The sequence below is a fragment of the Maylandia zebra genome, linkage group LG18, assembly GCF_041146795.1.
Source record: "Maylandia zebra isolate NMK-2024a linkage group LG18, Mzebra_GT3a, whole genome shotgun sequence".
Taxonomy (NCBI): domain Eukaryota; kingdom Metazoa; phylum Chordata; class Actinopteri; order Cichliformes; family Cichlidae; genus Maylandia; species Maylandia zebra.
In genome coordinates, this window is record NC_135184.1 from 24098136 (window position 1) to 24168874 (window position 70739).

Here is a 70739-nt window from a genome sequence, read left to right on the forward strand (position 1 = left end):
GTTCCCCCACCTAAAATGATGACAGAGGTCAGTAATTTGCACCAGAGGTACACTTCAACTGTGAGAGACAGAATGTGAAAAAAAAAATCCATGAATCCACATGGTAGGATTTGTAAAGAATTTATTCGTAAATCAGGGTGGAAAATAAGTATTTGGTCAATAACAAAAATACAACTCAATACTTTGTAACATAACCTTTGTTGGCAATAACAGAGGTCAAACGTTTACTATAGGTCTTTACCAGGTTTGCACACACAGTAGCTGGTATTTTGGCCCATTCCTCCATGCAGATCTTCTCGAGAGCAGTGATGTTTTGGGGCTGTCGCCGAGCAACACGGACTTTCAACTCCCGCCACAGATTTTCTATGGGGTTGAGGTCTGGAGACTGGCTAGGCCACTCCAGGACTTTCAAATGCTTCTTACGGAGCCACTCCTTTGTTGCCCGGGCGGTGTGTTTTGGATCATTGTCATGTTGGAAGACCCAGCCTCGTTTCATCTTCAAAGTTCTCACTGATGGAAGGAGGTTTTGGCTCAAAATCTCACGATACATGGCCCCATTCATTCTGTCCTTAACACGGATCAGTCGTCCTGTCCCCTTGGCAGAAAAACAGCCCCATAGCATGATGTTTCCACCCCCATGCTTCACAGTAGGTATGGTGTTCTTGGGATGCAACTCAGTATTCTTCTTCCTCCAAACACGACGAGTTGAGTTTATACCAAAAAGTTCTACTTTGGTTTCATCTGACCACATGACATTCTCCCAATCCTCTGCTGTATCATCCATGTGCTCTCTGGCAAACTTCAGACGGGCCTGGACATGCACTGGCTTCAGCAGCGGAACACGTCTGGCACTGCGGGATTTGATTCCCTGCCGTTGTAGTGTGTTACTGATGGTGACCTTTGTTACTTTGGTCCCAGCTCTCTGCAGGTCATTCACCAGGTCCCCCCGTGTGGTTCTGGGATCTTTGCTCACCGTTCTCATGATCATTTTGACCCCACGGGATGAGATCTTGCGTGGAGCCCCAGATCGAGGGAGATTATCAGTGGTCTTGTATGTCTTCCATTTTCTGATGATTGTGGACTGTGGCTGTGGACAGGTGTCTTTTATACAGATGATGAGTTCAAACAGGTGCCATTCATACAGGTAACGAGTGGGGGACAGAAAAGCTTCTTACAGAAGACGTTACAGGTCTGTGAGAGCCAGAGATTTTCCTTGTTTGAGGTGACCAAATACTTATTTTCCACCCTGGTTTACCAATAAATTCTTTACAAATCCTACCATGTGGATTCATGGATTTTTTTTTCACATTCTGTCTCTCACAGTTGAAGTGTACCTCTGGTGCAAATTACTGACCTCTGTCATCATTTTAGGTGGGGGAACTTGCACAATCGGTGGCTGACTAAATACTTTTTTGCCCCACTGTAAATACAACTCAATTGAACTGAATTTTCTCCATTAGCTTTATGCACTTTCAAAAAGCAGTAAACTGTGTGTACAAAAGATACAGAGATAATCTGTTTTTCTTTCAGTATACTCTCCTCGGACACTTTCTCAGGTACAGCATGACAGGGACCACTAAAATCCCCTCTGTGAGACCCTCATTTGCCTTCAGAACTGCCTTAAAATTCAACAAGATGCTGGAAACATCCATCCATCCATCCATCTTCATCCGCTTATCCGAGGTCGGGTCGCGGGGGTAGCAGCCTAAGCAAAGAGGTCCAGACCTCCCTCTCCCCAGCCACCTCCTCCAGCTTGTCCGGGGGAATACCAAGGCGTTCCCAGGCCAGCCGAGAGATATAATCTCTCCAGCGTGTCCTGGGTCTGCCCCGGGGCCTCCTCCCGGTGGGACATGCCTGGAACACCTCGCCCAGGAGGCGCCCAGGGGGCATCCTTGCCAGATGCCCGAACCACCTCAGCTGGCTCCTTTCGATGTGGAGCAGCAGCTGCTCTACTCTAAGCCCCTCCCGGATGGCCGAACTTCTCACCCTATCTCTAAGGGAGAGGCCAGCCACCCTTCGGAGGAAGCTCATTTCCGCCGCTTGTATCCGCGATCTCGTTCTTTCGGTCACTACCCACAGCTCGTGGCCATAGGTGAGGGTAGGGACGTAGATCGACCGGTAAATTGAGAGCTTCGCTTTTACACTCAGCTCCCTCTTCACCACGACTGACCGGTGCAGCGTCCGCATTACTGCAGCCGCAGCCCCAATCCGTCTGTCGATCTCCAGCTCCCTTCTCCCATCACTCGCGAACAAGACCCCGAGATACTTGAACTCCTCCACTTGGGGCAGGAACTGGAAACATTCCCCAGATATTTACAAAGCAAATTTGATTGAGATTAGGAGACTGTGAAGGCCATTTGAGTGCAGTGAACTTATGGTCATGTTCAAGAAACCAGTTTGAGATGATCTGAGCTTTGTGACATGGTGCGTTATCCTGCTGGAAGCAGCCATCAGGTACACCACGGTCACAAAGGCATGGACATGATCAGCGGCAATACTCAGGAAGGCTGTGGTAAATAAAACGATGTTCAGTTGGTGCTAAGGGACCCAACGTGTGCCAAGAAAGTATTGCCCGTGTCATTACTCCACCACCACCAGCCTGAAGCGCTGATACAAGGCAGGATGGATCAATGCTTTTATGTTGTTTACACCAAATTCTGACCCCACACCACCTGAAAGTTGTAGAAAAAACTGAGACTCATCAAACCAGACTATATTTATCTAGTCTTCTATTTTGGTGAGTCTGTGTGAAATTATAGTTTCCTGTTCTTCAGCTGACAGGAGTGGGACCTATTGTGGTCCTCTGCCTCTGCAGCCTGTCTGCTTCGAGGTTTGATATGCACATTCAGAGATGCTCGTCTGCGCAACTTAGTTGTAACAAGTGGTTATTTGGTAGTCATTCTCCTTTAAACTCTGACATTTTAGCGCAGACCATCATCTGCAGTAAAATCCCAGCAGATGAGCAATCTCCAAAATCCAAAGACCAGCCTGTCACAGCACTGGATCTGTGACCCAGTGTTTTGTGGTTGTGGATTAATTGATATTCCTTGATTATTGTTATTCATGGTTTTGATTCTCATTATTGTTTTCTGTTTATGTTATATTCTTAGTTCTAGTCCTTAGGTTTTGTTACCTTACCTTTCCAGTGTTCCACGTTTCATGTTAAGTTACTCTTGTCTCTGTGCGTAATGTTCGCTGTCTCTGCGTTCGTGTGTTTCCTGTTTCACTTTGATAGTTCCGTGTCCTTTGTTAAAGTTTTCAGTTTTGCTTCCCTTTGGTCTCGTCTTGTCTGGTCAGTTACAGCTGTGTTCCCCGCCTGTTGGCTGTTTCCTCATTATCCTCTGTGTATATATAGTGTGTGCTCTCCTTTACCCCCCGTCAGATTGTCTGTTCATTGTTGCCTCCTTGGTGTTTATGTCTCAAGCTCCTCACGCCTGCTGCTCAGGGGTTTTTTGGGTAATGTTTTCTACATTCCTCATGTTGTTTTGTTAGTTTAAGTCCCTACCATGATCCGCTTTTGTTTGCATTTTGTCTTTCACTATAAATAAAACTCACTCACAGCTACTCACTACCTGCACTTGGGTCTGCTCTCTTCTCTCCACACGGTCCGCCATGTCAGACTGACACAGCCAGTCTGGCACCAACAACCATATCACAGTCACCTAAGTTACCTTTCTTCCCCCATTCTGATGCTCAGTGTAAACTTCAGAAGGCGATCTAGACCACGCCTAAATACAATGAGTTGCTTTCATGTGATTGGCTGATTATATATTTGTGTTAATGATGAAGGTGTACCTAATAAAGCACTAAACAAACTTGCCTAAATGCTTTTAGTAATTGGTTATTTTCTCTCACTGGAGCCTTTTGACATTCTCTGTCTGTGGAAGTGAAAACAAACGGATAACGTGGAGAGCTTCGCTCACTGTGTGTCACAGTTGGTGTACAGGTTGTTTTTAATATTCTGTCTCATAACAAAAGAGCCACATAAAAAATACATACAACAATGGTGAGAAACTACACATTATTTATATGTGATTAGTGTGGGATTGTGAAAAGGCGCAAACAAGTGTCATCAGGCATATGTTTGGGTGGATGGGCTCTTTATTTTAACAGCGTACAAGTAAGATTTATTTCTGCCTGCTCTCTACTACTGTGGTGAAATGCCACAAAGGCAAAAAGGAAGAAGAGAAGAAACCTAGAAAGAAATAGCCTAAATATTATGTAAAAATTATGTCAAGTGTAATGCAGGCATCCACAAGTCAGTGCAAAATCTCACATGTATCTTATCAATCACTTTTATTTGGTTTATAATCTGATACAAATACATTTCCCACAGGTCGCCACCAGTAAATTAATTATGGGATTGTGGGAGATGTAAGCCACCTACAGTTACCATTTGCCCACCTAATGGCCAAAGTTAAAGGTCAGATGAAAATTGCATATACTGTCCTGGGGTTCCATCTCTTTATATAAAAGCAGACCGATCCCAGACCGTCACCTTTAATGAAAATGTGTTCTAATGCATCAACTGCTGAGGGAAAATGGGTCAAAATGCATTTAAATGATCGCATCTGCACTTAAGCTTTTAAACAGCCTCTTCTGAAATGCATATTTCCATCTCCTCATAATGCTGGGAAACCAGTATTGATGCTGCCGGCTTTCTGTTTGTCTAGAATACAAAGTCTTAAAACTTGTTTTTTCAACAGGGCCATGTGATGTGTTATGGTCACCATAGTATCTGCAGAAACATCAGAAGCCAGTGTTTACTATAAATGTACCACCGGTGCAGATGGTGAAGTCCATTGTCCGAAGGGAATGCAACACCTCTGATTACATTTTAAATGTTAAGCAGCTGAACTGTAAGAGAGCGCAGCCTGATGTACAACGTGCTGTTTTTCATAACAGGAACACTCTCACCCAAAAGAATGAGCTCTACAGTAAAACACGTTCAGAGCTTTAAATGTGGTTTGCTTTTGCTTGCAGAGCATCTAAAGTTCCTCTGATGTTATACAGCTTAAGGTCGAAACTCTAGCTGACTATCATTTTGCCTGCAGCAAGGTTAGCACAGTTGCAATTTCAATGGACATAATCCCAGCAGTGCTAAAATCAAAAGAACGTGTTCTGGTCGGGACCAGAAGCTTTACTTTTTTTTCTCCACAACATTAAATTTGGATTTTTATTATTACGCCACAAAAAGTTTGAAACAAAATGGGTGAAATGGAACTGACAGACAGATTAAATGTTAAGGGCAAATAGTGACCCCAGAAAAAAGGCTGCATTATTAGTTTTTTTGTGAAATGAATGAGTATTTATATATTTAAAAAACAACATTAAAGATGTTCCAGACAGACAGGGATTCAATGTAAGATGAATATATGGTACCTGTCTGCCGAGTAATTAAATAATACATTAATCATATATTTAAATACATGTCAAGGTTGAGTGTCTGACTTCTTAAAGCGATCAGACGCCCTGATATTGCCTTAAAAGCACACAGTGTTCCCTGACAGAAAGATCAGGGCATTCTGTTTGAAATTCATTGAGTCTGAACTGAGTTATCAGAGTTTTATGGGAGTGTGCAGACACACTGCATCTTTAAATCAAGTCTTGAATATCATCATTCGGCTAAGCCCTTCTCGTCCTTCTTTGCCACTCTCTCTCTCTTTGCTCTCAGGTGGAGTTTGGGTAGGGTTCTGGTTTTGTCCTGGACTTATGTGAGGTTACTGCTGTCTCTAGCTCCAGCTAGCACCGCTGCTTAACATCTGTTCATTACACTGAGATTCAAAGGGCCAGGTGAAACTTCCACTATTTCCCATAATTTGACTTTGCCTTCTCGTTCTCAAGGTTTGAAAGAAGAAGAAAGAAAGTGTACTTTATTGGTCCCCGTGGGGAAAATCCCTCTCTGCATTTAACCCATTATATATATTATATAACCCCATAATCACATCAATGTGGATGATCACAGCTAAGTGTAAGTGAAATGTTTAGCAAGACATTTTTTATTCACTTAAGTAAGCCTTTAAAAGTCAGAAGCAAAGGAAAATGGGAAAAATGTGCAGTGATTTATTGAAAGACGTGCAAACACACATGGAAACACAGTAGTAGCGGCAAAGATTGGGTTTTACGATTCTTCAACACAGCCTGAACTTGCTTGGGCAGCTTTATTGTAATTTCTCTGAGTAGTCTTTAGGAATAGTTCTGCAGGGTTCTCAAAGGACATTCAATGCTCATCTTTGGATGTTGGCTGCCTTTGTTCCATTTACCGTCAAGATGATCCCACACTGCTTCATTAACATTGAGGTCCTGGCTCTGGGGAGACAGGTCATTTTATGAATCACAAGTGGACTTCATCCTGCTATCCCGCTTTGACTTTTCATTTTCACTCACATTTCTTAAAAGGCCGTTTCCAAAGGAAGCGACTCAGATGCACAGAGAACGAGACTGGCAGCAAAAAGATTGAAGAGTAAAACTGAGATTTAAACACACAAAGGGAATATCTTCATTCTCTGCCAAGGACTCATTACTCCACATTTATTCTATATGCACACTGCAAACTGGTGCTCTTACTATAGTAAAGTGAGAAAGTGATATTACTATAACTAATGTGATATGATTAAATATGTGATTAATACATGAGAAAGGAAATCTGCCTCCACAATAGTCATAATGTCAAGAGAAATACTATTAATGACTAAAAGAAATCAAAAGAAGAGAAGGACATTTCTTTTTCCAGATTCAAGTACTGGTTTGTTTCATTTATTTTCCTTTTTTTAGAATTATTTTACCAAAAAAAAAAGAAGTCTGATTATTAAAAGAATTTAATGTAATGATTTACCAACTGGCTTTGTAGAAACAGTGTTGCCTCTACACATTACAGACAACTGAGTTAAAAAAAAAAAACCAACAACACAGTTTTAAATTGTTTCTTTAAACACTTTGTTGCTTGTGCAGTGTGTTGAGGAGAACTGAGGAAACAAATCACCGTCAGTATGGACAGAGGAGGTCAGGAGAGTGTCTACATCCATCTTTAAAAGACACTGGAGGCTTTGTCATCGTTTGGGGCTGCATGTCAGCCAGCAGTGTTAATGATCTTGTCAAAATCAATGGAATAGTAAACGCAAAAAGTATGGCCATATTTTAATCCACTGTGTAATATCATCTGGAAAGTGTGTGATTAGCAAGAGTTACATCTTTCAGCACGACCGTGATCCTAAACACACTGCCAACGATTCATCCATGAAAAGAAAAACACACCTTTGACACTATCAGTCATGGCATCCCCAGACCTCAACATTACTGAAGCAATACAGGATTAACAGAGCAGAACAAAAGGCAGCCAATATCCACATACTGTATTTCCACGTGTATTTCACTCAGTCATTAATCTCTGCACCTAGTTCCCATTTCCTAGTAACATATAAAATATAAAAATATTAAGACACGACGTGTGATTCAGGACTTTTGCACAGTACTTTGTCTTTGTGGTTTCTTGCTAACTGTAGCGTGTCTTATCACAAAAATATTTACGAATTTATACATTGAAGATAATATTCAATCAGAATTGATCAGAATACATTAATAATTCCTAAGGGCATTATGTGACAAACACCCCATGACTTACTTTGTCAAAGTAAAAGACAAAGAAATAAGTAAGAAAAAAGTTGAAGAAAAAAAGGAGGAACAACTGGTTGACGCATGCGCACTTAAGGTAGACTACAAATGCTTCCGAAGGACTCAAAAACAATCTGTTAAATGTGTTTTCTGTTAAATTTGAAGTGAGAATAGCTGCTTTGTTGAGATCTCACCGGACTGATTTGTCTGCCTTCATTGTAATTTCCGGATAGCCATGTGTATTTCACTCAAAAGTCAACGTCACGACAACGGGCTCACTGATTGGTCGCAGGAAGCAAGGGGGCGTCATTTGTCATCTCCCATTGGTTGTAATGTTAAATCTCCTCTCTCTGATTGGCCGGGAGCATCGCTTTGCTATTGGCTGATCTCACGCACCGACAATTTGAAAATCGGCGTTCAGAAGTGCAGGAGCAGCTGACACACAAAGGTTAGCACAAATGTATTTTAAAACAGTGTTAAGAGGTTGATCTTAAACCCGGATCGCATATTTAGCTTTGTTGTTTGTTTAGGTTGAGTAGTACAAGCACGGCTGCTTTTGAATTCAGACTTTCTTAAACCATAGTAGCGTTTCCTCTTTGTAAGATTCATGCACTCTGGCAGCTACAGTGTTATTAGTTTTACTGTTAATTCATGTTAAGTATGTTTTTGTGCTCAGAGTCGCTGTGATGTTATCGGGAGAGGACGGCGCACAGCTTCAGTGCACTGTGACGGTGGAGCAGCTCAACAGCTCGGGACAGGCCACCCGGAGGAAGGTCATCCGCAAAGCCTCAGTAATTCTGGGCCGGAATGAGTACCAGGAGATCATCCTGCGAGTCCACGACGGCAAAGTGCCCCAAAGCTACCATCTGAAAGAGTTCAAACTTTTCACCAAGTTTGCCAGAGATGGGAAGTGCACCGTGAAACTGGTCCCTGAAAACATCCAGGTCCTCATGTCAAACTGTCCAACTGACCAGCTTAGCCTCTTTCTCAAAACCCTGAGCATCAAACACCAGGCCTGGCAGGGCAGCAAGCCTCTGAGCAACCGAGAGAAGCTCAAGGCCGGCCTGCCCCGCAGCTTCGAGGCCATCAGCCCCCTGCAGCAAAAAGACATCCAGAAAGTCAAGGAGCTGAGAAGCAAAGTGGCTCCTAACGGACTGACGGACCGCAGTAATAGGATGACCGCTGCAGGTACAGGACAGCAGGTCAAACGCTCCAGGAGTGACTGTAACTTCAGCCCAGTGAGTTGTACACACAGCACTCTCTCCCATTTACATTCAGGTTGCGTCACAGCAAACTGCAGGACTGTTTCCCACAGGAGGCACTGGTGTCCTGAACACATTCTCTCTGTTCACACTGTGGGTTACACTTAAACAAAGATGACAGCAGATATTGTCATTGTTCCAGGTAAAGGCCAACCCGAGTAAGAAGCCAATCCTCTCCTTACCATCACGCAAGCTTAACAAAGAGCAGGCTGCTGTTCTCAGTGCAGTGCTGAGTGGCAAGAATGTCTTTTTCACCGGAAGTGCAGGTAAAAAGTGCACAAAGATAAAGCTTCACAGTGATGACACTGAGAAACTACTTGTTTTGTCTGACTGTTCTGCTAAATTACAGGCTGCATCTTGCTTATAAAATCCCTCTTGTGACATTTTCATCAACACAGCTTGGTGTAAATATTGCTCGGTTGTGTTTTCAGGTACAGGGAAGTCCTTCTTGCTCAAGAGAATCATGGGATCTCTTCCACCAAAGAGCACTTTTGCCACAGCCAGCACGGGAGTGGCTGCGTGTCACATCGGAGGAACAACGTTACACAACTTTGCTGGTCAGTCAATTATCTGAAGTGTGTTAATATAATCACTGTGACTATCTGGAGCTCAATTTATTTCCCACAGCATCAACAAGATGACACAAATAATTGGTCAATTTACAGGTATCATTTTTTTAAAGCTTGTTCTAAAACTGAAATGGGAAAATTGGTTATAAGCACAAACATAATTATTCTGCTGATCCTTTTCTTGGAGTCAACTGTTAGAGCAGCTCCTTTTCTAATCAGAAGGTCTGAAGATCCTTGGCTCCCCAGCCTGCATGTATTAAATTGTGAATACATCAAGATGCTGAACCTTGATTTGCTTCCATTGGAGTGTGAGGTTAAGTGCTTAGCCTTAAGCAAACAAAAAAGCACTCAGATTAATGTGCGTGTGGCAAGAACACACTTTGAATGCTCAAATTGGATAGAAAATGTAGAAAAACTTTATATAAGTACAGACTGCTTAAAATTACAGGTTTTAGTGGATATAGCTGATAAATATGGATAATCGTTTTAGCTGTCCTTATAATTGGTCCCTTCTTTGTTTCTTTACTCAGTTAATTAAAACCACATCCTTGGACTCATTTCAATGTCTGCTTGATGCCCCATTTCACTTTATGAATCTTTAAATCTTTGAGGCGGGCTCCTCGGATATCTTTTCACTTTTTAACAGACCTTTTTAATTAAATCTTAATATACAGTAGGATGTGAGCTGAGTATTTGCAAGGGTGTTAATCATTTTTGTTCTTCCTGGCTATCTTCTTACCATTCTCTGAATCGTTGCTCTTTCCAGGTATTGGCTCAGGCTCTGCCCCAGTGGAGCAGTGCATCGAGCTGGCTCAGAGGCCCGGGGTGCTCCAGCACTGGACTAGCTGTCGACACCTTATCATTGATGAGATTTCCATGGTGGAGGCTCAGTTCTTTGACAAGCTCGAGGCAGTAGCTAGGTGAGGATGGTGATTCAAAGATGGGCTCCTGGACTGAGATCGAAAATGACTTTGTAATGTTAATTTATTCCAAAATGTAAATGTACATACTAGCATTGTCCATAGCAAGTGTTTGCTTAAAGTTTGGTTTTGTTAGAGCTGAAGTCAAGAAGATCTTTTTTTTACTTCTATATTTTCTCTTTCAACAGGAATTAAGAGGGTAGGTAGAATTCAGGTGCTGCTAATCAAATGCATACGATTAATTAAACATTATCAACTGTGAGCATCTCTATAAAAGCAGAGGTTTGGCCGGCACAATACCGCAGTCTTTAGGAGCATTCCACCCAGCAAACCTGAACATCAGACTGTGCGGTGCTCAGGGAAATTTAAAGCAGTTCTATCTAAACAAACCACAAGGCTTGAGAAACAATGTTCTTTGGACAGATGAGACTAAAGTGGAGATGTTTGCTCATAACACACAGCACCACACAAACACAGCACGTCAGCACAAACACATCATAAAAACTGGTGGTGTGCTGATTTGAGCTTGGTTTGGAGCCACAGGACGTGGACACTCTGGTGTCACTGATTCTACCACAAACTCCTCTCTGAGTCAAAGTATTCTAGAGTCAAATTTGTCTGACAGACAAATGCTTGGCTAAAACTCTTTGAAATCTTGCAGGTCGGTGAGGAGGTCTACCGAGCCATTTGGAGGGATCCAGCTGATCGTTTGTGGTGACTTTCTTCAGCTGCCTCCAGTTTCTAAGGGAAAAGAAAAAGCCAGCTTCTGTTTTCAGGTCAGATCATAGTGGAGCCTCTTAGAAGTTGAGGTAACGCTTTATAATACAGCTTGTAACTAAGGGTCTAACTTCCCACTTTTTTAAATTTTAAATGACAATGTAAAAATATTTACCTACAAATAAAACAAAGACGTAGGTACACTAGAATACGGCGGTAACAAGTCAGGAAAAAGCATTATTAATTATCATGCAAGTAAATTTAAGTGTGCTTAAATAATTGGACGTAATGTGCAAGTACTTTTGAAGTGTTGCATAACTTTGGGTGTTTTATAGAAAAGGAAACCCATATTATTCTGTTATTCATTTTAAGTAATTTTAAATGGTGCCCAACTTCCAGGTATTTTACAGGATAAGAGACGGTCTTTTCCTGTACACTCGATTTGAAAGTTATGTTTGAACAGTGACTGTGAAAGGAAACATACGCTTGCAAATTTTGATGGTATTTACTTTTTTTTCTTGTAAGTTGCTAATGGAAAATGGCCCATATTGCATTTAATTTGCTAAAATAAAAGGACATTTCAATAATAGAACATCCATTATGCACGTCCACATATGTGATGTAAAAAGGTGAGACTGATCCACTCCATGCTACGCCCGTGTCCTGAAAAGTACAGCGTATTTGTGATGCACTATAAGGAAATATTGTTGGTTTTTTTTCTGCAAAATTATCATAAAATTGCCATAACTTAAATTTTCTTAGAGTACAGGTTGCTGTAAAAGTCTAACCCCCTTACGCGCTTATTCTAGTATTTGTATGTAAATAAACTTGCATTGTAATTTCAAATAAAATAGTGAAAATCCATTTAATTACAGAGTGATTAGGCCCTTAGTTCCAGGCCTATTATTTAAAGTAAAAGAAGTTTGGAAAGAAACTGGCTTACTTAGAAGAGCAATTTTTAAAAGATGACAATATCATATGTAATGCATTTATTTGTGTAAACTAGATGTTAAGGCTGTGATTTCTATGCATTGTTAAGCATTTACTTTTCTGGTGCTGAGAGACTGCACTGAGTCGTTGCATTTTTCAACACGTCTATTCTGTTCTGCGTATTTCCTCGAGAGCATTAATGCATTTTTGGGGAAGATGAACTTTTCCACTTTCTGACCCTTCAGGCCAGGAGTTGGCGTAAGGTGATCCAGATCAATATGGAGTTAACGGAAGTGCGGAGGCAAACAGACCAGAGCTTCATCTCCCTCCTGCAGGCAGTGAGGGTGGGGAGGTAACCCTGTTTCATTATCACATTTTGTTTTGTTCAACTAATGCAATCTCACCTGAAATTGTATTACACCATGTTGTTTCCACTTATGTACGTATGTTATAAATGTCCTCGAGGCTGTTAAGGTTTTTGAATTGGTCTGATTGGGCAGGAAAAGTTTTAAAGGAAGGTTGTGGTTTGTTTGTTTGTTTGTTTTTGTCAATTAACACAATTCAGGGTGACGGAGGAAGTCACAGCCAAGCTGATCAAAAGTGCCAACCATCAGATTGAAAGGGACGGTATCCTAGCGACCAGGCTGTGCACACACAAAGATGACGTGGATCTCACCAACGAGAACAAACTCCAGCAATTACCAGGTCTGAATTCTTCTGATTGCCCCGCCCACAAAAAAAGAAACACGTGTTACTTTGTTTGGTTTGGATCCAATTGAAAATGGACAACACATATGGCAACCTTGTTATAATCCATTTCCTCTCAAGAGTGTGGTCTGTCCTGCCTGGCAATTTGAGAAATGTTTTATTTATTTATTTTCCAAACTGTTTCATTAACTGGCATAGACATTTCTGATCGTCTGAACAAAAAACCATAACTTTGTGAAAAGCTCAACTCTGACTCTTTTTCCTGCTGTTTCTATACATTCAAGTTGTGTTTACATGTTTCTGCCTCCCCAAATGCCCAGTTTCACCCAAGATGAACCCCAAACAGGTGCTTTCAGTCTCAACAAGGTGCTGATTTTGTCATTTCCTGTAGTGGTGTACCAGTATTTTCATGGACACAACTATTCAGGAAACTTTGGAGTGTATTTGGCCGACAGTAGCAACAGATTTTTATATGTATGTTTAAGGTCTTCCCTTTCATTTCCCCCATCACATTTACTGTCTGTTTACACATTCCTTTAAGAAGTACCACTAGTTTTCAGTTGAATTAATCTCACTGCTCCTTAGGGTCAGCGCGTCTGTTTGAGGCACTAGACAGCGACCCAGTGCTGGTCAACACTATAGATGCTCACAGTCCTGTCGGCAGGCTGATCCAACTCAAAGTGGGAGCTCAGGTGTGTGTGCACGTACGTGTGTGTGTGTGTGTGTGTGTGTGTTCCCAGAGAAACCATTTTATTTTACACAAACCCTTTTTAACACCTGCTTTACTGCTGCTTGCTTGTATTTTTAAGGTCATGCTAACAAAGAACTTGGATGTTGCTCGAGGTCTGGTGAATGGAGCACGAGGTGTCGTGGTTGATTTTGAGTCTGGAAAACATGGTCCGTACCTAGCTGTGAAAATATATTTGTTAAAAATCCTACGGAAGCAATGGCAAGACAGGATTGCATATTAGTTTGACTTTTTTAGGAAACACACTTGTCTACATCCTTGGCATCTTGTCCAATGCTGTTTGTTTCCACAGGACTCCCACGTGTGCGTTTCCTGTGCGGCGTCACAGAGGTGCTGAAGCCAGAGCGCTGGGTGTTTAAGTCCGGTGGTGGGATCCACCTGAGCCGACAGCAGCTGCCACTCAAATTGGCCTGGGCCATCTCCATCCACAAGAGCCAGGTCAGTAAACATTCGGTGCTCACTTCCCGATGATGACCTTATATTTTCTTTGTAGAGCACGTTGTTTGGTGTTGTCATGGGACACCAGTGTTTTATGTGGGTTTGTCTTTGATAAACTGTTTACATGATTATTTAAAAAGTTAAAATTAAAAAATGAAAAATTAGTTCAAAACTGTGAAGCACGGTGGTGCACTGTTGCCTCACAGCAACAAAACAAACAACAAAAAAATGGCATGATTAGGTCTAATTCCAGCATCATATTATTCACTTTGCCTCCTGGTTAACATGAGAGTGAGAGGAAGACAGAAGGCAATTTCAGAGGTGCAGATGGTGCTCATTTTTGTATTTTTCTTTTTAAAAAGAAAGCTTGAGTATGTTTATATTTGGATTGTCTTGCATGCCAAATTATGTTCAATGGTCCACCGCCTTGCAACAGCTATAAAATGGATTGTATTGAAATGTTGTACAAGCAGAGCCTGTTAGTTGCCTTAAACTCTTTGGACATGTTTGCACTTGTTACTGGAAACATATTTCTCTCCTTTTGTAACTATAAAAATATTGTTTTAAACTTGATCTAGTCACATGGTTTGCAGATGGTGAACATTATACCTGCTAAACATCTTTTTCTCTCTGTCACCAACTTTGAAAAGCTGCACTTTGTCAGTGTTCAGTGTAATAAATTAAAAATGTGGGATAAAAAATTAGAAAAAGGAATATATGGAATATAATGAATATTTAATTTACTCTATGTTCCACTACATGGAAATATTTGCCATCCAATATATTTATTGCTTTTATCTTTATTAGTTTGGACCAGTTACAAAAATGGAACAGTGGTGGCTATGCAGTAAAAACTACATAACCTAATCGCTACAATTGCTGACTTTATTTAAAAAAATAAAATAAAATAAAATTATTCACATTGTGATCAATTTAAAAATCAGTTAATCGCAGATTCCTGTTTGTCACTATGAGCGAAGTACAGAGTTCCTCTGTTTAACATGTTCTGAATGTTCAGCTTGATTTCAAAGGCTTTTTATTGTCTATAGCTGACATTAGCAAACATATTGTAAAAGTAACAAGTTGTTTTGGCTTGTTGGATACACCACTAATTTAGTTTTCTTTTCACATCTTAAAATATACCAGAATAATATCTTTATAAATGTAAGATTTTTTTGATTTTTTTTTAATTTATTTATTTTTAATTATCTCTTCATTTTCTGAGATTTTAACACAAATTTACTTGACTGGCTCTCTGTTAAAGAGTTGGCCAGACCAGGGTCTGTCCTCTTCCTCTCTCTTGTTTTCTCCCTTCCTCACTGTTCTAATGCCACCTAGAAAGCACAAAAACAACAATATCACATAGAAAGTCCCACTGGCCATTTTAAATCTTATAATGATCGTATAACAGGCAGGGAAAACTAAGTGCAACAATTCAATTTGAAGGAAAATTGCTATAGAGGCCCAATCTAACCACAAGCTGTAACTCAACAATTGGCAATCTTCCGCTCTGCTGCACCAACACACTCAATATCCTAACCTCCATCTGAGAATCTAGCTAAAGGTAAAAGGGTCATCTCTGGATAATTGGGTTAATTGGTAATGACCAATGAGTGCAAAGGGGTGATCTACAGCAGACATGTCAGGGCACAAGGATGTAAAAATTAGATTCCATACCAATGTCCTCATAGTGTGACCTGAATAAATTATAATTTCAGGTTGGAGGTGTATACGCTGGTCAGGTGAATCTGAAAGTTGATGCTCCTGGCCTGTCACAAATCTTATACTGTAGACTAAACAATTACCCTTTGTTTGTTTCCCTCCAGCTAACAAAAAGCTGGGATCTTGTAAAATTTTAAAATGCAATGATTTTATTCACAACAAAACAAAAATACACATCAGATGTTTAAACTGAGACATTTTACCATGTCCTGAAAAATATTAGCTCGTGATGAATTTGATGGGGGCGGCAAATGTCTCAAAAAATGGGGGAGACAAAGGCTGGAAAAGTGGTATTAAAAAGAAACAGCTGGATGAACATCAGGTCAGAAACATTATTGGGTTTTAAAAGAATAATAATAATAATTTTCTCCAAAGTCCAGCAGCTGGTTTTCTCAGTGTTTAGATGTTTATGGACTGTTGCTAAAAGAAGAGTGGACGCTACACCCTGTCCCAACTTTTTTGTTTTAAGAGCTGTTGCTGCCATTAGATTCAAAATGAGCGAATGTTTTCTTTAAATGGTACATTGTGTTTTTATTTGCAATTTAAGCAGCAACATAACAATTTTCTAATTGGGGTTTGTAGTTGAATCCTAGAATCGAGTAGTCAGCTTTTTGGGTTTTTCAAACACTGGACTTCCATCAGTACATGTTGTTTTTTATGTAACAATGATGGTTATCATGTTATGGTTTTATGCTTTTGTTTTGAAGGGAATGACGCTGGACTGTGTGGAAATATCTTTGGCTCGTGTGTTTGAGAGTGGCCAGGCTTACGTGGCCCTGTCTCGGGCTCGGAGCCTCGAGGGTCTAAGGGTCATGGACTTTGACCCCCGCGTGGTCCGGGCAGACCCAGAAGTCCTCCTCTTCTACAGAAAACTGAGGAAGGAAAGGTTGCTCATGCAGGTGAGGGCAAATATTACCTCAGCCTGTAGAAAATGTTTATTCGTATCTCACATTTTCATTTTTTTTTTCAGTTTCTCATTTTTATATAGTTCAATGTTAAGTTTATGTTAAGCAGAACAAAATGAGACCAAATCTCTCAGGTAATATTTTGGAAAGCTCCTTTTTCCCTAGAGTTGGTGAGATGGATCAAACTACACTGGAGTGCTGTGGATGAAAAACTTCATTCACCAGCTGTACTTATGATCTTCTTTGTCCTCATTTTTCTCTGCAGGCCTCCATGGATGATTTTGTTAGCAACAATAAAGAAAATGCATGGTGAGGCTGGCTCTAAATCCACTCTAATGATATGCACTATGTGCATGAGCTATTGAGCTATTTCACCATTTAACCTTATTTTCTTGAGACTTCAATCTCTACTTGGAGTCACACTGCCACCATCTGCTCATCACTATACTTTTTTTTTTTTTTTTTCAGGTTATTTTTTTTAATTATTTTTTTACATGTATTCAAATAAAATTTTAGCCAAATTATTTGTGTGAAGTTTTTTTATCAGTCCTTAATATTTAAGGGAGGAAAAACACTCAAACAATGACGCTCCTTGGCTTTAGAGGTCTCGGGGAGAAAATAAAATCTATAGCTGCCTTTAGTCACCGAGTGGCAGCATCCACTCCTAACATTCTCCCACCCGTTTGGGATGATGTAAGGGAATTAACCGTGTCTGTGGGGAGAGAAAAAATGCTCTGATCTAATTAACTTTACCTCAACTGCTTTTCAAAAATTGCAAACGTGGGACAAGTGTTCCAGTGCATGCGCCATTAAATAGAAATGCCAGAGACCAATTTTGTGTCATCGTAAACATCAGTGAGACCATTTAGCGTTAGTGGCTGGATAAAACTAATTAAACCATCAGTCATGGAGTCCTCCCGAGAACGCGGATGCTCTGAAAAGAAGCAGCTCAGACTAAGTGGAATCCAAAGACAACCTTTATTTTCTGGTCAGCAGAGTGAAGTCATGACCAAACCTGAGCCGGTTTCCATTACTGTAGCAGCATATTTGCTCCAACATTCCACCTCATCACATTTTCATTACAGCCAATCCCTTCTTGACACAAATTTTTAAAGTGTATGCTCCAATATGTTATTAGTGACTCTTGATGTCGATACTGCTATCAGCTATATTAGTATGCACTGCATACAAACAGGTGTCAGGAACGTAGTCAAAGGGAATTCAGGAGAACAACAACAGGCTTCATTTGTAGATTATTTTACATTATCAGAAATTATATCGGGTCTACTGGACGGGTTGTCATTTCACATTGTGGAACAGCTTGTGTGCGACCTGTAGAGACAGAAAGTGGCACAATGAGCATCTTCACTAGGAGAATAATCTTTCCTTTGTCTAGCGCACACTTACACAATGGTCCCGCGCATGCAGGAAGTCAAAGAGTTCTTCTGTACACTCCTCATCAGTGTTGGACCTTGAACTGACCCGGGTTTCACAGAGCTCCAGACGCTCCTTGTAGTGCACACAGTGTTCAGTCTCCTCACACTTGGCTCTTATCGCTTCTAGAGGATCCTAAAAAGAAAGGAAGCCATGCTAATCATCAGGAAAATGATGGCAAAAACTCTGGTAGGAAAACAACAACTCTCAAACCATGAAGGTGATTTTATAATGAAGTTAGAGGTTTAATAAGCCAGGCTTTCTGTGTGCTCAAAATGGGGCGTTTTATTCAATTCAATTTTATTTATATAGCGCCAAATCACAACAACAGTTGCTTCAAGGCGCTTCATATTGTAAGGTAGACCTACAATAAATACATACAGAGAAAAACCCAACAATCATATGACCCCCTATGAGCAAGCACTTTAGCAACAGTGGGAAGGAAAAACTCCCTTTTAACAGGAAGAAACCTCAGGCAGAACCAGGGTCAGGGAGGGGCGGCCATCTGCTGCGACCGGTTGGGGTGAGAGAAGGAAGACAGGACAAAAGACATGCTGTGGAAGCATCATATTACTCAAAATGATCCCTACGAGTGCCCTTTGGAGTGCTGTTTATTATTTCTGTAGAAAAATGTTAATCAAGTGATTTACTCTACCGAGCAATAAAACAAACCTTTTAAGCTAATTATTTTAACACTTGGGTGCTCTCAGTGCTGCCGTTTATCTCTAACATCATGGCTGCGCTCAGAAATTTTAAACTGGATCCATTTAAACATTGAAGGTTACTGTCCCACAGCCTAATGTGGAAACTGCATTATTATTTTAGCAGATCAAAGTGAAATTAATTTGAATGATTGAACAGGTATTCTGCTGTCCGTTCTGTTTTCTAGTAGGTGCAATACTAGCAGTACAAAAGAGACTTAATAGCAGATTAAAACAAAATATAAAACATTTATACATGTTTTTCATCACCAAATGAATACACGCACATGAGTCAGTGAAAATACTTCCAACTGATTTTAACTCACAACTCTGAAGATCACCTCCAGACTAGGTTATATGTTTTCAGCGTAAGTTACCAGGTACACAGAGAGCTGATTTCCTAAAATATAAAACTCTGATGTTAAGCTTGAGATCCGTCACTAAGCCACTAAACTTACCTTGTTGTGCACCACTATGCTCATTCCTAGCTCTTCCAGTAAATATTTTAAGACCTATACTATATCTAGTGATGTAAAAATCTGGTATTTTGATACATTTCTTTTCCTTTCAAACACAGAAAACAAACTGATTTCTCCAATATCCATTACTGGCATTTTGTTTTCTTTAATCAACTTATTTACACTGTTCAGATCAGCTGGTTATTGGGTTTGTTGTGCATCAAACAAGTTTTGCAAGCAGGGAAGCTGCAGAGTGCCCTCTGGCGGACAAAATATTCATCAACACTTATACCATAGAAGAAGGGTGTTTCTTTTGTTTGTCTTTTTTAAATATATAATTCGTTATATAGAAATGCTGATACCAATACACAGACACATAGGTAATATCGGCTGATAATACTGGCCCGCCGATAAATCAGTCAGACTTTGAGGGTTTTTTCAACCTTTCGTCCTACATAAAAAGCTGTTTGTGACCAGAATACATGTTGTTATAATAAGTATTAATAAATAAACAATTACCACCAACTCTTCCTCCTCTTCTTCCTCCTCCTCCTCCTCAGCAGGGGCATCTTCCTCCTATTCAGAGACATTTATATCAATGTTTTAAAATCCAGTTACAACCCAGCACAGCTTACAGATTTATAGGGCTTTTTTTAAGTTTTGTGTACATTTTTATTAATTACGTTAAAGAATGTCCAGATATTGTAATCACCTAATAAAACTGTGCCGTATGAAACGCACTGAATCAGTCACAGTTAAAATAAGCAGTCTCTCAGGGTAACACCGTCAGCTGCCAGCCTCGTTTAATGGCGATAATTATATTAAAGGGTCTTAAAAGGAGCTGACAGTAAACTCGCAGGTTACACCGCTAAACTGAGCAGCAGATTTGGGTAACTTCGTCAAACACACACACAGACCAGTCTATAAAGACACAATACGATATTTTTCGGTACCTCATCGTCGGGGTCCCCGTGTGTGAGCATTTTTTTCTCGAAAACCATGGTTATGTCTGACAATTTTACAAAATAAAACTCAGAAAGCTGAAACTCCTCGGTTTCACTACTTCTGTTCGAGGACGCGAGGTCGGTCACACGCCGGAAACTACTAGAAGGATAACCGGATAACGTTTCCTATTGGTTGACTGAAATTATTGATGTCCATGTGAACCAATAACAGATCTCCATTTTGTATAAGGCCCTACCCCATTCAAATATTCAATGCGTGCGGAACCATTGTTTAACTGTCAGCGCAAAGTCGGACGAAAAAAAAGCAGGGGCACGGCAAGATGGCGCTGCTCTGGGACACCAGCCTGCTGTTAAGAAAAGTTAAAGATTTAAGATGTTTGACACCCAGACGACACCGAGTGAAAGAGAAATGGGTACGTGCTCAACATTAATAATGCCAGACAGTATTTGCATTTAGATCTCGTGTGGCTGCTAAACACAGTGAAAAAGAGAAAAAATGGTAAACTCTGTAACATATTGTATTAGTTAAATCGTTTCGTCTGTTACTGTCTTGGAGCAACTGTAACCCACATCATTTCCTTAGGGATTAATGAAGTATTCTCACTCTGATTCTGATATAAGGTAAAGACAGAGGTTGTACAGGTCTAAATACCTTGAAAGTTAATATTTGCCTTGACCACATTTATTCTTCAGCACAGCAGGAACTCTCTTATTAGTGAGATTGAGATCCTAATCTTTATTCAAGCTTATTGTCATTTCTTTAAGTAATCTTCAGAAATAGTTATTCGGGCTTCTTGAAGGACATTCAGAGCTCATCTTTGGATGTTGGCTGCCTTTTGTTTTGTTATCTGTCAAGATGACCCTACACTGTTTCAGGAACGTCGAAATCCGGGCTCTGGGGAGGTCCAATCCATGACTGATAGTGTTTCACTTTGTGTTTTTGTATCCAGATTTACTTGTATTATCCTGTTGCCAGTCAGACACTTCCTAGATGTGTTGCAAAGTGGATTGAAATTTGACCATACATTTCTGTGTTTATAGTTTCATCCATTTTGACGAGATCCCCAACACCCAACATGACTTTCAGATGCTGTTCATATTGTAGATAGTTTGGGGGTTTTAGCCCCTTTTTTTCTCGATTCGTCTGGTTTCTTTGGTCAAATCAGTCCAAAAATGATGTTTTTTGTCTATCAAACTGTTTTATCTTTGGCATTTTTTTACATTCATTTTACATTCAATTAAAGAAATTGGAAGAGATGATGTGTTTTGTGACAGCCTGGTAGTAACAAAGTGCCTAAAGATACAATTTAAAACTGGTTCTTTGTTAAGTTGTTTGTTAAGACACAACCCTGGTTCATCATCATTTGTTCTGAAATGATTCATAGGTCAGTGTTGTGTGGCTTTACAAAAAGAAAACTTGCCTCTGAAAATGGTCAGGTACATATATTTATACACAGATGTACATTATAGGTCTACTCTAATTTTACACGTATTAAAGCCAGCTTTCCACTCTCCTGGGCATTTAAATTTTATATTGAAATTGGCACAAAGAGAGCATTGATAAAAATGAATTAACATTTATATTAAATGTCCTCCTCCTTTGCTCTCTGACAGGCTGCTACACGTCCCAAGCTCCCACCCACCAGATTGGCCGTGCATCACTATGACGCCACCTATAGCACTCAGCTGGGGCAGCTGTGGCCCTCAGTGCGACTCGCCATGCTGTCAGAGAGAAAATATGGAGCCCTGCTCAATAATTTCTCCCATAACGCTGCTCTGACAGAGCTCGAAGCTCAGGGATGCGTAGATTTCATCAGTGAAAGAGAGAAAGACGGTAAGTGCGCTAGCCTCAGTCACAGTTGTGGTTATTGCTTATTACTGATGCAGGAAATGCTGTGCTGTGGCAATCTCTGATGCTCTGAAGAGTTCAGAAAATTTTATGAAGCTAGCGCTGGAGTGTGAATGATTTGATTTAAATTCATTCAATAGACTATTTACTAAAACATTTCACTGGGAAAAGTCAATATCTTAGTAATTAACACTATTAAAAACTCACTTACTGTATATCATCTATTGACTGGCATGTAATTTGCAGTTCCTTCTTGCTTGGAGGAAAAATCAGAGGAACCTAGTGATGTTTCCATGAAGAGCTCTGACGCTGATGGCGAGCAGCTATCTCTAAGCCCAAACATCAAGTGTTTAGTGTTTCCGAGAGGCGACGTGACACGATTCAAGCCTGCAAGGTGAGCAATATTTCCTATCCTGCTACTAACAACAGCATCTTCTAGCAGCGTGCAGTCTGATCCTCAGTTCTCTTTTCTCCTCTTCAGGCCAGACAAGAACGGCCTGTTGGGTTACTACCTGATGGACGCAGCATCTCTGCTGCCCTGTCTTGCACTGGATGTTCAAGAAGGTCACAGCGTGCTTGACCTCTGTGCTGCTCCAGGAGGCAAGACCCTGGCTTTGCTTCAGACCCAGGCCATCAGTAAGTCAAAGTACTTTTACCCTTTTTCAGTTTGTTTTTTGAATCGCCGGGCCAAAAGTCTTTATCACCTATGCTCTATTTGCTGTTCTGCTGTTAACCGTCCACCTGTTTGTGTTTACGTCAAAGGGTTTTTGTGCATAAATGACAGCTCAGTGTCTCGAACACTACGACTGAGGAAGGTCCTCCACAGCTATGTTCCTAAGCATTTTTTGACAAATGAGAACCTGCGCATCACCTCTTTCGATGGCACCAAATGGGGGGAAATTGAAAGCAACACTTTTGACAGAGTAAGCCAGTGCCACATTGTCACAGTCATCCTTTTCACGTTTTGCTCTTTGTCGTTATGTTTTTATTCAAAAACTTTGTTTTGTTCAGCCTTTCCTTTTTTTCCCCTCTAAATTCAGGTCCTTGTTGACGTTCCCTGCACCACAGACAGACATTCACTCATGGAGGACGACAACAACATATTCAGTAAGAATCGGACTGGGGAGAGACGCAGGCTCCCGCAGCTACAGCTGGAGCTGCTGCTGTAAGTTTGGAGGAAATGTGAACAAAATGGGCTTTGAGGCTGTTAAAGTTTGCATGGTTTCATATAAATATGCGCACAATTAAGCAAAATAACAGCTGGTAGTGAGAACTTTTATTTAGATGTTATGTAAATCGAACCCTCTGTGTTTCCTGCAGAGCGGGTATCCAGGCTGCTTGTCCTGGTGGGGAGATCCTCTACTCCACCTGCACGCTCTCACAGAACCAGAACCTCAGTGTGGTTGAACAGGCTATCTACCAAGCTCGAGAGAAAGATGGCATCCATCTACAGGTTAGTGAGAGACTTTTTTTGTATCAATAAGAAACACGTCAAAGTTGTGGGAGATATAAAACGCACAGAAACTGAAATCAGACCTCGAATAACTGCCCATTTTTCTTTTATTTCCTCATATCTCGATCACATTCAGGTTGTGGATCTGAGGCCCCTGATGCGCATGTTCGGGAACACCTTTCACTTCGCTCCGGACCTCCACCTGGGCGAGATGGTCATCCCGCACCTAGCAGCTAACTTTGGACCCATTTACATGTGCAAGCTAAAGAGGCTGACGTAGGACGTGGACTCTTGCACAAGTTCGCCTGAGACTTTCAAATACTGAGCAACTCTGCTGCCAGATTTGGAGTCAGCTGGATTTGCAAACTGCTTCTGGTGGACCCGGGCTTTCATCATAACTGTTTTCCGGAGCTTTTTGAAGCCTTCTAAGCCAACCATGACTCTCAGAGACGTTTCTCCTTTTTCCTCTGTTTTCTCAGTCCTATATGATTACTAAGCCTTAACACTGGGTCACCTTTGCAGGCTACACAGCACATGTAAATAATATCAGTTTTAGATTGTGCAGGTAAAGCATGAGACAAACAGGAAAGAGATTTTTCCTCAGTGCAGAATTGGATCAGTCAATTCACCAGACACGAGGACAGGTGACTCTGAGCGCACAATATCCCATCCAAATCCTAACACTTTTTTTTTTTGCAGCTTTCTAGTAGGGTCCTTATGCTTTAAAACTAGCTGCACGAGCTGATGAATGACCTCTTTTTAGTTTCAAAGGGATGTGAGGAGTACTTCCTAAAGTCTGGCCTGCACTGACCCGTCCTGTCAGTGTCCTGTTCATGCTGGTCATCATGATTGATGCACTAAACTGCTGTTAAACGAATAATTAAACTGAACTTATTGACGATGTGGATGTTTAGGTTTTTATCAGTAAACCATTCAAATTAATGTAAGTTAAATTTACATTATCACTAGAAATCACCCGAGGGCACACTGTGCACCAGAGTGTTCTTTGCACAGATCTTTTCTACTGTGACATATTAAAGAGATGTGACACACAACCAGGATATGCATATGGCCGTGTGAGAAGTCAAATAGTCATTCAATAAGTTGTTAGTCAGCACTTTACGTTCTTATCACATTTTGAGTGTGATTAAATGTTAATATTTAAGTGGTGCTCGTAAGTTACAGGCGATAGCTACAAGAAAACAATGGACAGAGGATTAAGATTACAATTAGGAAGGATGTGTCATTTTCTTTAAAGGTCTCCTCCACTCATATATAGCTATTTATGAGTTGCTGTTTAATTTTTGCCCTCTAGGTGTCAACAGTAGATCAAGATTACAAGTGTCCTGTATCTTCCTTGTCCACTAGAGGACACTGAGCGTTTATATGTGGAAATGCTACTGTAATTCCACTATGTGTGTTTGTCTTGCTGTACTTTGTCAGCTGCACAGGGATGATGTTTGTGGTTTGGGGAAAAAAACACAAATTTCCATCAGAATTACCTGCTCTCTTTAGCTCGGCAATGAAAATGGGCTTGTCTTGTTCTTTGCTTATTCATCAGGTTTGATGGCTTTGCCTAATAATGCGATATATGGCTGTGTGAGAGGAGGGCGTAATGAAAAGGCAGGTAATGACTTCTTTGACCATTTGGCTTCTCACATCTGAATCTGCGCAGCTTTCATTACTATAGCTGGATTGAGTCCGTTTTTGCATCGGCATCACTCAGAGGTGAAATGGTTCCTCTTATCACAGCCTAATGTGAGCGCAGAGGTGCCTCTTTTTCTTTTTTTTCCATCACACCGCCGATGACCCTTTATGTTGTCCTGGCCCAGGCAATGTAGCATGAAAAAAGGTGTGTGTCTCTGTGTGTGCGTGTTTCTTAACGAGTCCACCATCCACATCCCACTGTCATTAAGCTGCTCCGGAGCTGACTCCCATCCCCGTGCCGGGATGGACGTCAGCCATGCGGCTCCCAGATGAACATTAAAGAGGCAGCAGAGAGCTAAAATGGGACGACTCGCCCCGTTTTGCCCCTCCGCTTTTTTTTATTCCACAGATGAGTGCAGATAATTTTCTGTGCGATTGTGAGTGATTACTGTATTACTGCGGTAAAAGGGGGATGTATCGGGGAATGCAGGGGGAATTAATGACACATAAAAACTATTTTTGTATTGACTGCGTTCGTCCCCAGGGCCTCGAATGCCTCCTCGCATATCTTGTGATTACCTAAACGTATTGTAAATATGTGTTTCCTATGGGCTCCTACATAAATTTACATGTTTTAACACTCAGGAGACGGCAGACTGTTAGAGATGAGTTACACTCTATTCTGCCTGTCTATAGACTCGACTGGCTGCCTGCTTTATTATTGAATTAGCCAATGAAGCGCTGTGCGTTTGTGTCCCTATGTGTAAGCCTGTGTTAGGGAGACATGCTGTGTATTAGAAAGATGAATATTATGGATTTAACTACACACCCACATGCTTCCGCTGTGTTTTCTAGTACAATTTTTGTTAATAAACCTGCAAAAACACTAATGGTTTGATGTTTTCACCTTGTGCCTCACGAGCTCGGAATGAATGTTAAAACTGAGCATCTACAGCAGGTTGTTTTAATAGTTAAATCGGTGTTTGTGCCGTCAGTGGTTCAAAGTAAACTTTAAGGTGTCTGTTTGGTAAAGACACACATGGAGGAATGTTGCAGGTTGTAGTAGTTAAGCTGCTCTTCCTGCTGTGGAGATTCCAGCCCAGAGGTGAAGTTCAGACTCGTGTCCCAGCTAGCAGCGGGGCAGAAGATCTCAGCAGTGGGGGTCTTTGTTGCAGATACATTAATGTAGACTTGAGCCCAGCAGGATGTGCTCTCTGCTGTTCTCAACCACAGAGTGCACAGAAATGCTATAGAGTGTGTGTGTGTGTGTGTGTGTGTGTGTGTGTGTGTGTGTGTGTGTGTGTGTGTGTGTGTGTGTGTGTGCGCGCGCGTTTTTCCTTCTTCATTTTCAGAGTGCAGCTGTTCGTCTCTTTACTGTTCAGCTCCACAGCTCGCTCATATTTACAGGCATCCAGTCGTCTATTTACATTTTACCAAAAGATCATTTGCACGTTGTGTTTTTTTGATGCTTGTGTGGAAATGTTAGAAACTTGAGAGAGGTGGAGACGGACTGAGAGCAGTTGACCTGCCTTTTTCTTTAATTTTCAGACTTTTCCACTTTGAATAATTTATAATTACTCAACGGTTACACTGGAACAGTAGATCTACAGCCACAGCAGTGAAGCAAACCTCACCAATAGACACAAGGTTTTATACACACTGAATGTACTTGTTTTATTTGTTTTCAATGTGGTAAATAAAGATACTTTTTAAAATAAATAATAAAAAGAATTTGTGGTGGATTTTCTACACACGTACAGGGGTCTGTTTTCAGTGACTATAACTACTGTGTTACCTGTTGAGTTTATCATGCAAAGGTTTTATCCATATCACGAGCCACTAATCTGTGACTTAAATATTTCACATGGACCTTACAGTTTGATCCAACAGGCCCATACCAACACCGTACCATTTAACGGTTTTCATAAAATGAGGTTCATATACTAGACGTGCTTTCACTGTGTAATCTAAGCATCCGTCGACAGACTCGATGCTCCGTGAAGTGGCTGGGAGAGCTCCCGTTTGGTTTAGTGACGCCCACATTGGAAATGCACCCCAAGGTTTAGACTGCAGCCAGATTAAGAAGAGAGAGAATTGGGGTTTTCTTCTCTTTAAGAAGATTACCCAGGAAGGGGCGAGATGGCAGTCAGAGTGTTTAAGAGAAAAAGGGCAAGAAGAAAATGGAAGATGAAGTGGAACTAAAGGAGGGTGGCCCTGGATACACAGTTTAGCCACCTGTTGTCGGCCTCTTGATATCACTCTCTTCTTTGTTTCTCTGTCCACGTAACCCATTTCCCTCTGTTTATGTCTGTGAAAGGTGTTAGGGAAAGTGGCAACGATTGTTTCCACTTTTCGGCAGAAAATGTGAGTTAAATGACGAAGCCTTTTTTTTTTTCCTGGGCAGCTGTGAGTCTGATTGTACTTGTGCTTCCCTCTCCCTTAAGTTCGTGCTGGTGGTTTCCAGGAGAGCTTTGATGTGTATCTGGGCAATGCACTATTAGAGGGATTTCCCCGGGTCTGACAGCTCAGAGAATATGCTGCGAAATGGCAATGCCACTGGGCTAAAAGAATGCTGGAAACAGGATTAGGATCATATTCTGGCAGACCCTGTCACCTACTCAATGGGCCGAGATTTCCAACACTGGCAGTTTTCATTCTCGCCATGGTTTAAACCTTTGAGAGAACCATGGAGAGGAGGGAGAAAAAGGACTGATTGAATGGTACACTGTGATTTTTGTGTGGGGGTCTTGCTCCGAGGGGCTGTGTGTGTGTGTGTGTGTGTGTGTGTGTGTGTGTGTGTGTGTGTGTGTGTGTGTGTGTGTGTGTGTGTGTGTGTGTGTGTGTGTGTGTGAGAAGCAGAAGCATATTTTCATGCTTTTTACAAACTAAAAGTTTGCAAGACTGGATGGATTTTTTTACAGATACACACACAGGACACACATCGCCATCACTTGCTTTAAGGAAAGTAAATGAGCATCTCTAACTGCCTACAAATAAGTGGCTATGGCCTCAGTGAAGCCCTGAGTGTAGAGATGGAAGCGCCTGATCCAGCATCAAGGGCTCAACACACTTGACCCTGAAGCAGTACAATCAAGCAATCCCTGTTCAGCCCCCAGGGTGTGTGTGTGTTGGGGGAGGAATGGGTGTTAAGGGGGGGGGGGGGAGTGAACATTTGGAACAAGACTATTGTTATGTTCTCTGGTCCAAAGCCCCATGGGAGGAAATCCTGCCATGTACCTGGACAGATTCCTCCTCTGGATAACAAGGACATTCACTTTGGATGCAGCCATATCAGTCACACATCAGCGTGCCCTTGGCCGAGGACACGCGCGTGTATGTGGTGTAATAAAACACAACAAGGTTTAGGGTGAGGTGTTACACCCACATTAACGCTGCTAATCTGGTGAGATCATTATCCCCGTCTGTCCAAATTTTGGGAAGCGGTCGTTCATAACTGCAGCCGAGGTGCATTAGTTATTTACACACACGTATACACACACACACTGAGAGGGACATATGTATATTCAAGGCTAATTCATTTAAGAGCAGAACAATGTCACATACAATACATGTAAAGTTTACTGTGAGAGGAGCAAGGGCGTGCTTTAGAGGATGTGGCAGAGATGCCCAGTTGCCCTGAGTGTGTGTGTGTGTGTGTGTGTGTGTGTGTGTGTGTGTGTGTGTGTGTGTGTGTGTGTGTGTGAGAGAGAGTACGGTTGGGTGGGGGTCTGCATTTTGACAAACCATGCTGTTAAAGATATAATAGCAGCATAATCACCGCCCCAGGCTGTCATTCTTCAGGATAATGGCCTGCTTATTCACTGGGGATGCCGTATGTCCCCACGCTGCTTTTTATTTCCCAGATATTTCAGATTACGTGTTTCTTTCGTTGCTCCTGTACCCTTTGTCTTGTTACAAATTCTCATGTATTTGTGTTTGTATTTTTAGTGTTCTTTAAATTTGACCTTCCCTCCGCTCTTTCATCGTCCCCGTGCCTTTTCTTTGCTTTGCTCGTTCTCTCTTCTCATCATCCATGTCTTCAGACTAAACTGATATATTAAATATGTACTTGCTTATATTAATTGCAGGACTTTGAGGTCCTTCACTCAGTCAGTTGGTTTTATGTTTTGCTTACCTGAAAAATGGTGTAACAATATTACAAATATAAAGCTTGATCATATGCTCGTCATATCTTTAACTTCATGCTGTTTAATGACTTTTTTTCAAGGTTTGTCCGTGAACACCCGTCCCGTCTAAATCTTCAGCAAAAATCAAGAAGTCTTCATTGTAAAGATCTTCAGGCAATGTTTTTATTTGAAGTTATTTTACAACAACACAAGTTCAAGTCTACATTATTGAGAGGAGCAAAGAAAACAACACTGCTGATGGTCCGGTCGCTCTCCTCCACCTTTACATATCTATTTAGCACCGGACCAAGTAGTTTGACAGAAACAGTCGGGGAACAGCATTAGAAACAACAACAGAACTCAAATAGAGTTGAGACAGCAGAACACAGAGGACTCAGGTCAATTATTCACTGAGATGTCTTCTCCTTCTTTTGCTTTTACACCTGGATTGATTGAAAAACACGGAGGGTGGTAGTTCGCCAGAAAATTTAAATGTGCTCAGGTTCTTCTTTTAAATTAATTCTCGAAGAAGGAAAAAAAACTTAAAATTTTAAATATCAGTTCAATCCAGGAGTGTTAAAATGACAACCAAGACAGGAGGGGGTGGACAGGGCTGTCGGTGAGCTCAGTAAATACAATCTTACAATCTGACAAGGAATTTTATCTGAGACAGAGTCCATTATTATTAATTATACAACATAATAGGAACTTTACAATTACTTTACCAGTAAACATTAATAGATAGACTTTTTTTGTATTTTACATATTAAAATAATGTGCTTTTTTTTTTTATTTGAAGACATTATCTTCCAAAACACATTAACGGAAAACATCAGAGACGTGTGTGATTCTCATCAAGTGCTGACGGTGTGGCTTTCAATGAAAAGCTGCATGTTTCCTCGAGAGACTATTAAGGCGGGAATAATACAAGTCAAGACGATCTTTAACCGAGTCCTAATATGTTTACCATCGTTCTGTATTCACAGAAGATGAACAAGTCATTGCAAAGTCGTGCGTCTGCCTCAGTCAACAGTTTTGGCATACGGACTCTTTGAATCTAAAAATGCTGCATTAAGTGTTACGCGTGTTTGTAATTGCACTCGCCCCAGCTCCCTCAGCCCAGGGCAAAATGTAATTAAAACCTCTGAGAATTTAGTCACTGAAATCATTTGCTCATTATCAAGCCAGCCTCTGTACAAAGTGGCATATTAGTGGCTATTAAACTAGTGAATTAGTCACTTATAATTATGGTGTTGAGGACAACATGACTCGGGTTTATTTTTATTTATGTGCTGTTGTGTTTTACGTGGTATGTACATAACCACACGGCTTCACTGAAATGTCTCTTTGCTGCACGAGTGATTCCTTCCAAAGTGCCTCATTTATTCACATTGTTCTTGTAAACATTATTTGCATTGTTATTTTTCTTGTTTTGCTTTGTTTAAGTGAGCGCGTCCAGCCGTTCACACCATTTTTCATGATTCTTTTTCATTTATTTAGGAAGGTCCAGCATTGCATGACTGTTGGAAGTATTTTCATTTTATGGAGTGTTGCATCTTACAGCAGTGCTGTCCATTATCTTGGGGGTTTTCTCTTTTCCAACGATACGCTGAGCTGCAACAGAAGCTATGAGAAGTCGAGCAGGTGGTCGACATGTGGTGCGTTTTGAAGAGATGTTAAATGGAGATCTGTAGGTCCAAAGCATTTTGGCGTGTTTTATTTATACATACATCTCTGTATGTTCTGTGCCCATCTGCTGGAGGAGTCCTTGTATGCTTCCTAAAGAGCTATCACAGCCACACGGACACGCAGTAGGGTATGGTAATGTGCAGGCTCTGGCCTAGTTTACGCCATCTTTCACCCCTTCTGATTCTCAGTTAGACATTGTGTCCAGTCCCAGCGAGGCGGCGTGCTGCTTGGCCCTCAGACGCAGGTTCTCAATGCTGGTGGTCTTGCTGTTGTGGCTGGTGAGGCCGCCTGCAGTTGATGCCTGCAGCAGCGGGCTGTTCCACACCTGCTGTGCGTGATGGGACAGGGACTGATAGTAGGACTGGCAGGGCAGAGAGCCCAGTGGCGCAGGGGGCATGTTAACATTCATTCCCAGGTAGGGAAGTGAAGACGGGGCAGCGAGGTCAAAAGCGGGGTAGTGCACCAGGTTGTTGGTGGCGGCCATGTGCTGGCGGAACTGCTCCTGCAGACGAAACAGACTGAGGGGGGACGAAGAGTAAGAGTGGCTCTGAGAGAGAGGACCGGTGCTGGCCAGGCTGCTGCTGGAGGACGAAGGTGTCACTGACGGAGAGACCAGGGGGGAATCTGTACAGGGACAAGGAGGGTTAAGAAAGTTTTATATATATGCTTTAGTAGTCAGCTGATTTAATGCATTAAGTTTGCCAAGGATAAAAGGACTTGTACTTAGTATTCTTACCTGGTTTAGGGCTGAGTCTTTTACAAGCTGGAGAGTCGTCCCCAGGTGTCACCGCCCTTTCACACTTCATTTCCTCTTTCTGGGATTTGCTCTCGTCCTCCTTATCGGTGGCATTATCCTCTGTTGCCGACTCGCTGCCTGAATGTTCTGCTGACGTGACGTTCAGCTCCATGTCCAGCGGAACAGGACGAACCACAGGACCCTCTGTCTCCGGGGAGGAGGAGGAGGAGGAGGATGAAGGTGGAAGCTGGGTATCAGAAAGGATAGTGGTGGAGGGAGGCATGTCCTCCTTCTCGCTTCCTCCTTCCCCGGACACCTCCTTCTGCTTCTGAAGCTGCTCCTTCTGGAGGCTGCGCTGCTTCTTACGAAACTTTGCTCTGCGGTTTTTGAACCAAACCTGGAGGATAAAGATTATTATAGACCGTTAATAGGAAACTGGGGTAGAGACTTTAGTGCATTGCGATAAGTGATCCTCTATGTTCCAGAAGTTTTTTGTTTTTATTAATTTGTTGTGTTCTTAATTTTGATCTTGTTGGGGGGTGGGGGGGGGGGTTTAAATCAAAAAATAAAATATAATATGCTCAAGTGCCCACGCTTTAAATTCACAATCAAGCTTCAAAAATGTTATACTTATTAGCTGGCAGTTTTTTTACAACTTTTTTTAGGTTGTTTTTTTTTAGGTTGTTCAGATGAACAATCTTTTGTGGATGATAATGCAAAACTTCACAATCTACAAAAGCCATAGCACTGCTTATAAATATCGTTTAGATACTGTTTTTATCACTGCTAATCACGTTTTTATTGAAGTGTTTCAAGCTGTGTTTTTGTGAAATGAAGACAGAAGTTTTGTTTGTTTTACTTAAAACTGTCTCCCATCTTTTATAAAATCTCTATCTCTAACGTCATAAACCCAACACTAATATAAAATAATATATTTTTATATTATATTTTTATTCTTCTTCTTCGGACGTGCCTACCTGCACGCGGGCCTCGGGCAAATTGGTGCACATGGCAAGTCGCTCCCTCATCACCACATCCGGGTAATGGGTCTTCTGGAAAGTCTTCTCCAGCGCTTCCAGCTGCTGCGCAGTGAAGGCCGTGCGGCTCCGGCGCTGTTTGCGGTGCTGAGAGCCGTAGCGAGCCTCCAGGATGATGTCTTGAAATGTGCAGCCGTTGGAAGAGAAAACACACGGCAAGTTTTATTTCACTGAACAGGGTGGGTTTGTGTGGCACTTTCATACTTGGGGCAGCTTATTTGTTAATTTAATTAATTTACTTATTGCTTAAAAAAAAGCTTGAGGGCTTAGACACGTTTTAATATTATCCACTCTCTTCTTTTGCTTTTCCAAAAAGGAAAAAAAGATTTTGTGATGGCTAATTGTAAAAAATAATAATAAAAAAAAGTCTAATACGTCACTAAATGTCTTTGTGGCCTACCACAGCACATATTTCACTTGTTTATTTAGTCTGATCCCAGCTATATCCCTTCACGGTGTAAGATGATTAATCGTGAAAGCGAATATTAACACCTAATTAAAAATATTCTAGAACAATCACAGACGCGAATTTTGGCTCTATGTATACTCTTTTTTTTCTTTTTACAAAAAACAAACAAACAAATTCAAGCTCGTTTCTATAAACACTGTCTCCTGCTTGTGTGTGTGAGCGTGCATTCAATTACCAGCTAGTCTCTCAGCCAACGTAAGCGCGTGCACGGACGGCCGGTAGTCGGGCGCGTGCTGCGCCTGTTGTGCGGCCTGCTGGTGCAGGTTGTACATGGCGCTGAGGGAGTTCATGGCGTGCAGAGAGTAGCCGTTCACCCCGTAGTGCTGCATGGTGAGAGGTCGCTACCTGCGGAAGGGAAGAGAAGGATGGGCATCTGGCGTTAGGGGAGGGCGCGTGACTGCTGATTGGCAGGCAACATTGTTGAACACGTGATCTAAAACCTTTTTTATTAGAAGAACAAATGGTTTGGAGACATCCAGTTCAGATGAACTGTGACACACACACACAGCGTATTTATTAGTAAGTGACAGTAGGCCCACGCACTCAGGGGCCAATAGATTTTAATGTTTTCAGTCAGACTAAAGTGTTATCCATTAACATCCAATTACCGCTCTATTCAATCCATTAATTATACAAAAGACTTTTAATTGGGGTAATTATCACTCTTCGCCATAATGAACCGTGACGGATGCCTTATTCATGAATTTATTCCCGGCGTTTGTGTGTTCAAGAGAACCTAAATCCCCACTGAAAACGTTGCTTTGACAGATCAACGCGCTCATGAAATGTGTTAGGACATGATACAAGCTGATTGTTAAGAGTGTCGGTGGTAAAAGGTGCAGCCAGATAGCAGGATTATAATTAGTAGTAGTAGTATTAAGTCATGAATAATCCGGTCAAGTGATGTTAATTTTCAAGGCTATATTTTTCTTTTTTGTCCCCATATTTAACAGCAAAGGTAGTCATTTGCTGGTAGTCTTCTGCTATTAATAATAAGTCTTACAGGCCTGAACACTTGCAGCTTTAAAGGCAGGAAACTCATCGAAGGGAAATCGTCCACCAGGCAGCAATTTCCAAAAACTCTATTTTGTAGTTCTCCTTCACGACCGAGATTTTCATAGATGAGACCGCTTGAGGACACGATTAGATATGTATTAGCACCAAGGAGGCTGACAGAAGGGGCTATCTCCGAGGCCCAAACAGTTATTATAACTATAACAGAGGGACCACAGGGAGAAGATATAAATCTTCCTGCTGGATGACAGCTTTGTAAGTGGCTGTAAGTTCTTGCGCTTAAACGGAGAACTCAAATAATATCATCAATTAAAACTTTAAGGGCGTGATTTAATTTCTTAACTGCTTTGTTTAACTAGATGAATTTGACTTCTTCGTGTAACAAATCAGAATATGCAGTAACACTAAGGGGCCAGTAACTCAGTACATGTTAGTGTGAAGAGTTTAAATTGTTCAATGCTGTGATGGATAACAGTAATTTATGACTTTGTTGTTAATTTGATTGCGACTATGATAAACATGTGATTCATTTCAGTTAGGTAACTTCTGTGTCTCCTCATTATTATTATTATTGATAATAACATGTAAACCATTTAGGATGTTGAGCCAGTTTTAGCACACACGGGTTGCCGTCGTTGTAAAAGGCGTTTCTTTCTGTTCCTCTCTTGGCTTTTTAGTGCCGTGTGCGTGCGTGCGTGCTCTGGCGTGTGCGCGCGACGCCCGCAGTGCCCGTTCCCAGCCTATTAAGTGGCTCCGGCGGCTGATGAATGTGATCAGAGGGCAGTGGGGAATAGTTTAATTCGCGGGGACAGAAGGTGCTTCGCTAAACATTTACTTTACTCCCCCAAGTATTTGAGTTGAATGGGTACCCCCTCCCTCCCCTTCACACACACACACACACACCTCCCCTTCCCTTCTCTGGCGGCCTCTTATCCCATCGCCCCGGGGCAACGTTTTGGCTGAGATGTATGGCTGCTCCGCGGGTAAAAATATGCATGTTGATCCCCATTTGGCTCCCCGTCTAATGGAAGTGCAAATAGGTTTCGACTGCGAGGCCCTCCATTTATCATCACCGCTGACATGGACGGACGTACAGTGGGACCCAGCGCTTAGCTCTGCGGCGGAGCTCCCTCGTGTGCGCGTGCGTGCATGCGAGCGCGTTCAGGCAGACTTCGGTTCTCCTCAGCTACCTTTTTCTGCATTACATCTTCTGAAATTAAATTAAATTAAGCCTCTAGTCGCAAAAGATTTAAGAAAATAAATAAATAAAAAAAGAATCACCATCCAGCGGAGTGAGAGCAGAAAGTACATGTTTGTATTTGTTTTAACCTGCATGCCTGCAGAGATAGAATAAAACCCATCTGTCATTGGTTTTAATCCACCAAAGCTGCAAATAAGCGTAGCGTGAGCTCGTCTGCATGCTTTTCCCGTGTTTAGTGGGCAGGTAAACTTTTACTTTATACCCGACTTCCCGTTGTTTCCAGCTTTAAAATACTAGTTGTAGCCTGTATCTCCTGTCCCTATCAGATTCTGCACAATAGCCCGTCGCTGTGAGCCGTGTCCGCGGTGTTATTGTCATTCATAAGTCTCTCGTTGCTCCAGGCGCTGGGCCCTCCTGGCTGCCCTGCTCAGTGCTTCAATAATGAAACCGTCATTATGTAAATTGGCATGTACAGTGCAACTCTTTGATCCGACTAAATTAGGAAAAATGTTATTTGCTAACAGCCCTCCGGGGACTGAGTCGACCTGACAATCTGCTCTTTGCTGTGTCACTAGTGTAAAACTGTCAGAGGGCGAGGAACATCTGTAATTTTTCCCGGAGCTGCTGTTATGAATGATATTTGTTACGTTCAGACCAGATTTAAATTTAGGTGTTTCACTGTCTATATATATTTAATTGTCAGCATTTAATTAACATTTTAAGCCATTTTAATCACACTGAAATGAAACTTTTGTTATTTTGTTTTTTTAAGAAACTGTTTTTGAAAAATTACAGTGGAGTTCATAAAAGTAAAAGAAGACAATAAGTGAGACGCTGTCAAAAAATCAGGAGGCCTTTAATTTTGAGGTTATATTAATTTTGCGCACAAATAAATATGTACGCATATTTTTTTCTACGTTATCCTGTTAATTGTTTTCTTATGTGAACAGTATGGGGTGTATTTTCGTTCGCATTCAGACGATTACAAAAAATAAATAACTAAAACAAAATTTAAAAAAATCACCCAAAGCTCTGCTTTCATTTTCATCAAGTGCAAAAATAAACATGCAATTTGCAAATAGCTAATAGCACAACAGCATCTAATAACCTGCAGTTCGTTTCATACAAACTTTACAAACATTATAAACTTCATATGACTCGCTGCTGCTCTGTAGGAGTCTGCCGTTTTTCTTCATATATATACACACAGCTAAACAGACAGACACGACTAGATAAATAAGAGAAAGTTAAAGACTTTTTTCTGTTTTAAGGTTTGTTTGTTTTTTACCTCCTGCGCCGGTAGTTTTCTTCGTTGTCACCTCCTCCACAAACAGAAAGAACCCAAGCTCCTTCGTTTCCTCTTCCTCTTCTTTTCGGATCTTTTAGCGGCTCTGTCGGGTGTGTTTTTGCCCTCTTTACCGTCCTTTTTGTCCGCCAGTGAGATGACAAGTCAGCTCAATGGAAAAAGTCCTCTCCGAGTGCTGCTTCGCTCAAAGCCCGTCCGCTCGCGCTCCTCTTGCTCTCTCTCTCTCTCTCTCTCTCTGCGTCTCGCGCACAAGTGGGAAGCCGCCATCTGCTGGAGCGCGAGATCCCCGAGCTGGGATTTTAAGTAGAGCCTCGCTGGGGTCGTACGAGCTTTCTATTGGCTCTCGGTGCTGCCAGTTAAGGGAGCGACACAGCTGAGGGTCTAGTGGCGTGTCGGTGCACTGACGTCTGGAGTTATTTTTCAAATATGATCAATTTAAGCACATTACGCCCGCTGAAATCCACCCGTGACCGTGGACACATTTTTTCCCTTCTTATTCTGGAGTTGATAAACAAACCTGAAACGTGACAAGTGAAGGTTTATATTGGATACTTTACGGGAATGTAGGCTATGTTGTTTTACTATCGTGATGGAGTGGTATGAATTACATTACTATGCGAATATATGAGGTGTAATTTAACACAGTAATTATTTTTTATTTTTTATTTTTATTTTATTAAGCTTAAACCTTGAATCGGTGAGTAAAGCTATTCTCCCACGATAAGGCATACAGAAAACACAACTATGGAGAAAAAAAGAAATATATTTAGTGTTTTTTTTTTTCCTCAAATCTGTCTTCAGACAGATTGTCTGCACTTCGTTCACGAATCCGATTGTCTTTCGTTAGTTTTAGAGAGCACAAGCATCCGACCCATAGTTTGTTTGCTTTTCGGCTTTTTCTCCATGCCGTGGAGGAGAGAGAGACTTTAGAGAGATGGCTAATAGATGCCAGGGTGCTGCCTTTAGCCTCTCTCCCGGCCTGGAAGGATTTGGGATGGGATAGGAAAGACAAGACGCCATCTCAGCCTCCAAAAACCCCTGTCTTAAAATGACTGCGGGTAAGAGGATTAGGGCAATAATGCCCTTCTCTTCTTGAAGGGTTTTCAGAGAAGATTTCTTCTCCCGGAGCAAAACCGTTTAGGTAGCGAATTAAGGGCAGCGCAAAGTATCCTTTTAATGTAAAGCTTGCATATTTTGTTGGGAGATTCTTTGGGAAAGTGCTTGGCCTATAACGCTTTTATTTCTTCCTTTTTTTAAAAAATAATCTCTGACCATGTTTTTCACTCTAACAAATCTGAACGGTAGACAAAAGATTTCACGGAATAAAGAATATTAATGTTAACGCGTGCTGGCACGTAGAAAACACATCTGCCTCTGAGCGCGTCACTCACAGGAGCAACCAGCGGTGTGCGCGCCTGTATCAGAAAAAGTTTGCGTGGGTCATCTGAAAGTTAAACGTGTGTGTGTGTGTGTGTGTGTGTGTGTGTGTGTGTGTGTGTGTGTGTGTGTGTGTGTGTGAGAGAGAGAGAGAGAGAGAGAGAGGGAGAGAGGGTAAAGGTGAGGGTCCACACGTATTTTTATTTATTTATTTGAAAGCAAAAATGGCGTTAGATGTGTATAAACAAAGCCTAACAATAAAGAAATAGTGGTATGTTTCAGAAGTTATAAAATTAATAATTGTAAGGCTGTCAAATAATAAAATTATATTATTATTATTATTATTATTATGTCATCTTTCTTTTTCAGTCTTTTTTATAACAACCTAAAACCTTTTCATGTGTTCTTCAAAGTCTTTTTTTTTTCTTTCCCCTCGCCTGAAAAAAATAATAAATAAAAAATAAATACTCGTGTGCCTCTCTGGTTGTGTCTCCTTGGTAGGCTCCTATCACTCCGGTTTTCTCCGAGGTCTGAGAAAGAAAGAGGATTAACTTGTGAACCAATGGAAATAAGAACTTAAACGGGAGGTAAATCTGGCCACTGTCTCTTTGTGAGGACCGTCTCTAAAGCAATTAAAGCGAGAAAGAGTTTCTTCTCAGCGCCTCTCCACCTAAAGCTCCTTAGAGCGGCTAGAGCTGTCCAGCGCATCTGAGGGGCTTAAACGCCATAAAACAGCTCCCCTTACCCCTGCATCCAGCCATGCACCGCTGAAAGCGAGGTGGGCGAACAATGACCTCCACACGATGAGCAACGCCAAATTTGAAAATGTTCCTTTTATATGGAGAAAAAAAAACGAAAGAAAACTCAGGAGGGCTCAGGATGAGTTATTGATTTTCTTTTCGGGTTTTACCCTCCACCTTTATCACATAATATTTAGCCTATTTGCATAACTAACAAATCAAGCTTTTTATTTGACAAAGAACAAAACTATCTTTAATGCGCTCACTTCTGCCAGCTAATTAATACTCTTAATGATGTTTCTGCAACTTCATGAATACATTAGGTGTGCAATCCAGCAAGCCTCAGCCTCTCCTGCACCATTCAAGGGTATTTCAGCATCTGTTCATCCCAGAGCAATTAATCATTTTGATGTGTAGTTTAAAACCGACTTCTTGCGGGAGACCTTTTTTTTGACAAGAATAACAAAGCAATTTGCCAGGAGGAGCCACCTCTTACACACAATATTATAGGAGCACTTCCACAGTAAGAGCTGCTTTCCATATATATATATAAATCTTTTTTTAAAAATTGATATATGAATTTAAAGAGACAGCAACAATTTTGCGGTTTATTGTCAGCACCACACCTCTGAATCCTCCTGAAATCCCTTTTATTTGTGACAAGATCTCAGGATCTCCTCGGCAAATCCCTCCTCTAAAAGTTTTCAACCTGTCAGTTTCCTCTAAAAGCTGGATAATTCCCCCTCTTTTTTCCTCTGTCCATCCCCATCTCTCTTTCTTATTGCCCTCTTTTCCTCCCTTGTCTCAATCCCTCTGTCTCGTTTATTTTCCTTGCCTTCTCTGCTCTCTCCCTCTCTCTGTCTCTCTCTGGCTCGGATCCCTCTGCACAAGGGGCCCCATTGTATAGTCCTAATCCAGAGGCAACACAGCTTTAGGGACATGCAGGGATAAAAGGCCCATCAAGCCCACAACTTTATGGGGGCAAATCTCTCCCTAATCCTTTGCTTTATCTAAACAAAAGCCCCTCTGCCTTAATCCACCTATGTGTTGAAAAGAAAGAGAGGAAGAAACTGGAGAGTGGCAGAGAATGGGAGAGGGGGAGAAAAAAAGAGAGAAAACAAGAGATGTTGGAGAGAGAGAGAGAGAAAAATCTCACGCGCTCTCGGGTTGAACAGGAGATCACACGGAGGAGGTAGAAGTTTTCAGGAAGAGGTAAGTCATACTGACAAGCTCTCACCTGCGGGTAAGCTTCAAGTGTTAAGTGCTGCCAAACTGTAGCGCATCTCTCACTTAAAGACCCCAGCTCGTGTTTTGCAGTCGAAATGAAGGAGGCTGGTGTGTTCATTAACCCTTGTATGGTGTTCGGGTCTGTGAGACCCGTGTTCAGTTTTTTTCAAAAGAAAAATTAAACAATTAATTATTTTTTCACGTGTAAATGTGTTGTGTCTTTCCACTCACTCCACTTGATTATAACTGATTTATTTATAACATTTTATATAAAAGAAAAACGAGAAGCACATTAATTCATAAATGTGATCTAACAAAGGTAAAGGGAAAAAATTAACCATGTTTGCTGTTCATATGTCTTGTAATTGGGATGAAGTAAACATCTGTTGAGTAATTTAACATAAAATTGTTTGATAGTGTTAATTTGGAAAGCCAAAACTCTAGCGGGTCCACCAGACCCATGAACACTGGCTGAGTAACAAAAATACGAACACCACACAAGGGTTAAGCAGGACGTTATTTTAAGAGATGCATTTGTCAAGAAAACACGAGGATCTCTTTATGCTGACAAGTGAAGATAACACCAAAGTGGACGTGGGCACAAATGTGTTAATGCTGTGTCCAATTTGGCCATGACTGAAAATAAAAGTGTGTTGATCAATGTAAACAAAAGATGAGAAAACGTTGTTTAACAGGGTTGGGCGATGTTCTAAAAAAGCCTTTCAGTCAGTCTGACTAATATGTGGCTTGATTTTGAGGCTAAAACCTGCAGCATCGGCTCACACTTAACATTAAATGTGTATTCATTAATGCAAGCACCGCTGACTGTGCAGTTTAAGAGTCCCAACAGTGTTTATGGGTTAGTATTATTTGTTTCCTGAGAAGCTGCCTGCATACTGTGGTTTGGTATTGTCTTGCTGAAATAAGCAAAGATGTCTGGATGGCAGCGCATTCTGGTGAAAAAGCCTTTGCATATTATAAATATTACTATTCAGCAGTCCTGCTGTGTACATTAGTGCCCACTGTCAGCCTCACCCCCACCAGGGGGTTATTACAAGCTGGACAGTCCCTCTCCTCTTTAGCCTCGAGGACATGGCATCTAACATTTACAAAAAGGAATTTCTGATTGAATTCTTTAGACTAAATAATGATTTTCCACTTCGCCCAGAGAAGTCTTAGATTTTCATATTTTTTCATTACATGGCAGCGTTTTGGCTGTTTTTTTTTTTTGTTTGTTGCTTGCTTTTTGTCTTTTTGGGTGCAGTTTGCAAATCCATGAACATTTCCATAGAATCATGTTGCTTTTAATGCAGTGGTGCAAATATCCCAGTGATTCAGTGTTGGTTTTCAGCCTCACTTTCTGAATAGTTTAATGATTTCCATGTGCCAAAGAAACCCAGAATTCTTTGCAATTTTATGTTTAAAACAGTTCTTCTTAAATTGTTTCTAAATCACTGCCCATCGTGTTACCCCTGTTTCAGCTGTTCTGCTTTGGGTTATATTCTCTAACTAGCCACCTGTTATTTTACAGGCTAAAGAAGATCAATTTTTAATTCTCAGTTTTTCTCAGGTGTGGCTCCTTATGACACCACCTGCTTTGCCCCAGGTTGTTCTTGCAGTAAAAGAAATGTGTCCACCTGTTCAGCTATGACTTATCTAAAGCCTCTCGTGCAGCCTGAATCCCTTCACTTCCTCTCAAACATCTGTCTTTACCAAAGAAAATCTCACTGTATCGGCTCCACTTTGGACAATCAAGCTTTAATCTGGAGCTGGATTTATCTGACTGAGTGCTCACAGAGTTTAAGTCATAGCTCTGAGGGACAGGTGGTGGGAGAAGCGAGATATCTGCAGCATTTTATGGAGCAAATTGCTGTTAAAATAATGAATTTTTGCTTAGTTAAATTTGTTTAACTATCTTCCTTTTTTTTTAGCTAAATCTCAACTATTTACTCTTTAAATATGTATTTAATTCAAGACCCTTTCAGAATAAAATGCCCCAACACTCTGTCAAAGTTGTCAAAATCATCTCCGCTTGTCTCCCCACTTCTTTTACTTTTAGGCACATTCAGCATGGCACTCATATTACATTCATTAACACCCTCAATTACCTTCTCCTCTTTGGCTTCATTCCTTCCTAATAGAGCTAGCATACGGCTAATGAAGCAAATAGTTGGGACAATTTAGTCATTAGAGACAATTAAGACAATCCATTGCAATCCATCTCAGACCAGGAGACACGGAGAGAAATCAGGGAGAGATCCAGTGAGCAGCCACCCAAACCAAACATCGCTCTGTGCAAGCAGTCAGCCAGTGTAGAGAAAATGCTTTAGACTGGATTGAAGTAATTTTCCCTCCGGTGGCATCGCTCGTAATACTTGAACCATTATAAGTTGGCTGAAGGCATCTTGCTTTCCTTCATGCAGGGATTACACCTGGCCTCAGGAGGAGGAAAATGGTTCCCAAAGAGGCAGGCAGACGCAGAAGGAGGCAGAAAGCAGCCTTGATGCATTCCACCACAATAAAGTATAAATCCTCTTCTTCACAGCGTATTACAGGAATGAACATAAGGGATTGTGTCATTGTTGGCCTATAATCTGGCTTTAAACTCCTTGTTTTACAAATGGTCTTCTTTAAAAAGCTCTTTCTTTTTGCCGGGCGCTTCTTTTTTTTCATTCTTTTCATCCCGTATTAACCTGCCGTTCCCTCATCAGCACTTTTAAATTTTTTTTGTTCACTTGCCTGTCACGTTTGTGGATCGTCTATTATAAGAGTCTATATTTACACAATTCCCTTCTTTGATGCATACATGTAACGTGCAAATGAGCTGTCTAATTAGACACAAGGAATGTGCATCCATAATGCTCACATTGCAAAGCAAGAGTGCACTTTCCGCTTGTTACCTAGTTGTAATCGTAAGTGTCACCAAAACAGATAAAGCACACGCAGGAATGTGTGAATTTCCCAATGCTTTTCTATGTGTCCTTGCCCTCCGAGGCTAAGGGTAATGTCCTATCCTGCTTTGGATGTGGAGATGGTGGCGGTGGGGTTTTTTTTTCTGCCTGCTGAACAGGCAGTCTGCATGAAATAACTCCTGATAGAAATGTTCAAGTTGTCACCCTCTCCTTTGTCTCCAGTGCTGTCTTTACTGAGCATGACGATTGCACGTGTTACACCTGAAAAATTCAAGAAATGACACGAATCAGGTGTCGATCATTGTGAAGCACATAAAACATAACAAATGTGTATAAAGCAGAATTCAATTTATGGTTGAATTGTGGTTGTTAAAGTGATTTACTAATGCAGTAAATGAAATACAAGTTATCATGCATTTAGCTATAGCACTTATTGAGTCTATTCTGCACTGTTATAATTTATTTTTTAACAGATTATTTAAAATAAATGCACAGATAAATCATTCAGTAATAATATCTCTTTCAGTCACAACTCATGCATGCTTACTAATTTAGCTTTTTGGTTACACTTTAGGACACAAATTAAGATGCAGGATATTTAAAAGGTTTTAGTTAAAATGCACTCTTTCTCAACATTAAGCCAAGAGCTAATAGCTCTTCGGGGTTTCCAGGTAGACAAGTTTAGCCCCAACACCAGACCACATTTTACTAATTTATTCACAGGATCACAAGAGGTTGCAGAAGGGCAGTCTCTCTTATAGCTGCCACCTGAGACCGCTAACCCGGTAATGTCACGTGGCCTTGATGAGATTCAGTCATATTTCCCATACAAACACATTTTTAAAGTGTAGGTTTACACGAGCTTTTTCCATGTAACAGAGCATCCTGTTTGTCTTGACTAACAGGGAGTATTCATGCTTCTTTTTTTTAAACAGAGAAGGACATTATTGGGTTTTTATTAACGTGAATTAGCTGCGTTGATTGAGTTGTCACAGACAGATAGATTAGAGATACAATCAGTTGAGTCTGATGGGGGATGTGGATTGAAGTGATTTATGGAATATCAATATTTTGGCAAATTCAAATATCTGAGCAGAAAATTACTTCTTTTTTTCCAGACACCCAGTCAGATTTAGCAGTTTTTTTAGCATAGCAATAAATAAGTTCATGACTAATAAGTTCATCACTAATGAAACATTTGATTGGTCTTCGTCTTTTCTGAGAGACGTGATCTCTTGCTCTTAGAAAGTCGCAGACAGGTTAGGGTGAGACGAGGCAGCACATCTGGCTCCAGCCTTCTGTCCTCTGGCAGCGTCTCCTGTTTCCTCCTTCCTTCCTTATTTGCCCCTTATTTGAGTCTCACAGGCCCTGTCACCCACCTCCTCTTCCTCCCCCTCCTCTGCTCTCTCCATTGCCTCTGAAAGGAACCTTGCTGGGCCCAACTGCCTGTGTAACAAGCTGGGCTGGGCAGTCACAGTGGGGTATGCTATTGTGAGTGTCTATGTGTTTACATTTGTGTATATGTGTTTGCAAGGGACCACCTTGTACTTTTTTTCAGGGAGCCTCCCCCATGAAAACACACTTGAAGCGGTACTGGCTGCGTCACCCTTACTTCTACTCATCTCGTGTGCAAACACACAGACGCACACCATCGTCACTCTTCTCAGTGATCCTCCAGCTCCCTTCCACAGCAGGGAGCAGAGAGAGGAGGTGGAGCAGGAGGCTAATGGATATGTTTGTTTACCTATTTGTCCTTGACATGATCAATTGATCAGCAGGCTAATTCACTGCCACCATGGACTCATTACATTTCCATTTAAATTGCTAATGGATTTCTTCGAGGCTTCATCTTTGCTTCCCATTTGCCCTGCACGTGCAGAGCGTGGAGGTACGGTAGAGGTGCGCGTCTGCGGAAGAAAGCACTCACCTGCATAAATCTGTTTGTAAGCATCAAGCAAAAGTTTCACTCCAGAAGGGAAAATCCAACACGAGTCACACTTTGTATCATTTGCGTCTCAGTAACAAGTGAAGTACGACAGGGATAATTACCTGTATCGTGGAGCTTGTTTCGGTCATTGTTAAATAGATGTCATCAAGTCACACCCTCTCACATAATATACACACACAATCCCCTGGGAGAGATGTGAGCTAATTCCTGGGTGTTGAAAGCCTCTGATTATGGGTGGCTGGGAAGATTGCTGTTAACAACGACTGATGTGGAATTAAATAAAGCAACAGCAGGACATCCTAAGCTAAGCACTTATTAACAATATGCTCTGATAACGTGGGGTCTTCTTTAGTTTGAATGCATTTTAACAGCACATCTGGATATCTGAAGATTATGAAGTGGTTTTTTTTCTTCACATGGGTGCCAGTTCAAAAGATTAGCTTGGGAAGCATTTCCTGCATTTCTTTAATAGGAAACAAAAAGAGAAACACTGCAAAATTTTAATTTCATTCTTAACGGATGAAAAAATTTGAATCTTTATTCCATACAATCACAAAAGTGTAGAAAGTTTATGACATGTGAATTTAGCAGAATCATCTGGGTGTCTCCTGTTTGTTCCAGTCTTTAAAATAACCCATAGATGGTTTGTTTTTGTAAAACATTGGCTTTTAGTTTTTGACCTGCTTGTGAGGGAGAAATAGATGCAAGTAATGTGCGTTTCAATCACATGATTCATACTGTAGATGCATGTATCCTATTAACCATTTATTGTTAGCTTCTCACTTAGCTTGTTTTTTGCATTTTTGCAGAATTTTTTCTGTTTGCGTTGTTTTCCATTGTCTTTTATTCCACTTTTGTTGTGTTTCTTTTTCTATTTCTGTTTTGTTTTGTGTGCTTTTATAATACTTTTTATTTGATAGTGTTTTGTTTTTGGGGTTTTTTTTGGTTTTTTTACCTGTCCAGTCAAACAGTTGTGACAAGCAGAATCGTGGTCTGAAGGCTTTGTTGTTTGTTGTGCTAGTGTATTTAACCTCTCAGGACCTGCGTGCCCAGAATGGTGCACAGAGTTTTTAGTAACAAGGTTTAGTAACACCTTAAATCATAGCCTCTTTGTAAGTTCATTAGCTCCAAATGACACCACAATTTAGTAAAATAACTTGGTGTTCTATTAAATAAGGCTTTAAACTAGCAATTAAGACCACAAACTCTTCAATATAGTGTTTACTGTGATAATAAATTAAGTGAGACGTAGGGTTATTTTCTCAATGAGGGGTGGCCCTCTGATGATCATGAATGCAGAGGTCGGGGATGTAAGTTCTCCATCTCATTTGTGGATTCAGGAATCCAGTTACATACAAATGCAATGTCCACTGTCTGCATGCACATCCTCAGCCGTTTGAATAAGCTTTTAAAGAAAGGTACACCTCAGTGACATTATTTGCATCATTAGTTATGTTATATATAGTTATATTAGATATGTTTTTTCTACTGAGTTCAGGCTGTCTGGACAAATGGACAGATGAACAGACGGACATGTGACTGACAGGTGCTTCAGTGGGACCTCTCATGGGATTCATTTGTTTCATTGGCTATAATGAGCTTTATATGATGACTCCTCACCCCTGTCAGATTCCACCACGATCAAAAAAACACACATTCATCACCATCCAATTGCACACACATACACACACGTGCACACACGTGCACAGCTTCAATCAATGGTCATAAATTTGATCTTTGACAAGCCTGACATTTGCGCCCACGAGGGCTTTGGTCACTCTGTTTCTCTTGACCACTCCTTATGTAACACACACTCACACACGTACAGATATTTTCTCTCTCTCTCTCTTTCTCTCTCACTGCTTCCTTCCCCTGACACAGTTGTCAAGGACCTCTTTGACCTCTGACCCCGTCCCACTTGGCACCGTTATTGATTTTTCCTCCGACCCTCTCAATCTGGGATGAAGAAGGGTGAGAATGGGGGAATTAGTCGCCATAGTCAGGTATAGCGGAGGGGACGCTGAGGATGAAGGAGAGCGATCAATGTGTGCTGATGGCTGAGCTTGCATTAGCAGAAACAACAGTCAGCCATGGAGAAAATCAAGAGGGCTTGAGGCAAGATGTGTGAGCAACACTGATGCGGGTGTGAGAGTGGATGGAGGAGGTTGGAGGAAAGGGAGGAGAGGTCTTGTTATGTTTCAGATGCTTGAGAATTTGCCAGAACCACAAAGCCAGGTGATATGTGAGAAACAGATCTATACCAACTCGCTACAAAATCAGAATCAGGATGCTTTATTAATCCCAGAGGAAATGATAAATCATCATCCCTCAAGTTAACTGAACATCTACAACCTACATCAGTTAACGGATGACATTTTTATGTTCCCACACCAATAATCTGGTAGTGACTCTTTCTCACTTCCGTCTTAAATTTCCATTAGCTGCAAATCTCTGCTCATTTGATTTCATGCAACTTTTTTACTGTGCAAGTCTTGACCCACCCTTCATTTCTTTACATTTTGCTTCTGAGGACAGTGTGAAATTATGCATGCTGGTTCATGATGCTTTGTTTATGCTTGAAATTGCTGCATACCTTTAAAGGTGGCATGTAGGTTATGTGTACAGGACTATTTTAAATGTGCAAATAATTTAAAATAGTGTGACTCCAAGCACCAAGTGCACATAAGAGATTGTCTAGATATGCTTCATAAATTTTAAATAGGTAATTGTTAAAACTCATGAATAGAAATATTAGCTATAGAGAGAACAACTGTAAATATGCCGGTTTCTGCTTTTAAGTTGGCAGCTGTGACAGGAGAGTGTCGAGGAACAGACTCACCAAAAGCTCTTGGCTTCATTTTTCAAATGCTGCTGCGGTCATACCTAAGCTATTGAACTTCCAGATGTGCTGCATGTAATGTTGCTTCCTATTTTCCAAAATTCATCCATTTCAAACTCCCCTTGGGTTTTCCCATAAAGCATATATTACATCTGTGGGCCTACACCTTTCCTAGAGGATCTATAAATGGAGTATGTTTGTGTTTATCAGATAAAGTCTGATTTTCAATAAGATGAAACTCCCCTCACGTTATCGCCCTTTGTCTGTGCTTGTTTTTCCCAGTTTCTGTCACACCCACTGTTCTCTCAGTGGTGAGTAAAAAGCATTTAAAGCAATCATACCCCCCCCCCTTTTTTTTTTTTTTTAAACACAGCTTGCAATAATCCGTTCTCGCTCCTCCACTCTTCATGGATCAGGTTAGAGATTTCACAGCAGTGTTTGGAGGTGAAACACTTATACATAATCTTTTTTTTTCTTATTTAATTTCTCACCATCCTCTCAGCTGATTCTCCCCCTGTCACTTTAGACGCAGCTGAGAGACTGATTTGGCTTCCATAATCTTTTCTTGCGTCGCCCCCTTCCTCTACTTGAGGAAACCTCGAAATATCATAAGGAGATTATTTCATTCGTAATTGATTGAGTGGCTCCTCACCACAGACCAAGATACTTCAAAGTGTATGAATTAAGACTTGGGATGGGGTGACTGAGGCGGGGAAGGGTGCGAGGAGGCAACGTGGCTCCATTAGGCTACTGCCGGGGGTCGAGCAGCTGAGCCTCTTTGGCTGGCAAATAAGAGCTGAGTCTGATCCTGCGATGGCAGCTAATTGGCTAAAGGGAAGACCTATTGGTCAGGGGAACATTTAGATGAGGGTCTTTGGCTGCACTGGATGACTGGTTGTTCAGCTCCAACTTGGTTTACAAAGGCAGATGGAGAAGAAGTTTGTAAACTTCACCTTTAGCTACTTTCTGGTGCACAAGTTTCGATGCAGTTTTTGGTCTGTTGGCACACATTTTCTGAGCCTTTTGCTGTCATTCAAGTTATTGGCAAGAATTAGATGATAGACAAAACTGCCACTCTCCTGTGAATCTAGAGCCTGGAGATGTTACCTTAGTCTAGTATAAAGACTTGAAACAGGGAGAACAACCTGGCTGTTGTAGCTTAATAAGGCTGAATTCTACTTTCCAGCACAAGATGCAATGTGGCGTTTGTTTAATCTGTGCAGAAATGAAAATGTAAAACTTGCAATGACTCTGTCATTTTGTTTTTACATTTTGACAGTACTGGCTTCATGTTTAGCTCCCCTGGTTGAGCAAATGTAATCTGGCAACACAATGCTATAAAGGCACAATGTGACAGCCCAGGTTTGAGTCTTCCCTCACTCTCTTTCCCTGCTCTCCTGTCTGGTTTTCACTGTTTTGTCAAATAAAGGCAAAACAAAATCCCCAAAAACATTAACTGACAACACCAAGCTCGTGTTTCCTCATGTAGTCATTATAATCAGTGCTAATTCTGACAGCATTTGCATTCTTTTAGTTTTAGATGAAAGCAGACTAAATCTAAAGTTGATTTAGATAACTAAAATGTAAAATGTAAAAGTTTGACATGTTTTTACCAGTGAGAGTTGCTCCACACAGTTTGCAAAGTGCCAATTTTCCTTGATGTCAAATGCAAAATGTGTCCAAACGTCTACTCTTCTCTTCCACGCAAACACTGACATTTTGTCACGTTTTCATAAGGCTGCATGGGAACTGGCTGAATGCCCCGTTTGTCGAGACAGGTCAAATTGTGCATGTCTAACCTTACTGCACAAGGAGATAACTTGGACTTCTAACTTGGACTTCACACTCATTTTTATTATTATTATTAGTCCTTTATTTATCCAGGTAAAAAAAATCTCATTGAGATTAAAACTCTCATTTCCAAGAGAGACATGGCATCATGGCAACAAAAGTCAAAATACACATACCACATGAGTATATAACATTTAAAACAAATACAATATCCCATACCAACATGTGAAAAATATACAATAACAGATCAAATGAAGAGTGCATTAAAAACAATCACACTGAGTAAAAGAGCTATTCTCTCGTTCCTTTAAGACAGACTTAAACTCTCCCAAAGTAACAATTCTGATAGTTTCAGTTCCTTCTGCAGATTATTCCAGGAAGCAGGGGCAGCGTATTTAAAAGCCTTTTCCCCCAATTCTGTTCTGATTTTTGGGACAATCAATTGTATGATATTGTGAGAACGAAGGCTGTATTGGTTGTGGTTTTTACACATATAAACACATAAATAAGATGGAACCAGCCCAAGGAGAAATTTATAGATAAAGATCAACCAATGGGAGAGTCTGCGAATATGAAAGATGGACATTTAGCAGCAGCATACAAAGAACAATGATGTACACGATTTCCATAGCCAGTAATAAAACGTAAAGCACAATGGTACACAGTATCCAACCTCTTCAGGCAGTGGGCAGGTGCATTCATAAAAAGCAGGTCACCATAATCCAATAAAGGTAAAAAAGTTGCATGAATTAAGTGTTTTCTCACTTGGAGGGAGAAACAGGATTGATTTCTAAAAAGGTAACTTAGTTTTAGTTTTAACTTCGACACAAGCCTTTAAATGTGAGTTTTAAATGACAAATTCTGATCTATAATGATCCCTAGATACTTGTAAGATGTGACCATTTCAATTTCAGTTCCTTGAATTGTTTTAATCTTAGGAGACGTAGCTAACAACTCTTTGCCATTTGAGAATAACATAAACTTTGATTTCTCTGGATTTAACACTAACTTAAGTTGAATTAAATGGGACTGAACTACATCACAAGCAGACTGCAGAAATTGCAGGGTTTGTGCTACTGACGGAGATGAACAATAAATAATTGTATCATCTGCATAAAGATGAAATGCTGCATTTGACAAATTCTCACAAAGGTTGTTTATGTAAAGAGAAAATAGCAATGGCCCTAATATGGAGCCCTGCGGAACTCCTTTGGATGCTAGGAGAAAAGAGGAAGAAGACCCAGCAGCATGGACACACTGTTTTCTTGCTGACAAGTAATTTGACGTCTATAAAAGCTATCCTGCACCTCCACTCTGAAACGTGCCGGTCTCCACATGCCTTCCTGCTAGATCCAAGCTCGTCACTTGGCCGCAGAGCTACTTTCGGCCCCTGGTTGTCTCCAAAGCCAGTTCAGCTATCCGGTTTTGCATTATCCTGCTGCTCCCTGTCGGGGGCACACATAGATCTCATATGATCACGTATGAATCTGAAGCAAGTCTTTGGGCTGTGAAAGAGAGCGGATGACAAGAAGAGTTTCTCCATCCTCCATTTCACATCTTTTCACTCCAAATTGCCCACTTCTGTCCATTTCCACTTTCCCTTCTTTCAGCTCCCTTCTTTCCCCTTTTCCTTTCTTTTCCAATCATCCTTTTGTCCTCCAATCAGCCCATACTTCCCTATCAGTCCTGACTCAATGCCAATCTTAATCCTCTTACCTCACGGCTCCATTACCCACTTCAGCCATTTTTGCATTTACACCAAAGAAAGAGGGGCTCCTCTCTTCTTCCTCAAACCCCCCCAAAAAGCTCAGACCTCCAATCCCACCAAATATAGATCCCTCCACAGACTATCTCTCCATGCATATGATTTCATTTTCAATCAATGTGAAATTTCTAAATCTGAATGCGAGAGGGGGCAATGAGGCTTTGGAGGGAAGGTGGTAAAATACCGGACCTCTTTGGAAGCCTTCATCCAAAATGAAAATAGCGTAAGTCCCCAGTTCCCAGGCGGGTGTGTCCGAGCCGCAGGATTATCTCCTGTTTTGTGTTGATTTTTAATCCCTAAATGCCACTTCTGCTCCCTTCAGTGCTGGTAATGAAATGCTAATGTAGCGCTGCACTGCTCATTTTCTTTAAGTGTATTTGTCACATCGTAATTGATAATATAAGCGAAGAAGAAGTCCTCCACAGGCAGTTCCTTTTATTTATGTGAAACAGGGTTTTTCATGCTTACTAAATTATCGTGCCAGCCGTTTCCTGTTTAACAAGTCAATTTATGATCTCTTCTTTTCCTCCCCTTTCTTTCCTTTCTAATTTACTGCCACTCTCTCATGGGAGAGATTAACCCCTAATCCCCTCATGTCCCATGGTTAATTGATATGATTTAACTATTACGAGGCCCTGGGTGGTTCCACACTGCTACCTCAGAGAGAGCATTCCCTGCGCTTAAAACCATGACCCTCGTTCCCCCCATCCGACCCTCCTCTCACCTCCCCCTACAGTCTCCCTTTCTCAGTTTTTTTCTGTAGTTTTTTTTTCTCTCGTACCTGTTTCATCTCCCATTTTGCTGCACTTTTCCTCGTGTTTTCCCTTGACACCACCCTCACTTGCTCCCATCGGTCGCCACTCAGTAGCAGTTAGCAGTGCACTCTGGGATGTGGCCCTCGCCGTGAGACCATAAGTTCATCTGAAACACTGCCAGGACTTAGAGTCTTAAGTGGTTTGGGACAGATTGCATTATAAGCTGGACATGCTCTAAATTAAGCTTGGAAAAATGTTTAAAAAGACTTTAGAAACAGTTTTCCCTTCATCCTCTTTTTTTGTTTGTTTTTTGTTTTGCTCACTACTGCGTAGAAGATGATGTGGAAAGCTCTCTCTGTACAATGTTAAATGTGTGCATAGACTAATAAGCAATTAAGTGATTGCAACATGCCTGGAAAATAACTTTTTTTCCACCCTCTATTTAAAAACCCTAAGCATAATGGCGTTGAGGGTACCATAGTTTTATTTTGTGAGTTTTGTGAGGATAGCTGTAGATCTTTCACTGAGAGTATTGCCCCATGTTGTCAAAACACTTGTAAAGGCAAGAGGTCATAAAGGCAAAATGTTGAACCACTATGTACCACTGTGTATAGTGGATTTAAAACTAAACCACAGTGGAAAATCCTGGGCTTTTCAGGCATTTACTACGACAAATCCAGCGATTAGTCTGCATCTCTGTTGCTCATAATCTCCAAATCTTGTTTGTGCAGGAGCACGATGCCAGCGAAATCCCATTTTAAAAAGACATTACAGTTTTTAATGTTTAATACTGTTTGTGTTAAATAAATAATGTAATTGTCTGCTTCCTTATGACACTGTTCATGTGCCATGTGTCACCATTTTGGCCTTAAGCACTAATCATCCAAGGCCTCCCACAATATTGCTTGAAGAGTTCATCACTGATGAGAATTGCAAGAAGAATTTTGGTTCACCAGTGGGCTCATATTCAGGTAGTTTTTCTTTTAGTAGAACCCTTCCTAAAGAACATTCATTTAAAGTAAGTGTACATGAAAATACAAAACTCTTTTTTGTAATTTGGACCTGAATAATGACTAATACCACTGTTGTTTATATTGTAAATATTAGGCCACAAACCAACAAAGCTAGCTTAGCATAATGAATGGAAACCTACTAATTAATAAACATTTGTTAATTAATTACTAATTAACAAATTAACATAATGCTACATTAACATGCTATGTTAATGCTAGGTACCTGTGCTCCTTCACACTGTTGCCAAGTGCTTGCTCACACGTAATCATCAGATTATATTATTGTAGTCTTTACCTTACAATATAAAGCACCTTGAGGTCACTGAATTGAAAGTTATTGCTAACTACTTAGCTTCTGTCCTAAAATATGAACTTTATAGCTTTAGTTCCCAAGTTTCCAGGGTTTATTAAACCTGTAGCATAATAGTTAACTTTCAGACATGCAAGATATGCAAAGTTGTATTTTCTGGTCACTCCAGGGATTAATGGTGTATTGTAGATTTTCTAGAAACTAGATGGTTTGTGACTCAAACTAATGTTTCTAATTATTTGTGAATCATGCTTATGGGCAGTGAATAAAACTGAGGTTGTGGTTGAGTCTGTTAACTGACTAGGAAAACTATGCAAAAGTCAGTGTGTATCAGTCTATGGGGTAAAAATATATATATTTGTCTTGCATTCCTCATATACATCATTCTAGCCCTAAACCTGCACAGAGCATGTTGACTCCATTATCAGTCCAGTGCTGAAATGTTACACCTCAGCTGCAACTTTCACCGCGTCTCTCCTTTTTCTCTCATCTCTTTTTTCCTTCTTCCTCTGTTCTCGCCCATCTCCTTCCTTTTTCACTACGAACATGTGACTCATGCATATCCAACACACACACACGCACACTTTCCTGCCTACCTGCAATGAAACCTGAGAGCACGTCGGTGAAATCACTGTCATATTTCTCAAGCTGATGGAACATTCTGCCCGGGCCTGAAAACATAATAAATAGAGGGCCGCACTGTCTGCTCTCAGCTTTAGCATGTATTTGTAATGTGATCATTCTCAAAACCACAGCCTCCTCATGTGCTTTAATGCCGGGTTGAGATCACAACATCCTTCTCAAAGGGTTTAAAAGGGTTGTAATAATAATATGTGGCAAATGCATGGTCCTGTTACAATACCGCTGCATAATAAAAGAAAATAGGTTTCAAAGCTGCCTGCATTCCTAACAAAATCCATATTTTTTAGAGGGGGGTTGTGTCTTGTTTTTAGATCTGCGTTGAACTTGTTTGTCACTCAGTAAGCTCTGCTGAGGGAATGTGTCATCAGAGGAATCGAGGTGTTTGGGGTTTGGAGCGTTAATGTGAGGACGGCTAACAGGGATCAGTGTGTCTGTGTCCATGTGTGTACTGAGGATTATGTGTGTGCACTGCCCTGCAGTTTACCTTTTGGCTCACCTAAATGTCTGCATCCACTCATCTTTCTTCTCCTCCCACTCATCCTACTGCCCTGCTCCCCATAGCCCCTCTAAGTCACTGAGGTATTTCCACAGCACTGTGTCAGGGTTAATATTTACTCTGATCTCATGGCCCAACTGGCCCGCATACACCTCTCATACCTCATTTGCCATGTTTACAACGCTGAATGCCACAAAAATGAAACAAAATAACATTAAACTCCTGTGAATCATTGTTTTATTCTTATCACCAAAATTTCTGTCACAGAGGTCTTTACATTACATCCCCGAGACCCGGCGTTGTCATATGGCGAGATTAAGATAAGATAAGATAAGATAAGATAAGATAGAACTTTATTAATCCCTCGGGTGGGTTCCTCTGGGAAATTCGATTTCCAAAAAAGCACAGCACCGACAGAAGTTACAGAGTTACAGAATATTATATACACACACACACACACACACACACACACACACACACACACACACACACACACACACACACACACACACACACACACATATATATATAAATACAGAGACAATATAAATAAAATATACGAAGGGGATAAATAGAATAACTAGGAATAAAAAATAAAAAATAAAAATACAAGTGAATTGCACATTTCAAGTATTGAGGTCTATTGCACTGTTGACTATTTACAAAAGTATTGCACAAAAGGTATTGCACAGTGAGGTGAAGAGGCACTACAGCTTAGTTGTTCCCCCCTCCTTTGTCCTCCTGTCTCCCCTCCCTCTCCCCTCCAGAGAGGAGTTAAACAGTTTGATGGCGTGTGGGACAAAGGAGTTTTTAAGTCTGTTAGTTCTTGTCTTGGGGAGAAGCAACCTGTCACTGAACAGACTCCTCTGGTTGTTTATGGCCGTGTGCAGAGGATGCCCAGCATTGTCCATAATGTCCATCAGTTTCTTTAATGTCCTTTTCTCTGCCACTGTCACCAGAGTGTCCAGCTTCATGCCGACCACAGAGCTAGCCTTCCTGATCAGTTTCTCCAGCCTGGATGAGTCCCTCTTTGCTGTGCTGCTCCCCCAGCACACCACAGCATAGAAAAGTACTCCAGCAACCACCGACTGGTAAAACATCCTCAGGAGCTTCCTGCAGATGTTAAAAGACCTCAGCCTCCTGAGGAAGTACAGTCGGCTTTGTGCTTTTTTATAGAGGTGCTCTGTGTTGCATGACCAGTCCAGTTTATTGTCCACCCACAGCCCGAGGTACTTGTACTTGTTGACCACCTCCACCTCCTCCCCCTCTATCTGAACTGGCAGTGGACCTTCTCTGGACCTCCCGAAGTCCACAACCAGTTCCTTAGTCTTTGAGGTGTTGAGTTGCAGGTGGTTTGTGTGACTCCATGCGACAAAGTTCCTCACCAGACTTCTGTACTCCTCTTCCTGATCATCCCAGATACACCCCATGATGGCCGTGTCGTCTGCAAACTTCTGAATGTGGCATAATTCAGAGTTGTAGCAGAAGTCAGAGGTGTACAGGGTGAAGAGAAGAGGGGACAGCACAGTTCCCTGTGGTGCTCCTGTGCTGCTGACCACAGTGTCAGACGTGATGTCCTTCAGCCTGACGTACTGTGGTCTGTCGGTGAGGTAGTCGGAGATCCAAGCGACCAGGCAGGGGTCCACCTCCATCCTGTTCAGTTTTTCTTGAAGCATACAGGGCCAGATGGTATTAAAGGCACTGGAAAAGTCAAGAAACAGGATCCTGACCGTGCCTTTTCCCCCATCCAGGTGTGAGTGGGCTCTGTGTAGGAGGTACAGGATGGCATCCTCCACTCCGACACCCGCCTTGTATGCAAACTGTAGTGGGTCCTGGGCATGTTGTACCTGTGGTCGGAGGAGGTTGAGGAAGAGCCGCTCTAGAGTCTTCATAAGATGTGACGTCAGTGCCACCGGTCGGAAGTCATTCAGCTCATTGGGCCGGTTCCTTTTAGGGACCGGGACGATGCAGGATGTCTTCCATAGGGCGGGCACTCTCCCCAGTCGCAGACTGAGGTTGAAGACTCGTTGTAGCGGCTCCCCAAGTTCAGCAGCACACGCCTTTAGCCTTTAGATTACGTTTTGGCTTTTCAGCATGTTATACGATTTATATCAATCAAGTACAAATATAGCATAATGTTTTGCTGTAAGATACAACCCGTCGTCCCCATATGAGGGCATACTTCTAAATATAAAGATGATGCTTAGTTTACAGCTAGAAAACATATGTTGGAGTTTCATGAGGTTAACTGCATTAGCTGTGGTGTAGTGACATTGATGTTGTTCATGCATCGTCATAATATTAATAATAAAGGATCAGCATTGCTACTGACCAATCACGTTCTTCTTTGAACGCTCTTATGAAATAAATGGTAAGCGTTTTAAATATTTTTTTTATTAATTTATGCACTACACCAAATATATTGGATATGGGGTTAAGGTGGGTTGCAAAGCAGCTTGCAGACATGCAATAACTGTTGGCTAAACAGCTGCCGTCTATGAGATTTACTAATTGGCAGTATAAAAGAGTGTCGACTGAGCCATGAGTTGGTGTGGGCTTGACTTCATGGCTTTCCTAAACTAAGGTTTGTTTGTTTGTTTGTTGCCCAAATTTGCCAAGTCCCCAATATGTTGATCTCTGAAATTAAATGCTATTAAATCCAAGATGATATCTGACTCAAAAATAAAATAAAATAAAATAAAATAGTGGAGTTTATGTTTAGCACAGTGAAGTTGAATTAATGAAGGACATTGCAGTTTGGACTAGTCTTTCCACCTCTGTCTGAATAATTACTGTTATTTTTATGCACCCATCAAATGCAAAGCGATGGACCCTGGACTTTGTAGCAGAAAGTTTTATTGCCCATCTACTAAAATAGTGGCTGGTTAATGTAATGCACTGGGCAGCAAATGCTACACATTTCAGACAGAGTTTGAGGTCAGAGGCTCACAGAGGCTCACAGAGAACTAGCACATAAAGCAGGTTAAAAATGGATAAGAAAGAAGTGTGTGGGTTTTAATTTATCTAAAAATAAATGCTTCTTTATTCTGAGGGACTTTTCTTGTGTCTTGTGAAGTGTTAAAAGACAGAAGACAGTGATGACATTTTTTATTGACCTATAAATGTATAAACTTCAGCAAAATATGACATCAGTTCCACACGAACGACTCAAACTCACATCGCAGAACATGCACGTGCATTTTTGTGTTCAGGCTCTCTGTCATGTGTATGTGTCGATGTGCATCCTTGTGAGGTGGTGTGTGTGATGTTAGAGTGTTTATCTTTTCAATGCAGCGTCTCCATGGTGCTGAGCTGTTTCGGTCAAACCTCTGGGTCATAGGGTCGTGAACCCTGGGTAAACTTAAAGCTGCTGCCTCCCAGCATGAGAGAAAGGCTCAGTCAGCCTGTTCTCCAGGTCAGCTGCAGATCAACAATAAGGATGTTCCCTGAACATTAGGGAACATATTAGAAAATGACTGCATCACTCAAAAAATGGGCTCTGCACTGCAGTAATAAGAGTGACATAGGCACAACTTACTGCTTTTGTTCCAGCTAAACCTTTATCGGAAATAGTTTAGAAGTCCTAAACTTTGATTGTTTTGTGTGTTTTTTCCAGATTCATCATTTTCTTTGCTATTACAACAGACTCTCCTATCAGACTCTTAATTTGCCCCTGGCAGCAATTTGACAGTCAATAGAGCAACGACCCTCATTAAACACCTATTTTACATCCATTTAGTATCAACAGATAGAGAAAAAAAAACAATCAGCACAGTCTGACTGTTGATTGAGAACAATGATGATTTAGTTAAACTGAAAATCCAATGTCTGCCTCCCTCAGCCCTGTGATCAGCAAAGAAAAACACCTTATCCAGTCGATCCTACGAGGGGGGAAAAAAGAAAAAGAAAAGCCGGCTCTTTTTCTTTATCCCCAAAGCAGGATAACAGCCTGCGTTAGGGGAATATCCACGCCTGCCAATTGCAGTAATGGCCCCTAATTCCAAATTAATTCAGTCTAAATGAACTGTCAGAGGGAGATTGATTTGTTGAAGCTGCTGTCTTGATGAGTGGTGTCGTGGGAGGGGGTGATTAGGTGCTGAGGCCTGCGTCACCCTCCCACAGCCTCGGGCCATGAGGCTTAATTTTTTTTTTTCCTTTTTTTTAAGCAGACCTGGACCTGAGCTGGCAACGCCAGCTGTTTCTGGGATGACAGGTAGGGGGACATGTGGCCGCTTGGGGCCGACGTCCACTGAGCGAGTAGAAGTGGGGACCAGGGGATCAGGGGTAAATTTTCTATCTGAATTGGTTGGACAAGCTGACGCTTAGGGGGAGGTTGATGAGGTTTCTAGATAGTCCGCAATGCACCTTGGAAATACCACATCCATCCAGTCCATCTCATTTTTTAATATTTCCACACTTCTGTCTGGCGTATCGCTTTGTGTTTCAACCATAAATTGAATCCCAAACCAAAAAGTTCCTCCTGCATATAGTTCCGGGCTTTTTCCATGAAGACAACCTTATTAATGGGCTCTCTTCAAAGTTAATTAGCTGTGGAAACGAGGCCAGGGGCACTGGCGTTTCTACCCCAGAGGACTTTGCTATCCCTGCTGATTCCCGGGCTAGGCTAATTATTTCCCAATAACCTTACTTACTGGCCATGCTCCCTCCTCTGGGCCTGAGCCTAACAAGCGTCACCCTGTGAGTCGAGAGGCTGTTCTGCTTGGAAGTTTTTAGCCGCCTGCCTCCCTGCATGCCCGCCATCCAAGAGATGATTTTCTCCTCTTCCTCCTTCTGAGAGGAAGCGAGTTCAGATGCTCTGGAAGCCCCAAACATGTGGAGGCGAGAGGGTGGTGGCTTTCTAAAGGCGCTGCTGTTTGATGTCGAAAATTAAATTCCTTCAAATTCGCCATTAACGCTATTACTTAAAGTATTGGACACACTCCTAAGTATCCCAATGGCATTATGCTTGCTGTCATTAATTTCCCCCCTCCTGTAGCTCTCCCTGCAAATATCAATATATATATAAAATTAAAAAAACCAACAGCTAACCTTATTACTTTGGCTATTTAATTTGACTGTTTATTTACTTTCTTATTTATATTTTTATTTCTTCTTCCCGCAGCCAAAGCAGAATTGTGTGCCCTCATATATCGCACGTATGAATAAATATGGGCCACATACATATTCTGAGGGCTGAAAAGCTGTTTATCATGCAAAGAGGGAACATCAGAGGCTAAGAGGGGAGGTGGCTAAAATAGGGTGAGCTATCAGAATAGATATTAGAATATATTAGAATATTGGAAACTAAGTGTGAACTTATGATCCTTTGACATACTTGAACATGAAAGGAGAAAGTAATGTTTTTAAGAGAACCGTTTGAGGTAGCAGTTGTAACCATGTAAAATTGCATTTTTCCAGGTGAAAGTCATGATATTTATCTACTGTTTGCTATAGACTCCAATAAATCCTGACTTATATCATATCTGGTCATTTATACTATCGTTGTCTATTGATTAGTGCATGTTTTTGCTTCTGCAGGAAGTGTTTTTCTCATCTGATAGCGCTGCATTAATCCACCCCGCCCCAAAGCTGTCACATCCCAATCCTCACTAAGCACACGGCCTCATGGCACTGCTCTGCATGTACATGTTAATGGTCAGAGAAACATGTTTTTCTCCTTCAGCGATACTGATCATAACAGATTAGAGCTGAGGTTTCTTCATAATAACTGAAGGGTGCATGATACGTATCTTTGGTAAGTTGCTTGTTGTCAGACATAGCGCTTTAAGTGCTGCTAATTCCTCTTAGGATCCAGAACAACACAAGCTAAGAGATGTTTTGTGTGTGTGTTTTGATATGAAAAATATTTGATATGCTTTGGTGCTCCTTTAATCTCTGACTATCACGAATATCTTTGTCAGACCAAGCACAAAGTTCTCAAATATACACCAGATACTAGAACGTACAGCAGATATTCAGAGAAAAACACATTGAAATGATGGAGTTATGTGTGTGAGCACAAGTAATCCTTTGAAGAGCTGAAACTTTGAAGGAAGTGGACCTTCTCCAGTGTTCATTTAAAAACATATATAAACATACAAAGCATTTTATTTTAGAGAAATTAATATCGCCTTAGACACAATCAGAGCAACAGTAGTGTGTTTGCAGATAACCAGTGTTTTTGTTTAGCCTCTACAATCTGTCTTCATCAAATTTACGCAATTATTTTAATATTTAATTTGAAAAAATATCCATGTTAAATATACCTGTGTGACCCTGGTGATTAAAGGCTAATTAAATAATATGAATTGTGACCTCTGTATTCGATCGGTCTTTTTGGTTCTCTTCAGTGTTGTGGTTCACTATCACAATATTAACTTACTGGATTTTTAACATTTTTTGGAAGGCTTTTTTTGGCTTTATTGTGATAGGACAGTAGGGAGGGGACAGGAAAGCTGGGAGAACACAGGTCAGCTTTTCAGCATATGGATCACCTGCCACCCTGTTTGTTTGACTTTGTGGATTTTGAGTTGCAGTCTCACGTCAAACCTGCTGTTAGCACACAGAACTTTACATTCGCTTGTCTTTATTGTTCAGAAACACTTGTCTTAAACTTTGCTTATTGTTGCACAAAAAAAGTTTTTTTTAATATCATCTGATTGTTTGTAGATGTATTTAATTAAATGTGTTTTTCCTTTGCATGAATTAGAACAACTCTGTATATCACAGAAGGGGAGAAGAAAGGTTTATGGCATTAACATAGAACTTATCAGAGGGGTTTTTTTTCTGAGCATCTATAAAAGTCTGATTAATGTAGGAGATGCAGCAGCAGGAATCACCGTCAGCTGCATTTAACCGCCAATAAATTAGATACATTTTTAAAACATCAAATGTTTCTTTTTAAAATATCTCGTTCTTTTATCAGACTGAAGCAAATAAAACTCTTGAGCAGATACAGCAGGACTTGTAATTGGTCCGTGCTCTTACTTTAAAGCCAGAGGCGATCACAGTTCTGAGGTTATGACACCCAAACTTGGCCATCGGGTCAGCTGTATCTGTAATTTGTGTTAAATGACTGAAGAAAAAATTAGTATGAGCTGAATTTCCATTAATCTTAGTGTACATCTTTTTACCTGTATGGAAGTGTGTATGTTGGAACGAATGTGGGATCCTGTAGTTGACTGTGTGTCTGTATGTTGGAACATGTATGCTTATCTTTAATGTGTGGCGTCTTGATGCACGCTCAATCATCCAGGTAAGTAAATCTCCAAAAGTTGATTCTGTTCATCTGGACGTGAAACGTTTCGTCACTCATCCGAGTGACTTCTTCAGTCTCAGCTGACTGCAGGTTTCCCCAAATCTTATAAACAGTACATTTGCATAATGACTGATGACTTTAATGTGCGGCATTTTAAACTGTGAAGCACGTTACTATGCAAATAAATGTATTAATATTATTATTAATATTAGTGTTAAATGATCACAATTACAGCTACAACTGTTTATCCATAGAAATACAGAAGAGACAAAAATAAAAATCTCGTCTTTCACGGATTGAAAATAAAACCCACACGTGAGTTCCCCTCTGCTCCTTTTCATTGTCTGTAATCTATTTCCACCAAAGTTTTCTTTTGTCCTCCCATAATGCACCTGGGGCCATAATAGAACCCAGTGTTCTCATTTCCCCTGATGGACCGCTGCTCTGCCTGACACCGCTGTCCACACACTCGTTAACAACTTTACTCCTCCTGCTGCCCCCGGCCATGCAGCGGATGGATGGACGGCCCCAGACGTCTCCTTGTCTAACTCTCACTCCATCTCTCTGCTCATCATCCCTCTTCCCGTACTTCCCGCACCACGAAAATCACCTTCTTTCCTCTCTGACTTATCACTCCACCCTGCCATTGTTCTGCTTCCTTGAGGGTTTTTTTTTGTTTGTTTGTTTTTTCTTGTTGTTGTTTTTTTTTCTCCACCCTCCTGACTTGTTCACAAAGTCTGAGCTGTTCTGCTTTAAGCCCATTTTTCACCCACTCAATATAGAGTGGGAGCTCGCTGACTGCATACATCCTGCACCGTGGCAGCTTAGCCTATCAATACTATTTAAATTCTCCTCGTGGCCCCAAACAAGCCGCTGCATTATTTATCAGGCGTGTGGTCAATCGCACATTATCAACACAACATTAGCAGGTAAATGGCGTTCGTGCAGCTGTTGAGTGATGTGGAGAGCGGCACGTTTGTCACACCGGACAGTCACTACAGAAGGTTTAGTCTCTGAATCCATTAAGCAGATCTCTTTACCTGTCTATAAGATATGTTTAAATTTTCTTAATTCAGTGCAAGACAAAGAGATAGCTGCGTATATAACAAACAAGAGTCCAGCTATTAGGGAGATAAAAGCCATCTACAACACACCCAGACACACTGCAGAGACACGGTAACACTTTTTTTCTTTTTGCCTCAGTTTCTTTTGTTGCTCCTGACAAAATGGAACAAGCTTGTTCAATCCAAAGCAGCAGCAGCAGCACGACCATAAGTGTAATGTACTTCTAGATGTAGGAAAGAATGGGCTGCAATAATAGCCAGGTCCTCATTTAGTGTGGAAATGTTTTCCCATCTCCTGAGTTGAAAGGGGAAATATTCATTAAGGAATAAATCAAATGAGCCATGACTGCTACAAGGTTGCAGTGAAAATTCAATTTGTATTCATAAACAGCCACGAGCAAGGAGGTGATAATTCAGAAGAGTTGGGGTTACTGAAGCTGTTTTTTCGACTTGTTATTTAAAAAGGCCCGTGTTGTGTGCGAGTGTGTGCGTCTACGTCCAGCACGTACATATGTGTTTCATGCACTCGATCCCCTCATAAACTAATGAAGTCTTTTGGATCTATTAGCAACAACCTTTCTTTTTTTTTTGTTCCCGAGCGTTGTTTAAAATCTAAACTCAATCACGCTAAACAAGCAGCGGAGCTAATGCCGGTTCATTAACGTAACGAGATACAGCGAGTCTTCATTAATGACACAAACTGAACAGTGACTTCATCATTAAAACTATTGTTAAACTGGTTTAAGTGAAAGCTCATCACATACGGCTCATCGTTCATAAAAAAATAATACCAGAAAATACTGGTGAGAGTTTCGGTGTGGACTGAGTTGTCTAAGCAAGACTGTGAAGACCCTGCGTCCAAAGGGATTTAATGCATAATTTTAAATTCATAATCTCATTAATTGCTGAGTTACAGACACCCAAGAGTATCTGGGCAGGTTTTAATCTGCCTTACTTTAAGCCCACATACATACAGTAAGTACAGTGGTGTGAAAAAGTCATGTCATGGTTTAAACAAACCATGACATGATGTGTTGTGCTGAAAAACAAAGTCACTGACATCTATCAGTCTGGGAAGTGTTACAGACTCATTTCTGAGGCTTTGGGCCTCCAGTGAACCACAGTGAGAGCCATTATACACAAACAGAGAAAAACTGGAACAGTGATGAAACTTCCCAGGAGTGAACGGCCAACCAAAATTCTTCCAAGAGCTAATCGACGACTCCACAAGGTCACATTAAAGAACTGCAGGCCTCACACGTCTCAGCTAAGATCATAGTTCATGATTAATAAGAAAGAGACTAGCCAAGGATGGAATCCATGGGAGAGTTCAAGGAGAAAACCACTGCTGACCAAAAAGAACACAAAGGATCTTCTCACATTTGCCAAAAAGGGGCCCAAAAGTTCAGACAAAAGCTGAACTTTCTGGGAGGTGTGCGTCCCATTACATCTGGTGTAAAAGTAACACAGCGTTTCAGAAAAGGAGCATCATACCAACAGTAAAATATGGTGGTGTGATGGTCTGGGGCTGTTTGCTGTCCAGGACCTGAAAGACTTGCTGTGATAAATGGAACCATGACTTCTGTCTACCAAAACATCCTGAAGCAAACTCAAGCTCTACGGCAGGACAATGATCCAAAACATACCTGTAAGTCTCCCTTTGAATAGCATAAAAAAAACTAATAAAATGAAGACTTTGGACCTAGTCAAAGTCCTGACCTGAATCCGATTGAGATCCTGTGGCATGACCTCAAAAAGGTGGTTCATGCTCGAAAACCCTCCAATGTGGCTGAATTACAACAATTCTGCAACAATGAGTGGGTCAAAATTCCCCCACAGCGATGTGAAACACTCATTGCAAATTATTGAAAATGTTTAATTGCAGTTGTTGCCTGGTAAGGCTGACCCAACCAGTTATTATCACTTTTTCAGAGAGGGTTATGCACGTTTTGGATTTTTTTCCCCCTTCCTCAATAATAAACATTTAGAAACTGCATTTTGTGTTTACTTGTGTTATCTTTGTCTAATTTTAATGGTTAGAGAATGTAGCAGTAGTTTTGTTATTATTAATCTATGCAGCAGGGCCTTGTAAATAAAAACCCTGCAGAACTTCTCTTTTTGATTCAATTTTCCATATAAGATACAATGGTGATTCAGAAAACATATGTATGTTTAAACCTAAAAGGAAAACCAACATAAACTATTTTAGTAAGCCACAATGTGCTGTCACAATAGCCTCAGTGCACCTTTCTTTATCTGTTCTCCAACTCCCTGGAGCTCTGCTGGAGGCCTGAACAAATTCTTCTAAAAGAGATTTACTTATTTGTTTTGATGATGGTGGTGAAGTCAACAGATCTCCTTTAAGATCTCCCACTATCACTCTTCTGCACACGTCCAAACCATCTTTGTCTCCCAAATGCTCAACCTGAGCTGTCCCTCTGATGTAATCATTTCTAATCTCATCTATGCTGGCTCCTCCCAAAGATCTTAATCTTAACATTTTCATCTCTGCCACCTCCAGCTCAGTTAATGACTTTTAATGACTAGCACAGTAAATTATATCAATACCATCTTCTACAACTTCTTTTCACCCTTGCTCTTGCTCTCTTGTGCACTGTCCGTTGCTTTGGATTTTTAATTGATTTTCTTCATTTGGGGAGAAAGCCTGTGTTCTGTGGACAAGCAAAGCATTTAATTAAATAAGTTTAAAAAATCTAACTGGTCAGTATTTTGTAAGAGAAGCATCACAGCCATCAAAGAAGAGTTGGGCTTAGTATCATCTTCTAAATATTTTTAACATTGTCATTTTATTTTATTTTTTTGTGTGTGTTTTCAACACCTATGAAACCCAACTTACAGTTGGGAAAGATCAAAGGGGAACATCTGGTTAGTGCACAACTCTTTTTTACTTTTTATCTGCCACTGGCAAGTAAATCCCTCCAGCTTCACAAAAACCTGAAGTCCTTTTATCTTCTCAGAGGGAAAAAAACAAAACAAAAAAACAACAAACATATTTAGAGCAAAGAGAAAGGAGGAGAGATAAGAGATAAGAGATGGAAAGAGGATGACTACTCCGCTGCGCTGGAGAGGCCGCCAAAATCCATTACCTAAGTGTTCTTTATCTTTTCCATATGCTTTTGTTGTCTAATCTATCTCTGCAAATCCTGGATTCAGAAAACAAGCTAATGGATCAGTTCCAAGCCCAAGCACACTACTTCAAATGTGCATAGAGAGGAACTGTTGCAGTGCCACCCAGTGGTCGGAGGGCAGAAGTGCAGGTGTGGCTGCACGGACCAATAGATGACAAATAACAGAATTAAAGGATGGCAGACAGAGTTGCTAACTCTACTGTCTGCTCTGTCAGAGCCACTGCTTTGGCCGTCACATCCTTGATCCTCTCAGCTTTCTGTCCCCGCCACCGCCCCTCCCCCCAGATCTCTTCTTTTAAGGAGGATTGGAGTTTATTCCAGACAATCCACTCCAGTTCAAGAAGTGGAACAAGGAGGACTCAGGGAAATGCGGGATCATGGACGGGCTTCCAAAGGGGAAATCGTATCACAATAGCGCTGTGGCTCTTATCAGATTTAGAGGAACGGGTGTGGGGTTTATGAAGCCAAGAGCTCGGGCTCAGTGGTAAACTTTTAAGTTGTTGGAGGTGGTGTACTGAATATTGAAATTGGTTTGTGAGGCCCTTACAGGCTTCTAAGTTTCTCGAAAGGACGGGAAACGTAGAGGCAAATTATGCATCCCTGCGGCCTGATCGGTTTTTAGTTAACAGAGAAACAAGATGCTCTCAGCTAGATTCAGACTCCACATAAACATCAGAGGAGGACACATTATTATGAATGCTTCTACGGATTTAGGTGAACGTCATGCTCAGAACCATCTGCTAACTTTATGTGAAAAGCAGGAATTTTTTTTAGAGGGTTGATACTTTTGTTTTTCTGCTGTAACATAGGCAGGACACAGTCTGTTCATGTAACCGGGAGGAAACAGGGGGAAACAGTTAATCTGGATCTGTAAGTTAGCCAAACCTACCTAACAGCACCCCTGTTTGGCTCTGATTAACTTGTTTAAACCTTACAATGACACCATAAACAACATTTTTAATCTCAGCCTTCTAGGTTAGCACTGATGGGATTCATGATTTTTCAATGCATAAATGTGTCAGGTGTAAGGTGTCAAAAGAGCCTAAAGATGCTCTTCTTCCTGTGTTTAATATCAGTTAACTGCAGATAAATGACTTTCTGGAACACAGCCACACTGCTGTACAATTCTTTCATGCTCCAGCCCTCCACCACACCGTCGTCACGCCGTAGGCTAAACTAGCTGGTGATCAGTCCCAGTCATTAAGCCCAGCAGCAGCAGCATGCTGTGTGAACAAACATCCCTAATCACAGCCTCTTAAAGACTCCTAATGAGCCTCTGCTAATTAGGCCTCTCTCTCCAAGTCAATCTTTTCTCTCTCTGCCCCAGTCTGTTAGCCCAGCCTCATTTGTCTGCTATAGATTAGTGGACACAGGGGCCTATGTGCATGCGTGTGTGTGTGTGTGTGTGTGTGTGTGTGTGTGTGTGTGTGTGTGTGTGTGTGTGTGTGTGTGTGTGTGTGTGTGTGTGTGTCACATTGGCCCACATCAAGCTATTGAAAATCATCAGTAGTTAAGGTAAGGGTTTTGGATGGAAAGTCATCAATGATTAAAGAAGAGCTTTAATCTTTTTCAAGATCTATTGTCCTGAGTTCATCTAAAAGAAAATAATAGAACAGATGACCAAATATCTTACTTTTAGGTTGTTGTTTTATGACATTGTTGTTACTTTAATTCAATTATTAGCTACATGTTTGTGCAAGGTGATTAGCTTTTATTACATGGAGAAAAGTTTAACAAACTGGGTTAAATTAAAAACAACATTAAAACATCCAACTTCTGTCTCTGTCTTCATGTCTCTTATTTCTTTCAGATGAGTTTCCATGGAGGACAGATTGTTGTAAATCACTTTGTCTCCTCACCATTGCTCAAACATTCTCCATATCACAATAAAGCGCTTGTTTGATTTTTTTCACTGTAATTTTTTCTGGAACCCTAAATGTGTGAGAAATTGTGCACTGATTTTAAAAAATGCCTAATTTTAAGGGAGTGAACGGTGCATCTAACAATCCTACATAATATACAGGTACTTATGTCAGTCTGTGTTTCATTTGGACATTTTTCGGGAAGCTTAACTGGGTCATCAGCAGCTCTTCCTCCACAGTGGGAGCACTCACTGCAAAAGCCCTGAATTCACATTCAGACTAAACGATACAAATCCTGGCCAGAAGACACTGGAAGGAAACCTCATTTTCTAACCTGTGTACCCCATGTGTTCGTGTGTGTGTGTGTGTCTCTGTGTGTGTGTCTGTGTGTCTGTGTGTGTGTCTGTGTGTGTGTCTGTGTGTCTGTGTGTGTGTCTGTGTACAAAAGAACAGATCTCAGAGAATAAGTCAGAAGATGAAAATTTGCCTTGGGATGGCACTGACCTCACACACCGGTTTCTCTTTTTTTCCTGTTTCAAATCTGTGCTCTTCTGTGCTCTGCAGCAGCTTACCTGGGGCTCAATGAGACCAAAGAAGTGTGCGAACCACATACTTGGTAACAAGGCTGTAAAACATCTTTCAGAAGAGCAGGAAAAACCTTCAAGTTTCGTGAATGACGATGCTAGGTAATGCAAGGAACTATCTTCCAGGGATTGCGTTGCTGTCGTTCAGTCACACTCTGAAATTCCCTGACAGACTGTAGCTCCAAGCACATAACCCACATCAGGTTGTTTATGTCTAACATATCGTTGTTATTAGAACCGATCTCTATGTGCCACTTCAAGTTGATCTAAAAGAAGTCTGAGGTGAAATCAAACAAAGTGGCGTTAACTCTGGATGATGAGCATTAAGCCATAGGTCCAGGGCAGCAGGCCGTGACAGAGCACAGATCAGCTGCTAGACCAACAGCAGAATTTGTCACCTTCTGCAGCAGCAGATCAATGATAATTACCCAGCTGACATGAGTACAGCTATACCTTTACAGGATCAGGAACAGGGGGAGTGGGAGATGAAGAAGGAAGGGCGAAGGGATGAAGGGCTCTGGGCCACACTTAGCTCTGAGCTGATCGATACCGTGTGAGATATGGCTGTGACCGGCCCCGAGGCCCGGCCTTATAGAAGCTCAACAAGCCATTACTGTCGTCTCTCACAGGGCCTGGTAGCACCACGCCAGGGGTTGTGTGGACTAATGCATTATAGCAGCCAAAAACAACTTGGCAGGCAACACGTCACCATCAAAATGCCATTTCGGCCATTCACCTCCGACAGAAGAACTTTTACATTATGATTGCTACAACCAGGTCATTTTCCCTTGTGTACTAAATGCGTGACACAGGGTGCCACCCTGTTGGTGGCTTCCTTCAGCACCACGGACAGCACTGACTGCCCTCTGCCCTAATGAGTGGTCACAGATTAGAGCGTTTTATGCATCAGACTGAAAAACAAAGGAGAGAAAGTGGTTCCTGTTATTTTATAGTGATAATGAAAATCAGCTTAAAAGGATAAAAGTACATTAAATGGTCCAAAATAAATATGGGACGACTGAGGCTTCTGTCATGATTGAGTGTTAAGGTTAGGGAGACAAGGACAGGGAGACAAAAGGTATTCGGGCAATTTAAGCATAGATTTTGCGGCAGCTGTGGTTCAGGAGGTACAGTTGAGTTGGTCTTTAGTTAATCAGAAGGTCAGTAGTTCAATCTCAGCTCCTTTAGTCTGCATCCAAAAGTTTTTTTGGGCAGGATACTGAACCCCAGGTTGTCCCCAGAGAGTGTGAGTTTGTGCACGAACGCCAAAGGTGCTTATCCATAGAATAAAGTGCTGCATAGATGTGTGTGTGACTAAGTGTTTCAATGGGTCTTGTAGCACTTTGAGCGCTCCATTAGAGTACTATATAAATACCATTTAAAGTTCAAGTAAATATCTGACCCTGTCCAACCAAGAAATTAAAAAAATAACACTTTAAGTAAACTGACATTTTAGATAAATAGTCAATTAGATTTTAAAAGCGAGATAAAATTAATCAGAAATGCTAAAAGCTGTATTTCTGAACTTTTAACCTATCAAGTTTATGCTAAGCTAAGCTAATAACTTTCAACCCAACAAAAAGACACTGAAGAAACAGCTAGCAGCAAACTTTTAGAAATCACTCTGGATATTAGATTCATTTGGTGAAACTTGTTTTTAAAGTGCATTAGTTACATTTAAATTATAATGGGGGTATCTCAACCTTTTCTGAATTCCATCACTCAGGAAAATGTAAGCGATTCACTGGTATCCCGACATTTTCATCCCACTTACCTGCTGGTACACGCGAGCAGCAAGTTCATCATCATAGGAAAGACGCTGTCACATCGTAACAAATTAGGCGGACAGGGCAACAGGGCAGCAGATTGGTACATTCATCACGGGAGAAATAGATCATGTCACGGCCGTCTGTTCTGCGGAGGCCTATCTGCTGCTCCTGTGGGCCTACAGACGTGCACTACATCAAACCCAACTGTAGGAAATGAGGCCTTCATGACAAGTAATAGGTTTTACTGAGTGGATGATGAGCATGTCTAAAGTATTTCAGGACATTCTCAGCTCTGATGGCACACTTTTTTACTTTCTCGCAGAAAAACACAAAGTTCCTCGTGCTCGTGAGCAGTTGTCAAAGTTGTCGGGAAAGCTCGACTACGCTCAGCGAGTTATCTGTGGCTTTGAAGGAAGGCTGAAAAGTTTGGTGGTGCACGTGTTGGAGCATTCTAAGTAATTCCCATTTTAATCTGACTTTTCTGTCTTTTGAAATGTATTCTCTCGGTTTTCATTTAAGCAAAACAAAACCTATCAGCGTTCTCTAATCAAAGTCCATTATACAGAGGGGAATGGCACTGCGCTCGTCTCAGTGTTCCTACATCCTTTTGTAAAGCGCAACT

The 70739-nt window shown here is 41.2% G+C and overlaps 4 protein-coding genes across 4 annotated transcripts; 2 read left to right on the top strand and 2 right to left on the bottom strand.

Moving 5' to 3' along the window:
• The first annotated feature begins 7970 nt into the window (after positions 1 to 7970).
• Positions 7971 to 17033, top strand: pif1 (PIF1 5'-to-3' DNA helicase homolog (S. cerevisiae)). The gene is made up of 13 exons (XM_012924457.3): positions 7971 to 8059; positions 8288 to 8849; positions 9016 to 9139; positions 9305 to 9430; positions 10209 to 10362; positions 11024 to 11138; positions 12255 to 12361; positions 12575 to 12714; positions 13303 to 13409; positions 13527 to 13614; positions 13758 to 13903; positions 16333 to 16524; positions 16796 to 17033. Exons 2-13 carry the CDS (start codon positions 8298 to 8300, stop codon positions 16841 to 16843), a joined length of 1899 nt encoding a protein of 632 aa, XP_012779911.2. The 5' UTR covers positions 7971 to 8059; positions 8288 to 8297; the 3' UTR covers positions 16844 to 17033.
• Positions 17034 to 17489: 456 nt separating this feature from the next.
• On the bottom strand, positions 17490 to 20235 carry LOC101473310 (cytochrome b-c1 complex subunit 6, mitochondrial). Its single transcript, XM_004570576.4, has 4 exons — positions 20077 to 20235; positions 19643 to 19699; positions 17938 to 18099; positions 17490 to 17862 (listed from the first exon to the last, which is right to left on the bottom strand). Exons 1-4 carry the CDS (start codon positions 20122 to 20124, stop codon positions 17830 to 17832), a joined length of 300 nt encoding a protein of 99 aa, XP_004570633.1. The 5' UTR covers positions 20125 to 20235; the 3' UTR covers positions 17490 to 17829.
• Positions 20236 to 20350: 115 nt separating this feature from the next.
• Positions 20351 to 24445, top strand: nsun4 (NOP2/Sun RNA methyltransferase 4). Its single transcript, XM_004570572.3, has 8 exons — positions 20351 to 20501; positions 21703 to 21922; positions 22184 to 22331; positions 22419 to 22573; positions 22700 to 22860; positions 22978 to 23102; positions 23258 to 23390; positions 23527 to 24445. The coding sequence occupies exons 1-8, from the start codon at positions 20409 to 20411 to the stop codon at positions 23668 to 23670; spliced, it is 1179 nt and encodes a 392-aa protein (XP_004570629.2). The 5' UTR covers positions 20351 to 20408; the 3' UTR covers positions 23671 to 24445.
• Positions 24446 to 29340: 4895 nt separating this feature from the next.
• On the bottom strand, positions 29341 to 36876 carry dmbx1a (diencephalon/mesencephalon homeobox 1a). Its single transcript, XM_004570571.4, has 5 exons — positions 36599 to 36876; positions 33271 to 33440; positions 32567 to 32745; positions 31590 to 31986; positions 29341 to 31477 (listed from the first exon to the last, which is right to left on the bottom strand). The coding sequence occupies exons 2-5, from the start codon at positions 33422 to 33424 to the stop codon at positions 31038 to 31040; spliced, it is 1170 nt and encodes a 389-aa protein (XP_004570628.1). The 5' UTR covers positions 33425 to 33440; positions 36599 to 36876; the 3' UTR covers positions 29341 to 31037.
• Positions 36877 to 70739: the final 33863 nt, after the last annotated feature.

What these genes read in the sequence shown, in the direction of transcription:
- pif1 (XM_012924457.3), top strand. Translation starts at nt 8,298, where the DNA reads ATGTTATCGGGAGAGGACGGCGCACAGCTTCAGTGCACTGTGACGGTG. An exon ending in AACTCAAAGTGGGAGCTCAG is followed by an intron (nt 13,410 to 13,526) that starts GTGTGTGTGCAC and finishes TGTATTTTTAAG; the next exon opens with GTCATGCTAACAAAGAACTT. An exon ending in TCTCCATCCACAAGAGCCAG is followed by an intron (nt 13,904 to 16,332) that starts GTCAGTAAACAT and finishes TTTGTTTTGAAG; the next exon opens with GGAATGACGCTGGACTGTGT.
- dmbx1a (XM_004570571.4), bottom strand. Translation starts at nt 33,424, where the DNA reads ATGCAGCACTACGGGGTGAACGGCTACTCTCTGCACGCCATGAACTCC. An exon ending in GTTGGCTGAGAGACTAGCTG is followed by an intron (nt 32,746 to 33,270) that starts GTAATTGAATGC and finishes GCACATTTCAAG; the next exon opens with ACATCATCCTGGAGGCTCGC. An exon ending in TGCCCGAGGCCCGCGTGCAG is followed by an intron (nt 31,987 to 32,566) that starts GTAGGCACGTCC and finishes TTTATCCTCCAG; the next exon opens with GTTTGGTTCAAAAACCGCAG.
- LOC101473310 (XM_004570576.4), bottom strand. Translation starts at nt 20,124, where the DNA reads ATGGTTTTCGAGAAAAAAATGCTCACACACGGGGACCCCGACGATGAG. An exon ending in ACGGGGACCCCGACGATGAG is followed by an intron (nt 19,700 to 20,076) that starts GTACCGAAAAAT and finishes GTCTCTGAATAG; the next exon opens with GAGGAAGATGCCCCTGCTGA. An exon ending in AAGAGGAGGAAGAGTTGGTG is followed by an intron (nt 18,100 to 19,642) that starts GTAATTGTTTAT and finishes CTTTCTTTTTAG; the next exon opens with GATCCTCTAGAAGCGATAAG.
- nsun4 (XM_004570572.3), top strand. Translation starts at nt 20,409, where the DNA reads ATGGCGCTGCTCTGGGACACCAGCCTGCTGTTAAGAAAAGTTAAAGAT. An exon ending in ACCGAGTGAAAGAGAAATGG is followed by an intron (nt 20,502 to 21,702) that starts GTACGTGCTCAA and finishes GCTCTCTGACAG; the next exon opens with GCTGCTACACGTCCCAAGCT. An exon ending in CTACAGCTGGAGCTGCTGCT is followed by an intron (nt 23,103 to 23,257) that starts GTAAGTTTGGAG and finishes TGTTTCCTGCAG; the next exon opens with AGCGGGTATCCAGGCTGCTT.